Here is a 72,089-nt window from a genome sequence, read left to right as displayed (position 1 = left end):
GCAACATATTATTTGATTCATGTTTTGACTTATAATACAAATGCAGTTTATTACTATATGCAGGTTTTAAAATACTATTTAAATCGTCTTTTCAAGCTCTATCGTTTGGTGGTATTCCAGGGTCTTTAGTCCAAATACTTGCTGAGATATTTAATGTTTTGCTTTTCCCGACAATATTGTCGGGTTGAATATCCACTTGTCGACAATGAGTTAAGATTAAAAATCGAACTCACCTTTTCATCAGAAACGATATCCGCCATTCTGGCCAAAAGGTTCGAAAGCTCGTTTCCAAAGCACCATATTTACATGAAGTATCAGAGCCGCTGGACAGAAAACCAGGAGGCAGGAGCAAATATATTTTGCGAGGAGCCGAAAAAATGCAGTAAAATTGATAATACATTATTATAGTTTACTTTTTAATTCCAAAACGTTGCCATATTTGCGCGCCGCTAATGGATCATGACCGAACGCTACGCCAAGTGCCCATGCCACGAGCCCACGCCACGCCAGTAAAGTAATGCCAGAAATTTGGAAAGTGCTGCGCCAAAATTGGCGCAACACAGCCAAACACCACGCCGAATATATTCGGCGCAACCCACCAACTTTATACGATCATTTTGACAAATAACGAACACAGACTTTGAAGACTCAAAGAGAAACAGGAACTGGTGAAGTTTGGCTCTTGTGCTTTTGGGTGTGGCCACTGAGCTATATGGCTCTGCGAACTGAAGTTACAAAACTGAAACGATATCTCTATCATTTTCTATATCCCATTATTAAATAATTTGTATATTTTTTGAATTGCTGATAGTTACAGGAAACTGTTCAAAAAACACCGCCTTTAAAAATATTGGGGAGAGCATCGAGAAATTCAGTTAAGATCGAGATCCTGGGAAAGAATTTTAAAAATCACACTTTTTTAGACCTGCAGTTCTAACTTCTCTTGATAGTGGCGAAAATTAAGTCCGAATGTAAAAAATTTGTTATAATTTACCTTTTTTACTATTCTAAATACTGCTTTCCACGTTCGCGTTTTTTTTTCATACGTACGTTACACACGGAAGTCTAAATCATTATACACGTTATCTCTGAAAATATAAATAAATTGAAAGAGTTTTCTGCAAATTTTAACAAAATAATAAAAAAATTTTTAAGGTATTTTTACGTGGGTTTACATGCGTATGAAAAACGCTTTAAGCCCCGTTCACACGGTACCGGATTACCATCAGGTCAAATTTTGAAGCTAATGAAAGACAGTGATGTTTTTTCAATGTCTGAGCCTTGAATAAATATTATACCAAATTTATCAAATTAATAATCATTTACTAATAATCGTTGCTTCATAACGGCAAACGAAGATGTCGTGATGAGCGGATCCGGTACCGTGTGACGCAGCTTAATTAAGTGGAAGACAGCCTTAAGAAGCCAGACAATAAAAAAGTGATTGGAAGCGAACCACATTTTTTCCAATTGTTTCGACATTGCTGGAATTCCTGCATGGGGGAAATTACCACAATAGGAATATTCAAATCTCTCGGAGCAACTGTTGCAGTCTTAAAACATTCCTTGCAATTCGGTGCGGAACAGAAAAACTGAGGAACTGAATTTCAACTGAACATAAAACTATCCACTCCTCTCTCTCTCTCTCTCCTTCTGCGATCCCCGGACGATTTTGAATATCTCACGGGTGTGATTTGAGAACGCAAAATGCATCTTACTTGAAAAGAAGACTCCCTCTTATCATCAGCACTTTGATAATTATCCCAGCTTCAAACAAGCTCACAAAATACATTTATAAAGTTAACTGATCTACGGTCCGATGCTGGCAAAAAGCCAAAAATAATTTCGTCTTCAATGTGTAGAAATTTTCATAAACGTTCACAAAAAAAGAAACCAATATCAAGTTTACTCAGACAATGTTTTGATCAAGTCTCCAGACGAATATGGTTCTTCTCAGGGTTGGATAAATAACGTAGCCAAATACAGTCATCCAATTAGTTTTTTGTTTTCGTGGACACCAATGAAAGTGTTTGATTAATTTATTTAACGAATCTAACAATCCTGGACCCTGGTTTTGGTATAATTACCTCCAAGTTGATATCACAATTTCAACAACAGTCAACAAAGTGAAATCATGAATTGGTTTAAAATTATTACAAATCTATACAAATTACAATAAATGCTGGCAATAGCCTATGATTAAATATCAAGCAGATATGTACTTGTGTGCACCAGACACTTTCTAAGTCATAATATCCTATTTCAACACTTGATATTAGTTTGCTTACAGATCAATATAGTTGTGTGTTCGTTTATTAAAGACACCACGTTTTATTAGTTAACAAACAAACCTCTGCCATTCGTATGCCTTATACAGATATTTCATTCTCATAGAAAATATTCACATCAGCTGGGTCTCCACTCGGAGAATTTATTCGCGCGACGCGAACCGGAATCTAAAAACCTGTGATGTGATTGGTCGGCGAAGAAATTCCCCGCGAAAATGTAAGATCGCTTCCTAATTCTTTATCAGTTCGCGCGAATAAATTCTGTCAGTGGCGAACGGGATTTAATCGAACTTAGCGCTTGGGGATTATAAAGTTTCGCACTATTTTTTTATAAAATATACTACAAAAACTTTTCTACGAATAATCAGGTCCTATAAATTACTTAAAATTTTTCTTCAGTCAGTTAAGGCCTGTTTCAAACGTCGTTCTTCTTTCAAGTGTCGAACGCATTAAAAACCAAAACACGACGTTTGAACACGCCTAAGACATAATTGTTGTGTTTTTTTGTGACCTTCTTTTTCATGAACATCAGATGTCTTGAACATAATATTATTCACATTTCAGTCAAGTTTCTACAATTTTCCATCTCCGCGTCAGACTATAAATATCTTCCTTCCCAGCTAATAAATGAACATTCCCTGTAATGTACACAGTTCTTGCAGTTTTAAGGGGGGTAACTAGAACGATAATTGAGTGATTGATTCATATATTCAGTTCTGCCAGACAGATTTCTATTCTAAGCTATTGCACTACAAAAGATATCCGTCGGGCAGAACTGACTATATGATTATTCACCCCCCCCGGAAATATTCATTCTAGTGCATGACATCACTGACACTGATTTCCATTATCTTTCTTTCTCGTCAGCATCAAACGTCTTGAACAAAATACAGCTAATATAGTTACTACAATTTCTACCATTATTTTTATAACCAGCACAATTACTATCAGCACCATCATAGAGACCAGCACCACAGCATCATAGACGAGAACTATCACCACCAACATGACTGTAACTACCATCATGAACATCTTAAACAACACCATCATACGACTGGCATTATTTACAGTATTTTAGAACTTGTTTCTTGCAGATGTATTCCAGATATCATCTTTCTTTTGTTTAACAAACTGTAACCCCAGTTAGGGAGGCAAGGGAGTGCTATCACTTGCCCAAGGTGAACTCCCAGACAAACGGAGGGAAGGAGGTGTCTTACTTCTCCATTCTAGACCAGCTCCAAGCAAAGTCTAGCCGCTGCCCGAAAGCAATGTTCTTGATGATAGTTGTTCATGTTATTATTGTTCTTTAAATCCATTATGAAATATCCTAACCGAAGAATCAATTCCAAAACATCTGTCGTTCATAACGTCCAAAGTCTTTATCAACTAAGTCTTCTACTATTGGTTTTCGTCCTCGTGTGAACGGGTTCATTTAATTCATCTTTAAGAATAAAGATATTCTCATTTAATGGGTTCAAACAAACTGGGGGAACCAAACATTTAAGACAATATACAGTTTTGTGTAAATTTTCCTAAAAACATTCTCCGCGAGACGACTTTATTCTGGTTAAAAAAAGGATCGACGTCTTTGTCACACTCAGTATCGTCCAATATCGTCCAGTTAAAGACAGGATTGACTACTGCACCTCGCTTAATATTGTCCGACGAAGCAACTGCACCTCGCTTAACATCGTCCGACAAAGGAAGTTTCCGTTGTTTAATATCGTCCCACAAAACAACTGCACTTCGCTTAATATCGTCCAACAAAGGATTTGGTGGAATAGACAATCGAAGAAACACCATATCACCTTTATAGTCAGGAAAAGCCAGCACGTCCTCTTTTGGGGAAAGTTGAATTCTTTCGCTTGGCCTAAAAGTCTTCAAGTATGGTTGATAGGAAGTGTTGAGAATCGCGCCAGAGTCCATGTCAAAAAATGTTATCAGGTGACGAGATAAAGTTAATATAATTCTACTCTTGTGAATACAAAATGACCTGGTTGACGAATGAACAAAATGGAATCTAGACGGTAAATTTTGAGAATCACCAGTGTCCAGATCAATTATCTTCCCGTTATTGTTACTCCTATCGTCCATGATTACTGCGACTTCGGAGTCATTACTGAATATTACGGCTGATTCCCGGTTGATTCTTAAACGATCAAGATCATAAAAGACTTCATACGCAGTTGGTTTTTCGGTATTTCTTCTCCAAATATAACATTTATTCTCATTACAACCAGAGATAAAGGCACCACCGGGCGAGACTTCCACTTTCATCCCATGCTCAATCCCAGGCAAACTGATCATTACAGGACCATCAACATCTCTGACATCGAGAACTATCGCGGCATTGCGGCAACTAACAAAGCCTTCAGAAAAACCAACCCTTGAATCTAGGAAATCAAACCAGCCCTCTAGCCTGAATTCAGATAAGTATTCAGACAAGTCCTTTAGCACCACGTCCTGACTGTCAGTAAACACGATCTCTAAATTGTTATCTACCGGGTATCGCGTTAATTTGGAAATCCCGTCACACTCACTGATCACAAACAAGAAATCTTCCGACCACCAGCATAAAAACCTTGACCCGCATTGACTGCTTTTGAAACGTCGTTCAACTTGGCTGGTATCGACATTCCATACGTTGATGTATCCATCTGAGTTGCAGGATGCAAGTCGAGAGCCGTCAGGCGAAAACGAACTCGAATAAACTTTCGTTGGCCGTGACAGACAGGATTGCTCTTGCTTAGGAGCTAATGCCTTAAAGATAAAGAGTTTTTCATCATCTGAACAGAGCCACAGATTCTCTTCTAAAGTTGGTATTTTGATTGCATCGAAAGTAAAGTGAGGAGCAGCAACAAGATAGTTCCAAGCAACAATCGCAGTCAAAGGAATACTTTCTGTGACACTCGAATAACAAAATTCTTCCGAAGAAAAAATGCACTCCACACCTTTGCAGATCCACGGACTCGAAATTATACAACTTTTTTCTTTATATTTTATATTTGACCTTATTTCTAAGTGTTTACACTTTTGTTCCTCAAATCCTCGCTGAAAACATCGTTCACATTTCCTAATCTTTAACACATCTGGTTTCTCCCTTTCACCGTCAGATAATTTTCGTTTATCACTTCTTTGCAATGTGATGGCATTCCAAACACACAACGAATAACCCGAATAAGATGAAGTTTCTGAATTTCCTATAATAAATAACCCCATGACGCTAAAAGAACACCGACGAACACAAAATCCAGCACAAAGCGACGACAGCAGCTTTTGTTTAGAAACGTCCCATAGTTTAATGGTGTTTGAACCGTCGCTAGTCACTAGTCTTTTGCCGTTAGGGGAAAATGCACAGGACAGGAACGTCTCCTCGTTTCCAGGTAAAAATGGAACTTCCTTTCTTCCAGCAATGTTGAACGCCGTTTCCAGTTTACCAAATAGTATGAGCGAATCGTCTGGAGAAAATGTACAGCATGAAATTACTTCCAATTCTGTTGAATAACTCATAATTTCAACTAAACTTGGTACGGATATCACATGGATAAAATTATTTAATCCAACTGCTACACTTTTCTCATCGTTAGATAAAGCAACAGCTCTACTATGATCAAAGTCACTGTGTTTCCAGACTGCTCGCGGCAAAACCGAAACTTCGTAAGAATTCGACTCGACAAAAGGTGAAACGTTTGATTGTAGCGACTCCGCCGCCATTTTCTTCTCATGATCGCTGAAATAACCTTCTGGAGAATGTGTAAGAACCGCTTGTAAATACCATTGTGAAAATACTGGCGAATTAACTTTATGGCGATACATTAAATACTGGCATCCCATTATGGGTTCAAGGGCATGGTCCAAAGACTCAAATTCAATGACATGGTACGAAATGCGGGCCCGTAAATCTTCGCTTTTAATCCAAGAACTTTGGAGTGATTTGAGCCAGAAACGCTGCAATTCACTTGAACCGATTAGAGTTAACATGTAACATACGATAATAACATCAACTGACCAAAACACACCTTCCTCCATTTCACACTTTTCTAGATGTTTTAAACCATGTTTCAGAGCGAATTCCACGTCATTAGCAAACTTCACCTCAAGTCCTGAGAGAACACCTTTATCTTTAATTTCTTTAAAAACCTTTTCGCATAAAAGCCAAAGCGATCTATGTCCATCATCAACCTTGACAGTATACTGGTGATCTTTGTAGCCCTTTGCTAGAAGCCAATCAATAACGGATTTGTGAAAAACGGTTAACATGTCATCTGAAACGTACAACAAGCACGATACGGTTTCATTAATTTTGCTGATGATTTCTTTCGTTTCGCGACAATCTGGAGCTAAACCAAAAGCCTGAGCGATGAAAGTGAGGGGAAGAGGTCCTTCGGAAGCTGCCAGCATTTCCAAAATTTTCAACACATCGAACTTTTGATGTTTTATGTCGCTAAGCTCGTCTTCGAGCCGTTTAAAATATCGTTCGTAAACAGAATTAAGTCCTTCTGGGAGAAACTCCATGACGTCATTATTTGTTATCTTTTTAAGATCATAGCGAGCCTTAGCTCAGATTGAAAGTGATATGCATAGAGAAATGAGCCTTGGCATTTGGCAACGAAAATGGAAAGTAAACTAATAGATTTATTCCATCTTAACCGGCGAAGATATGGATACTCATACAAATCTTGGCTCACTTCACTTTGATTTACTTCCCTGCGAACTAAACTTGGAAGACATTCTTTAAAATAAAGTTCAAGATCTGTGTTATTATTAGCGTTAACATTCGCAATGTTCGTCTTTTGATCGTCTCTTAGTCTTAGATCAGCAACGGAAATCTCTGGTCTGGTCGTCACCAAGATTTTGATGTACTCGGGAAGATCAAGAAAATATTCAGCAATCAAATGAGTAATTTCATTCTTATTATCAGCAGCACTTTCATCCAAGCCATCGATCACGACTAAACGTGGCTCTTTTATTTCCAATTCATCTAGAGGATTTTGAAAATATATTTGAAAGGCATCTTTGAGGTTTTTGATTTGATGACGTCGTCCTAACTGATCAAGGAGCTCCTCTTTAAAACCAGGGACATTCTTACACATCTGACTTGCGAGAGACTCCAACATCACCATAGGATCTCTTAGGTTTGAATCACTGAAATCACAAAAATGACAAGCAGCCAGCTTTCCATTCTTCTCAAAATCTTCACAGATTTTAGCGGCAAGCACGCTTTTACCAAATCCTGGTCCAGCTGTTATTAACTTTATTCTCGAATCGCTGTCACACTTTTGAAACCACTCGTTAACTTTCTCTAACAACCACTCTCTTGTTCCAGGAAGGAAAAAATTTACTTTTCGTTTAATTTTACCCTTAAAATTATGCTTAGCAAGTTTTCGCAATAAATCTTCATCATTTTCTCTGCGGGTTTCTTTTTCACGATTGGTGTCCCCGGGTATTGATAGCGTACGCATGACCAATGACTGGCGCATTTCATATACTGCATCGCGCGTTTCATTTACTACATCGCGCGTTTCATTTACTACATCGTGCGTTTTATTCACTGCATCGCGCGTTTCATTTACTGCATCGCGCGTCTCATTTACTGCATCGTGCGTTTCATTTACTGCATCGTGCGCTTCATTTACTGCATCGCGCGTTTCATTTACTACATCGCGCGTTTCATTTACTACATCGTGCGTTTCATTCACTGCATCGCGCGTTTCATTTACCGCATCGTGCGCTTCATTTACTGCATCGCGCGTTTCATTTACTGCATCGCGCGTTTCATTTACTGCATCGTGCGTTTCATTTACTGCATCGTGCGTTTCATTTACTACACCTCGAGATTCATTTAGTCCATCGCGCGTTTCTTCAGCGACTTGTGTTAAATGATTTACAGAACATTCAATTGTTGCAAGCATTTTAATACACTCATCTTCTCGCTGTTTCCAATCTTCAAGGATTTGCACATACATATTTTCGTCGGGTCCTAGAGGACATTTTTCTAAATCGTCGATATCGCGTTGTGCAATTCCCAATTTTAACAATGCCTGGACAATTTTCTTCCATAAAGATTGAAATGTTGAATTGTCAACTCGAGTTGTTGTTACATGTGCAATAACTTCATTTCTGTAACACTTGATTCTTGTGATATTCGCTTGCGTTGATCTATCAGTATCCGGAGGCATTACACCCCATCCTGTTGATGGAAAACCACAAATGTTCCGGAATAGAACTGTGAGTAATGTGACATCAAAGCTTTTGGAATCTGGTTGATTGCCAGACGGAGGAAACAGTAAATCCCACTGGGAATTATTAATAACTCGAGGTTTTAACTTTTGAAGAGATGTTTTGTTTGTAGCCAGTACTCCAGGTAGACTAACAGGTGGATGGATGGTATCAAATTTATTTCTCAAAGTCTCAGTTCCTTTGTCAACTAAAAGTCTACTGAGTCTTGTAAAATTTGCTTTTTCTTGCAGTTCGTCACAAGCCATGGCATTAGACACGGTTAATTACTGTAAAAAAATGTTGTACTAATTTTATAGGCTACACCGAGAAAAAGAATGGGATAGAGTAGACTTTTATAAAAGAAAGTCGCAAGGGTCTTGTTAAACGAAAGGATTTCTTGTGAAAATAATTTTGTGAAGAGATATATGTTTTAAGAGTAACGTTTCTGACTTGCTACCACCCATATGACAAACTCACATTAACTTAATTTTAGAATTTCCATAAACATTTTGTTGTCTTATTTGTGTGTGGAAATGGGATTTCTCTTGATATTATAAATTTTGAAAGCCTGTTCTCATTTTTAGACATAGTATGATCTGAATGTATTTTGATGCCAATAATTTATGAAAATATCTCGTGTATTTAAGATCTATTACTACTTGATTTTTTTTATTTCCGATTGTAAACTGTCGTTGAAGGTTTTTTTACAAATTTCATTTAGTTCGAGCGATAATTTTGAAAAGCTGTTTCAGCAAATAATTTATTTTCACAAACAACACTACATAAAACATTTCTCTTCTCAGACTACAGAAACATTTAAGCAGTTAAGCTGGGTTATTATATTTTCGTAAGTCTATGCAGCACTATTAGGCGCTCAGGGATCGAGTAAAACTGTATTAAAATAAAACTGTATTGATCGATCCTTAGTCTCAGAAAAACTAATCTGTCTTATTTGCTGTTTAGTGTTTGATTATTGTCAGATTTTAGCCCCTGAGCCTCGCAATTGTGTTATAAATTATTTCTATATTGGTTACCGGTTCGTTTAACATGACGTCACAGCTCTGTACTGTGTCACAGAATAGAATACAATAGACACTCATACTGTTAATATTCGAAGAACGTAATGACGTCACAGCTCTGTACTGTGCCAATCAATAGAATACAATAGACACTCATACTGTTAATATTCGAAGAACGTAACCAACACTGACACAAACGTACCTTCTCAAATCTTCAAAGCGATGATTCCACTACATGGTCAAAATTCTCAGGAAGAATAACGGACAGATGCACTGAAATGTAGATTTAAAACCTAGAAAGAACAAATTCTGATTGTAACTTTAACCCACCCAATCAGTGGCTAGAATGTCATGTGAGTGTCACGTGGGATGCGTATTTATAATGGTAATTGCACTGAGTGGAGTGCTGATGCGTCATTACAAAAATCTCACGACCACGAAGCGGGAGACCATATTTATATTTCAGATCGTATACAAACCTTCAATTTTGTTTGATAGAATTAATATTATCACTACTGTTTACTAAAACAAATCACTTAGTAGCGTAGAAACACATTTATTGCGGCCTACTGTAGAACCTTACACAATGATTTGCAACAGCAAATACAAAAATTTTGGGAAGTTGAGGAAGTAGGTTCTTCTTAGGACAATATAAGTAAATTTGAAGAGTATGTCATACATAATGGTAAAAGATATGTTGTTAAACAACCCTTTAAACCCGACCATGATATTTTACCTGACAACTATTTTTTCTGTAAAACGAGATTAAAATCCTTGAAGAATCGTTTAGTCCAAAAGGATATTGAAAAGGAATACGACTTGATTTTCAGGGAATATGAGCAGAATGGTATCATTGAACAAGTTCCCGAGGCTGAAATAGCTAAGGAAGCAGGTGTTACTCACTATCTTCCTCATAGGCCCGTAATTCGCGAGGATAGACAAACCACAAAAATAAGAGCCGTGTTTGATGCCTCTTGTAAGACAAATGGACCCTATTTAAACGAATGTCTTTATGCTGAACCTAATTTGATTGCAAAAATATTTGATATTCTTGTAAAAACTAAAAACCACGAAGGCGGGAAAACACCTCCCGCCTATCAAGGTTAAAAGCTATCCCGAGGACATCCGCCTCTGCCCTGTAGCCCATATTAAACACTATATTATTAAAACTAAACCTATGAGAGCTGATTCCAAATTGCTACTAAGTTACGTCAAACTATTTAAACCGGTTACAAATTCCACAATTGGTCGTTGGGTCAAACGTGTCCTGCAAGGTTCAGCTCAAACGTTTTTAACGAACGAAGATCTTTCTAATCTTTATTATGATGGAAAGAGAGTAAAATGGAATGGAGATTTGAATTTACTGAAACAAATTACATCTGAAACCTTTCGCCTCGATGGAAAATGGTCCTCGCTTGAACCAACCAAACGAACACGATAAAATCAACTACGATCGCTTAGCTGAGGCGAACGAACCGATTAGTGGCAATACGCATCACGATTACATTAAGCCGAACCAATGCGAAACCTCTCCAGTCTCGAATGAATATGACCCAACTAACGAACACGATCAAACTGACAACCTAAGCTTAGTTGAGGGGAACGTATCGAAAAGCGACAACACGCATTATGAAAGCAATAAGCTCAACACATTGCCCACATCGTTGCCTTCGCCCCTGTGTAACATCCCGATACTAAGATCCAAACAAAATCCGGTCAAGGTCAACAAAGATGAGAATAACAACTTAACTAATTCAACTGAAGAGCACCAACATTGTAATCTCACAACACAATCACCAGGCTGGATTAATACGTTACCATTGATCGCAACACCATCATCGAGTAAACCGAGCACCGAGGCACTCGGGAAGTGCGATTATGTTACTCGCAAACTAAAAGTCTGCCAGAGTCCTCCCGAAAAGCCAAGTCCGACAGAAACATCTAAGCTAAACCCTCGAACTACAACTCATCCCTCACATTCTCCTTTTTTTTGGGGACTTCCTCTACCATACCGGGACAAACGTGGGAAGCTACACTAAATGCCTCGGTACCGGATAAAGTTACGAATGAAATAGAAAGAAAAGAGCCAAATCCAAGTCAGAATTACAAGCCGTGTTCATGGAAACCGGCAAACTAAAACCGAAAGAACGTGCAGAGGACCACAAAATTCTAAAAATGATTTTAATAACTTAATTTACCTCACACAAAGTTTTGTGGCACAATCTTCAACCTCAACACAAACCTCTATTCAAGTATCGTGTAACTTTGTTCCCCGAATAATGCTCTCAAACACGATGTCCCTAGTACCTAAATTGGTAGAAATACAAGAGTTTCTATTACGAAAAAGCATTGATATTGGTCTCATTACGGAGACTTGGCTCAACGACAGAATTAGTGACTCTATCGTACATATTGATAGTTATATTATTTTCGGGAAAGATAGACTAACTAAACAACATGGAGGAGTTTGCATCTATCTTAGGGATGATTTCATGTACGAATTACTTGAGAATCTGAACTACTCATCAAAGGTTGAAGATCTAAAAGGAAAAAACCCCAAACAGTGGTGGAAGGAGATCAATAGGCTGAGTGGAGCGAAAAAAACAGACCCAGGTAACCTTCTAAATAAACTGCATGGAATTTCTAAATTACAAGATATGCCAAGTAGGGACATTGCGAACAAATTAAATGCTGCTTTCTTGGAACCCCTCCAAGCTTTCCGTTTACTTGACCCTACCACTGAACGCGTATCTTTGGAAAACGATCCCGACATCCTAGAACTCCCTGTTTATCGAGTTTATAAGTCTCTGACTCGTTTAAACAAACATAAATCTTGTGGTCCTGATGGCATCCCAAATTGGTTTATAAAAGAATATGCTGAGATTTTAGCCGAACCTGTCACTTACATTCTGAATGCTTCATTTAAAGAGCAAAATATCCCAAGCAACTGGAAAATCGCAGATGTAATTCCTATTCCTAAAGTTAAGAAGGTCAGCGACCCTCAAAAAGAGCTCCGACCTATCTCTCTCACCGCGTCAATATCTAAGATAGCTGAAGATTTTGTTGTGACTGATTACATTAAACCATCTGTAATCAGATCTCTCGACCCAAACCAATATGGAACTATACCTGGCTCGTCCACAACTATAGCTCTAATTAGCATGCTCTATAAATGGCTGAATGACACCGATGGTACTGGTGCCACTGTTCGAGCGATGTTTTTTGACTTTCGTAAAGCCTTCGATCTTATCGATCATTCCTTGCTTATAACCAAACTAAAACAATTAAATATCCCGAACAGTATTTTAAATTGGATAATAAGCTTCATCACCGGCAGATCACAGAGAGTGAAGATAGGATGTGACTGTTTCTCAGATTGGGGCCTAGTGAGGTCAGGGGTCCCCCAAGGAACAAAGTTGGGCCCTTGGCTATTCCTAATTATGATAAACGATATATATACATATATATATAATATATATATATATATATTATATATATATATATATATATATATATATATATATATATACTGAACAAGACGCCTACTAGGCGTTATATGATCGCGTCGTTCACAGCGGCGTAGCCAGCCCAGCTATGCAAATTTTGTGTCGTAAATGTTCTTAATAATAAAAATGAACAATATACCGAACTATAGTCGCATGTTGAAAGCAGGAGAAACACAAAACAGCCCATTTCGAAACTGCTTGAAATCCTTTAGTGCAGGCTTACTCTGCTCGGCGTGTGTAGTTAGTTGTATGTGTAATGAGTGTAAAGATAAAGATAACACTTGCTAGCATTTTGATCGCTTTATTGATTCTACTTTACTGCTTCGAAGTTCGAAAGTGAAACGAAATATGCCCAAAGTGAATACAACACGTGATATAACTAGCAACTTACCTGTGCACAGGTTCGCAGCATGGCCCGCAGCTAGCGACGCTGGGGGTCGACCCGAGAGGAAAATAAAAAAAAAACCAAGCCGAAACTATAGATCGCTGTCGCTACGCGACGCGATCAATTATTACCTGCAAACTTCATACGTCATTGTAAAGCCAATAAAATTTACGATTTTACGCAACGAGAGTTACGTTTTCTAAATTTTTAAATATTTCAGTAACATGAGGTCTCAATGCAGTGTAGTATTACTAGCCCAATGCGACCCATATGCAAAGTTTCTCAAATTTATGTCCATGTGTGTCCGACCAGATGAGGCATAAATATACCTTAGAATTGTTACACTCGACTAACCCATACTTCGCAATAAAAACATACAATAATTCAAGACCAGGCCCAACAAAAAACTCAGTGAATTGATTGTTAACTAAATGTGATATTGCCTTTGCGATTGCTAGAATTCTATTTTGAACTTATCCACCGTTTAAGCTAAACGGGCTTGATACAACCGGCCCCAGATTTCATCTTGTGTCGAGATCTCTGATATATATTTTGAAACCTGGTAAAACCACAACTAACGTTGACTTCAAACATTGAGTTCAACACCAAGTACTTTAAATATAAACTAACGATATTTTACTGAAAAAACCAATTCAAAAAAAATTAACCATTGTCAATAATATCCATGCACCCACACAAACATATTAACACATGCCTTTTTAAGAGGAACGTTGACACTCGAAAATCTCACATGAGTAAACGATACTTGCTGATGATCCCAACACTTTCTAGTGCTCGATGATCAAATAATTTCATGTGAAATACTTTTCATTCAATATTTATCAGTAGTTTTTTAGATATTTCACTTTGAACTTAAATTATATGTTAATATTAGGTTATTGCTGCTCCAATATAAATATCAGCTGAAATGAACTTCTGAAGACAACATTGAGCTGGTGATAAATTTATGCAAGGAATTAAAACATAAAAACGATTCGAAGGCGCTTACCTATTATTATATACACAAGCGCAAGATATGAGGTATGCTGCAATTTCATTGGTTGGCTACTAGACAGATATTAGCTCATATCTGTCTAGTAGAGAAAGTAAACAAAATGGCTGAAAGATTTGGGGAGTTTAGTGAAATAAAAATCCAAGCTTTAGTTGATAATAGCACACCAAAATGCACCGAAAGGGCGACAAAGTTTGTGTATATAATAAAACAGTTATTCTGCTCTCTTTCGTTGGCTATCAGCTCATATACGACTCGAGTTCGCAGAATAACTGTTAAATATCTGAGCCCTAACACAATTCACTTTTACTTCGTCTACAAATATAAAAGACAAATTTGCTGAAGCCAATCGGCTCATTATTGACAACCAACATGATATGCTATAATAAGACGAATAAAGGATATTTCGGATAATAAACTCAAGTCATGCATACAGAGTGTATCAAAAACACTATAATTTGCATAAGTTGATATCGCAGAGAGCATTTCAATATCCATGCGACTAAATATGCTTGTGATATTTGATGTATTTGACATTAGAATAACCACACAAAGTTCAATTACGGAATATCCAAGCATGGATTGTGTTCACGCACCCTTTACCGTTTGGATCAATTAGTGATAAATTACGCCAGTTGCAGTTTTCTAAAACACTCTACAGAACCAGTCTAATTGTGTTATTGTCTAATTTTCTTTGTTAATATTCCTTATTACTGATTTTGTCTTGTGTCGGCGAGATCTTCCTCATTGAAGCTAGGATCTTCCTCGTATGGAAGTGACCAGAGATTTTCTATTGTGCAGATCTACACTAAATGTGCTGTTCCAAAAATATTTGTGTAGTCCCAGAAACATAAATGTGCAGTTACCAATTGAATACAGGATTAGTGAAAAAAGCCTTTATGTGAATTTTAATCAATATCAGAATATCAGTAGCGGACCAAGGCAAGAACCCATGCAGAGAAACTCCATTCACTTAGCCCCGTTTATAGAACAAATATTTTGGTAAGGCACGCTCAATTTTTTCAAGGCAGGTCAAAAGAAATTGGGTCCGTAACTAAGCCTGTTTACGCGTTATTTTTCTTTTTAGACCTGAATACCACAAAATTTTAGAAAGCACCCAATAGAATATTTTTGGCGCCCATAACCACACCGCAGTTGCTATATAAGTCAGCAGATTAACAAAGCACAGATGCGCTTTAGTCATGTTACAGTTTCAAAACTCATTTCAAACTAATCCACTTACCTAGTTTCTCCTTCTTTTTCAGTTTTAAATCTTTCAGACAGCTTTGTTCTTGTGATGTAGAGAACAGACTATAAATTCTTAGTTGAAAGCCTCTGAGGAAGGAAAGGAGTCAATTTGACAGTGGAATAAACAGATTTAAAACTGGTGACACATAAACACGAAACTTGATGGTTGATACGGTCCTCTGATAAAACAATTTATAACTTGGTGCCAATTACTACCATAAATGACACCCTATGACCTAATCTCAGAGCCTTAACAACAATTCACTTTTACTACAGTTATAAAAGACAAATTTGCTGAAGCCAATCGGTTAATCATTGAAAACCAACATGATATGCTATAGTAAGACGAATAGAGGATATTTCGGAGCAAGATTTTGGATTTTATTCAAGGTTTTTGTAAACGTTTTAACATGACGCCAGAGCGCTGTGTCGTGTCTAGCATACCTCGCTGATAGCGAAGAAAAATGATTTATAATCTTCAAGAAAGAAACAAGAACGTACCTTTATAAATTATTGGAACCGATAATCCAACTACGTCGCCATAATCCAACGTGATTTAAGTCAGAAAAAAAAAACAAATAGACGCTACGAAATGTACACAAACCTAGCGAACAAGAATACACCAAACACTGAGACGATATCCTGCTGGTTATTTAATGAACTCAAGTCATGCATACAGGGTGTGTCTAAAACACTATAATTTGCATAAGTTGATATTGCAGAGAGCAATTCAATATCCGTGCGATTAATTATGCTTCTAATATTTGACGTATTTGACATTAAAATAAACCACACAAAGTTTAATTAAAGAATATCCAAGCATGGATTGTGTTCACCCACCCTTTGCCGTTTGGATCAATTAGTGATAAATTACGCCAGTTGCAGTTTTCTAAACCACTCTGCAGAACCAGTCTAATTGTGTTATAGTCTAATTTTCTTTGTTAATATTCCTTATTACTAATTTTGTTTTGTGTCGGCGAGATCTTCCTCATTGAAAGCTAGGGTCCTCTTCGTATGGAAGTGACCAGAGATTTTCTACCGTGCAGATCTTCACTAAGAGGCTGTTTACATGAGCCCGGTTACCCGAGATTCAACGAAGCGTGAGAGGACTTTGAGGTATTGAAATAAGTCTTTATGAAACCAAACAAGCACATGCTATTGTTGTGGTGATTATACGACTGCCAGGATCATGTTATCTGCTCATTTCAATACCTCAAAAGACGCTTCGTTGAACCTCGGGTAACCGGGCTCATGTAAACAGCCCCTAAATGTGCTGTTCCAAAGCTATTTGTTTAGTTCCAGAAACATAAATGTGCAGTTACCAATTGAATACAGGATTAGTAAAAAAAGCCTTTATGTGAAATTTAATCAATATCAGAATATCAGTAGAGAAACTCCAGTTACTTAGCCCCGTTTATAGAACAAAAATTTTTGGTACGACACGCTTAATTTTTTCAAGGCAGGCCAAAACAAATTAGCTCCGTAACTAAGCCTGTTTACGCATTATCTTTCTTTTTAGGCCTGAATACCACAAAAGTTTAGAAAGCACCCAATTGAATATTTTTAGCGCCCATAGCCACACCACAGTTACTATTTAAGTCAGCAGATTAACAAAGCTGACATGCATCAATTGAAGCAAATGGACATGATTTACTTGACAAAATAAAGGAAAAAAAACAACTTGTTAGATCATCTGGTAATCATGCCATAAAGCCTTCTAAAAAATTTATCGAATCTTTTTACTTCGTGTACTTCGAAAAAAAACGAATCTTTTTACTTCGTGTTATAGTGTCGGTATTTTTGCATTTTATAACTTGTTAAATGACTTCAGTACCTTAGGCTTCTATTAAAGCATTTGTTTTCGTATCCAACCAGAGCTTTTCCTGCTGTTCTTTCCCACCATTTTGCAGTAATTATTTTAACTGCGCATGATCAACTATAAAAATTGCTGATGAATTCAAAGAACATTCGAGGCCGACCCTCGCTCAAATCCGATTCAAAATTGCTGATGCAACTCAATATTTTCGGCACGGTGTCCATGCTTTGACAGGTCGAGAACATCTTTTAAAGCGGTCTCCGCACGGATAAAATTACTAGTCTGTGGACTTACTGTATATTATGTCGGTTTACAGGATAAAATTTAAAAGTGCCGTGCCATTTTCCGCCAGCGTGCAAAGAATTAAGTGTGCCTGGCCAAAAATGCTTGTCGTGTAAACGAGGCTTCACTTACTGCATGGTCATGGCCACCAATAAAGATATATGGCGGACTATCGGTGACATACGAGAACCAGTGAACTAGGCTTGAAGCCTGGTTTTCATAAGTCATCGACAAATGGCGAAGGATATTGCCAGAGATCACTGGAGAATAAAGTGCTGTGTTATTTTCCATAAATTTTCTTGATCATTGGTTATCAACAATACATCGCCAACTGTCGGTGGTTAAGAAGAAGGCCAGGTTTATAAGCCAGGTCGATGTTTATTGTTGGTGAATGCAGGAGAATAAAGGGCTTTCTTATTCTAAACAAAATTCGTCACCAGCCACCACCTATCATCGCTGACTGTCGGTGGTTAAGAAGAAGGCCAGGTTTATAAGCCAGGTCGATGTTTATTGTTGGTGAATGCAGGAGAATAAAGGGCTTTCTTATTTTAAACAAAATTCGTCACCAGCCACCACCTATCATCGCCGACTGTCGGTGACATATGAAAACGACGCTTATCGAAGCGACAGATGAAATTACACGTTCTGTCTTTCAGAAAACAAATTTACCTTGCATGTGTTATAGTAATGGTAATCCATATCCATGGAGATAAATTCAGCGGTTAATAATAATGAAGTGACGACATTCAATAAAAAATAAACGCATTGTTCAGAAGAAAGAAATTATATTCTGACAAACTCATTCCAGCGGAAAGAACTCCTCAGCAAGCCCAAAATGCAGGTAATCAAGTCATAGAGACTGAAATAATGATTCAGCTAATTTGTTCAACCAATCTGGCAACCCTGGTTCTTGTTGTAATTACCTCCAGGTAATATCACACCAGAAAACTTTTGCACTCATTGACTGCGCGTAATATAAGAACGTTAACAACCACAGATACAGAAAATTAGAAAATTCAACAACTGAGTGAGATATGTAATAAAATGGTTAACGGTTTACAAATGATTACAAATCTATACAAATTACAATAAATGCTGGCAACAGCATCTATGATTAAATATCAAGCAGATATGTACTTGTGTGCACCAGACACTTTCTAAGTCATAATATCCTATTTTAACACTTGATATTAGTTTGCTTACAGATCAATATAGTTGCGTGTTCGTTTATTAAAGACACCACGTTTTATTAGTTAACAAAACAAAGCTCTCCCATTCGTATGTCTTATACAGATATTTTATTCTCATAGAAAATATTCACAGCAGCTGGGTCTCCACTCGGGGAATTTATTCACGCTTTAGGCTACAAATATCTTCCTTCTCAGCTAAAAAACGAACGTTCCCTGTAATGTACATAGTTCTTGTAGTTCTATCAGGGGCATAACTAGAACGATAATTGGGTGGTGTTTATTCATATAATCAGTTCTGCCCAGTGAACTCTATACAACTGAAACGATAACTCCTGACAAATATCCCTATTCAGCTTGCAGCCAAAATAGTTTTTCTGAGTTTTGAGACGAAATACTTGATGCCAGACGTTGGGCTGTGTGTCAAATTAAAGCTATCGAGAAGTTATATTTGATGTAAAAAATTTCAAGACTACAACTGCAAAGGAAATATTAAAAAAAAAACAATTACCAACTGGGAAAAAACGGGAAAAAAATTGTATAATATTCCATCTTTATTTTAAAGAAGAAGGGATGTAACAAGAAGTATTAATCATAATGGGTAATGCGGGCTCAGATAGTAGAAATGTATAAAAGAGTTGTAATTTTATAAAATATTATTATTTAATCTACTGAACTGAGTGACTAAAATGATATGTGTAACAGGTGTGTCCGGGATTTACGCACCGAGGGAGGTTGAAAGTTTTAGTACAAGATTAAATTATTGTTATCTGAACAATCATACACTAAAGATTGAATCAAATAAGTTATTTGTTCTACTTATCTCCATTCGTTAAAATTCCTTCACTTTTGCTGTAGTTATTGCTGCCAGCGTGTTATTTTGTTTCTGGATCTATATATAAATCAATATTGCTATATTCAACATGGAAATAAATATTCATAAAGATTGCGCAAGGTTCAAGCCTGATTTTGAAGCAGAAGAGGAACTCTCTAAATTTATTTGTATTCGATTGTTTGCATTTCATACCTATTCCTTTTATACTGCAGGCTCGTGAAGACAAGCACTAGTTGGCGACTTTTTATCGACAAAACATGCAGCTGTTTAAACACCTTTGGTAAAATATTTTTGCAAATATGGTATATGTACAGGCAGATATCTGGATGATTTGTCGTTAATTTAGGTTAAAATTTCTTGCATCAAAATATGTGGGCCCTATATATGAGATTTTATATCCGAGAGTTAGAAAAAATTTCTTTGTATAAGAAAAAAATTATTATTATTATTATTATTATTATTATTATTATTATAATCTTCTGCATAAAAAGTTAATTTACGCGTTGTAGCCAATGTTGAGGATATACCGGAAAGATTTGTCGTTTGTCAATAATACTAATAGAAAGATAAATAATAGATCTTTTACTTACTCTATCTTAATTCTCATCTCTTTTCCTTGGTAATATAAAAACATAAAAATCGTTTTGTTTTGTGCTAAATTAAAAATGGACAGTAAAGGGGCTTAAATACTGTTTGGAAATGTTCGTTGTGCACTGTTTTCGTAGCATTAATTCTTCGTGTTCTTATGAATCATTACTACATGGCAGCGACGTAAGCTTTTCTGTCCGCTGTGGAATCGACGATTTCCCTGCGACGCTTAGAAGGTATCATTCGTTTTGCAATCATGTTAAAAAGTGCATTCTGAAGCTAGAAATTCGCATTATTTTTGTCCAAGTGAACAGGTCAGGATAAAACCTCATCCCAAGAACTCGCTATACTTGTTTCCAGCTTGTGGAAAAGAACAGGGAGTCTTTGGCAAGGTTGTTTTATGTGCTTCGGATTTTTATTTCACAAATGTCGTCATTGCTACATTTCTGACAAGTATGACACAAATTATTTTCTTACCAAACTTGTCATGTAAAACGAACAATACATGTACGTACGTCTACAGACGAACAATGTATGTATGTATGTACAAACACTATACTCACTATAATATAAGATGACACTCTAAGTATTTGGAAACAAGCATAATATGAGATTCATTTGTCTATAAAGGTCAATATTTTCAATGTGTATATTTGATTATTTATTCCATAACAACGCAATTTCTCCCTTGTGTATACGGGACATACAAGGCACAAGATACAAAAATCAACTGAAATCTGGCTTTTGCATTGCAAGTCTTACTTTTAGTATATCAAATAGCATTATACATGGATATTAAAGGTGGTGATTTTAATGCAATTATCAGGCCAACCTATGTTGAATGGCAAAAAGCGATACAATTTTCTTGTGATGAAATCCGTTTCCAAAGAGCTTCTATATTGTAGAAATGGTTTGTACATAGGACTTAGCCAAATGTAATTTGTTAAGGTGGCGGTCATTATTTTTTCATAGTAAAGAATAAAAAATCTGTTGTATGGTGATTCCTTACTATACCCAATTTATCCCTTTTTTATCTTTATTCCAAGAAATTATTTTCTTAAAACAAATATAGAGGAGTTTTTCTATTTTAAAAACTATTTGGGATTTTGAATATTAATTTTCTCATAATGAGAATATCCGAAATTAAGATAATCTTTCTTTTATCAAGAAATAATTTACTCCGTTGAAGAAAAATATTTCCAATTATAAGAACAAAATTTCTTGTGTCAAAATCTGTAAATCTGTTGGCTGAATAATTTCTTATTTTAAGAAATTACTTTCTAAACGAGATTTTATATCCTAGAGTTTGAAAAAACTTCTTTGTATAAGAAAATTTTCCTTGGCAGAAGAAAAAAGATAAGATACATTTTCTCCATGAGAGAATGACTTTTTGCTGTGGTATATTCAATGTAGAGGTATATATACCTGGATGATTTGTCGTTTGTGAAACAGGACTCCAGTCAGTCGAGTAATAATCACCCTGGAATAAAGAAGAGAAGAGGTTTGTAAACAGCCTGAGAGAATTGTAACAGAATTGTAACAAACTTAACGAGTCATCGCTTGTTTTTTTTAGCCAATCACATTTTAGCACGTGTCTTTAACTATCCAAGAGCATTTCTTTAATCCTATAGATCATGAGATCTATAGGATGAGAACATAAAGTGATCACTGAGCTATATTAAAATCCTGGAGGACTTATATTTATTCATCTTTGATTTTTGTTTACAGTATATTACTGTATCATTCTTATTTAACGAGTAAAAAACAAAGTTTTCGAAACCACTTCAGTGTTTGCTTGGCGACTGGCTAGCGAAAGAGCCGGCAAGAATTAATGCTGCAGCGCATTCTATAAATAAATAAACTAATAAATACTGTATGCCATATAATAAATCCCTTATTAACCGAATACGTTCTGTTCGTACTGGAAAAACATCAGACCTCGTTTTTTATGTACGGACCTCGCTATCGTTCGTTCCGTACTGTCAAGACCTCGGTCTCATATTTTTCTAGTACAGGTTGAGCAAGAAGCCACTTCCTCGTTCAATTTTTTGAACAGAAGAAAAAAAAACAAAAATGAGATGCAAAAATATTTCCGAAAAAATTTTTTCATCGAATCCAGGAGGGGGAGGGACCAACTTTTCACTTTTTATCGCGGTATGTCGGTGGAAACTGCCATGAGCAAAGGAACCAAGTGGCGTCGGCAAAGCTCAAAATCCGACATCTTTCTTACATCACTTTCTGGCCAAGAGCACGTCCTTCAGGAATTATAGTATAGCTCAGTGGTCGTGGCCACTTTTTTGTTCTTATTCCAAATGACGTCATACCGTGCATCCATAACTGAACACACAACGGTTCGATGATATCTGTTTGTCAAATACATCACCCTCCAATTAAACTTCTAGCTACGACCCTGGGTACCGTCAGAGCCGCAGCTAGACCTCTTAATTTTGGGAGGAGGGGTGTATATTGATATATTCATGTTTATAAACCGTAAGAACAATAGTGTACATAAGAAGCCGGGCATAAGACGAATATAATTTATAAATATATTCTTCGCCCCACAATCCGAAAAACTGTCTAGAGCAATGTACATTTCAGTTCTTCCTGTGAAATTCAACACCGGCCCAGAATTTCAGAGTCAGAAATAGAATTGCTAACTCCTTATCAAAAATATGTCTCGGCGAGACAGACTCGCGTGGGTTAAACAATATGTAAATACCTTGTCATTGATTATAATCCTTTGAAAAATACTGTAACGAGTGCCAGGCTCCAGCGGAGCATTAAAATATTCTTTGAAACCCGAAGAATAACTAGTTGAATCGCTTGTACTTCTGCCATCACCAAGTACAAACATGTTTTCCATAATATTGCTGGACGAGAATACTGCGGCGATATACGGTTGTGGATTGGTTGAGTTTTCAGCTTCGGCAAACATCACTAATTCATTGTTCTCGTAGCGGTCAGATGATAAAGGCTTCTCGTCGTCTTTCACTTTCCAAGTCACCACATAGAAACGCCTAATATTAATTCATACTTTGTATTTATTTACTGCATACATTGATGTGTGCTGGTTTAGGTCAGGGAGACAGCGACCTCACTACTCAGTAGGATTCAGAACTCACTTGCCGGCGAGAGCCACTAACATTGTTGACTCTTGCTTTCCTCCTGGACAAACAACAATATTTTGCACTTGCTTTGTTAAACCTTGTGCATGCAAGGCGATCGAACCACGATGGGAACCTTTTACGCGGAGTATCAGTCCCCAGGTGTTTTCCCCTCCCCCCCCCATTTTTCGCCGGTCATTCTCAATTGATCGAATACTTACTTGAACGTTATTGTAGGAATTTCCAAAGAAAAGGTAAGTGTATTTGGTGTTGCTCCAATCGCCTTCTTCACTGCTCCTATGACAACACGTTAAAATTTCTGTTAAGTAAAACCTGCCGAAGTCGCATTATGTTTTTAGAACAAGATATACAGTCTAGATAGCAACGATACGTCGATAGTTTGAACACTCATATTTAAGTTTTCGCGCTCTGCTTTCCCTGATATTTATGAAGGACTCTTGGTGCAAACAGGGAACGAAAGACATGGTCGTAGCCCTGATATATGAATATAATTTATACTCTCCCCCAATTAAGCTTCCAGCTACTGCCCTGGCGGCAGATTAGGTTTAAAATAAGACGACATGAGAAATAACTTTCCTAATTATCTTCAATATAACTTTTTCAACCGAAATTAAGTAATAAAGCTATTCATCCACTCCAACCACGATTCTGGGTTTCACACCTCGGGATATACAAATATTGTAACACGGCTTTCTTACTGACTGGGATTCTTCGTGCGTTTAATGTTCAGCTCAATTGTGATGTATATTTAGACGTGTGTAATATAGTTATTTATAGACATGATTGACATTATCTTAATTAGGGGACTTCGAGAGAGGAACAATAGAAAAGTGCGAGTATAACATTGTATGATATTCGGTTGAACAAAGAAATAAAATATAAGCAAACATTACAACGTGGCATTAAGATTTCAATATTTCTTTTTGTAATATTTACGTATGATCTAAAAATCTTTGGGGGATAGAACAGACGATGCCCGGCGAATGTGCGCCCAGGATTTCCGCACCGAGAGAGGATGAAAGTTTTACTATATAATGGTTGTTATGTGATTTGTTCTACTTACGTCCATTCGTAAAAATTCCTTTCCTATTGCTGTAGTTACCGCTTCCAACTTTGTTACTGGCCAGAACACTAAAATAATATTTTGTTGCTGGACTAAGATTCCCTAAAAGCCACTCTCTTTCACTTGTGATGAATGTATGAAAGCAAGATCCATTTTTTGAATGTGAAAGGCACGCAGTATAACTTGTAATGTTGCCATTTTGTTTATTTTTCTCCGGAGGATCCCAGACAAGAAGCAACGAAGATGCATTTCTTGATGTTGCTTTGATGTTCAATGGAGGACCACTTGGTGCTAAATGTTCAAAACAGCGATTTCTAGTTTGATTTTATGCAACTGGACTAAATCCTAGCAAGTGGCACTCTTCAATCAGTGGCGTAATTAGAACGATAATTGGGGAGGGTGGATTTATTCATGTATTCGGTGCAAGCAGCCTAGTGCCAGGCATTGTAAGCGCGCGTTGTTAATTATGCAGGGAAAGCCCACGCTGAGAGGCTAAGGACAAAATGTTGAGATTTCAAAAATTTTCCCTGATTTTGTCCCTGATGCAAATATTTTGAGAATAGTGTTGCTTAAGAAAAATTTTCTAGCCGCTATTTGAATTAAGAATTAAAAAAACATTTTGTGCCAGTCCTCTTTCCCGCGTTCAAACTGGTGACGTCACAACAATGCAAAACGCGTTAAAGAGGACTAGAGACTAGCCTGAAGTGCGAGGGTGGCGGTTACGGAATGGGTTCAAAGAGAAAATATTTCGTGCGCGTAACATGAAAAGGGTTTGTATCTTATTTACTCTAATGAAAACAATTTAATTATCATTTTGCAAAACATTATGAAACGTTCACATAATCGTTGACTTATTTCTAATCTAAAGTCATATACTCTATTTAACATCCATGCAGTACATAAAGGTTATTTATCATCCAATACATACCTTCTTCGGATGTTGAGAACAGAATAATTGCCTTTCTACCGTAACCATTGCGATTACCAGCAGAAACCGATATTTCATACGTAGTGAACGGAATAAGACTGTCTATTTCATATTTATGAACAGATTTATTCGTGGTGATATTTAGAATAGGCGAGTTATCTTTCGTGAGAATAATGAAAAATCGAGAAACACGTCGCTCCCATGAACCTCCATCATTAGGATTTTCAGGATCTAGCCAAGATACGTCAACACTTCGAGACGTGATGTTATTGGCTGTTAAATTTTCTGGTTTGAATGGAAGCACAGCTTGGGATAAAAGAACGAGATAAATTTTTAAAGGTGCAATACAAATAGTACACTCTGTGTAAAAACTTACCGTATCCACTAGTATCAACTCTCATGCATGGCTGACCAACATATGCTAAGGGAATAAATCGTAAAGCTCTTGTATCCAGGTAGAAAAAATACCGTTCAGCGTTAGCTGCATGATGGTAAGCATTTTTATTTCCTTGAAATATCTGCAGGAAAGAAAAAGGAAACAGGATTTTCTCGACAGGCTTGTATATATATAACATTACCTTATTGTTAGTAACAGTATTATTTCTCACCCTGGAGCTATACGCTTTCCAGCTGACCAAATCAGAAGTATGATTTAAGTTGTACGTGGCGACCCATTTTGGACTATTGCTATCACCATACGTTATCAAATGAAATAACCAATACAGCGTTCCCAGGTCCACCTGAAGATAATGCTTTGCATCCGAAACAGGAGCACACCAAGAACTTCCGCTAGATATTCTTGCATCGAAAGGATTGTGACCTTTCACAGAAGCAGAAGCAGAAAATGATGAATCGGGAAATCTTTTTTTATCTGTAGCTAACAATGGACTAAAGTTGTCCCAGAAGATATAATCTGAAAGGGGAACAAAGAATCTTAGTATTCCATATTTTAATTAACAATTGTATTAGTTGGGGCATTTTGTGGAGCCTTTGGCCCGTTTCAGAAGCCGAACATACATTTCATGTGCCGAAAAAATTTAAACAAAGACTTCAGGTTATTAATTAACATTAGGTTCGGCACATGAAAACTTCGTCGTCTGAAACAGAACTTTGTGTAATTGTATGTTCGTGACATGCATCTGTCAATGTTGGTTCATATTTTTTATTCTTTTTCCAACTCTATGTTAATTCAAAAGCATTCCTCTTACAATCATGAAAACTACATTCGATGTATGTTAGCTCGGAACAGGTCTGATTGGAAGCAACAATCAAACACTGGGATAAAGATTTTTCTTGATCACTACAGGTAAATGTTCCCGAAAAAACAGCATGTTTGGAATTCGCTGGGACAGACACATTAACAAATGAATTTAGATCGTCGTAACCAAGACTACGGCATAGCATATGCGCATCTGGGTACTTCTTTAAACTCTTCCAGCAAACATCCATTGTTCCACTGTCAGTGCTAATTTGGACAACACCTTTGAAAGGTAGATATGAATGTGATAAGGACACATCATGAACTACAAGAAAAAACCAAATAGAAAATTGGTGAGTATTAAGCCACGTACAGACGGGCAAGTTTTCCTTTACATGTTTTCCTTGCCAAGTTTTTTTTGACAAGGAGCCTTGTTCAAAAGCTAGTCATACCAGCAACTGAACTGGTCAAGAAAACTTGTCAAGGAAATCGTGCCCGTGCACGGGGCTTTATATGGACAATAACACCAAAAAATTCAGATCTTTACTTTAAAAGTACAGAACAGCTAATGTTAGGAAACGTAAAATACAAAAGTATTAAACGACATATAGCCCTAAGCAAACCGAAGAGAAATAAATCTTTAAAAATACTCCGATGCTAAAAAAGTGTCTACGAAATAAAGGACTAACATGCAGTGCTCAAGCAATGCCAAAGCAGCAACGAAAAAAAAATAGCCTCGCATAGACTCCAAAGCCGAAACAGATTAAAGTTTGAAAGGCGTAGTTGAATTAACATATACAACAGTTGGAAAATAGAGTACCCAGATCTAGTAGATTCAAAGAAAAGGATTTTTACTCTTTTTTGTCTTGTTCTTTTTAAAATATGAAGGAAAATACTTGTCTCATACAATAATTATACAGTGTGTATAAAAAAAATTCGAATCTAGCTAACTTTGAGAGGCTGCTGTGTATAAAATACTAAAGTAAACGATATAATTTTTATAAGCATGGCAACAAAGATTATACCGTTCTTATATCTTATGTCTTATGTCTTTTAAAAATTGTTGCTCGAAATCAAATTCTTCCGCCGAGGGGAATTCGAAATGAGACCGCCAGACAAAAGAAAATGCAAATTTAATTAAATCGACAAACTGTTATTAGCAAAATTTAGCTATGTAACATAAAATGTTTTTACAATAAATGTTGTTATCCGTGCTTAATGGATCGAGGCATTGTATTATTCAAACTTCTATCGTTGAACAATGAATAAGCAGAATTTTTGCGATAAATTTGCGGGGTTTTTTTCAGTAATATTTAGATTTTAAAGCCCTTTGGAACTAATTTTCAATAAAACAAACGTCCAGTTTCCATCGGCGGAGTTTTATGAACTTTTTTGTCGGACCAGTACTTCATTTTTCAACTAAATTACACGTACAACGTGAACGTGTCATTCGCAAGAGAAATAAATGAACTTAACAATGGTGAAAAAATTAACCAAATTTGTCAACTATGTTTTGCATTATTACACGCAAAATTTCGATTCGAGTTTTTTTATACACTAATGCAATCTCGATTGTGATTGGCTAAAAACCTACAGATAATTCTCAATGTCTTGCCACGTACACCACATTGAAAATTATCCGTAGCTGACGTAATTTTTGCCGCTATAGTTATTTGTCAATAATGGTGAAGGCTTCTTCTCTAAAAAGGGAATACATAATAAAACAATTATTGAATCAGTTTTCGCCACATATAATAATATAAATATAATATATAATATATATATATATATAAATATATATAAATATAATATATATATATAAATATATATATATATATATATATATATATAAATATATATATATAGTATCGCCTTTCATTTTTGGTTCCCCCATTTTTTGGGAGAACGAGGAGAGGAATTTTTACATAATTTGCTAAAAGCGTGTCATTGACAAAGGAAAAACTTACTACAAGGCCCTTTGAAGGTTTTCACAGTATCTGTACAATGATATTCAAAATAAAGATACGTTTTCAAACCAGGACATCCGCTACTTGAGAACAATGTTTCATCCACACGTATACTGCACTCATGTAGACCATCACATTGTTTCTTTACAAGACATGTCACATCCAGTTCACAACTGTAATCAGTTAAACTCAAACCACAAGTCTTTGTTGCAAGTAATCCACGGAAAGAGGCAATCTTGACCACCATGTACTGATTCCTAGGACAGTTTGCATTCTTCACCATATCACCATAGCACGTCACGGAACCTTTATTAAGGTATAGAAATGTTTCAAGGGCCGTAGAAAGACCGCTTCACCCGGCATAAGACGGATATATGAATATGCAGTCACTACCCCCCCCCCCAAATAATCTTCTAGCTACGGGTATGATTTTTTTTTTCATAAAATTCGACCGGAAAATTTATCTTTATTAAAACAATATATGCAAAGTAACTACTTGTTTTCACAAATCCTCTTTGTGCATGCTCAATAGACTGAAAAAAAGCGATACTACGCAGGTTTTTCCCCCGAGCCGTGCGTACTAATTCCGCTCGGATATTTACACCCACGATGTGCAAATGCGAAATCAAAGTCATCCGCCAATATGCAATGGACTTCACACCATGGACGGTCTTCTACGTTATGCGCATGCGCCAGTGTGAACTTACTAAGCTCTTGATTGGTCGAGTCAAAAAAAATTGTATTTTCAAACGTCAATGAATAACTGTCATTTCGCAAAATTTTGATGAAATTTATAAATTTATATTTTCATAAATATGGAATATATGTATTTTTAATTAAATTAGAGGGAAATTCGAATGTTGTCAGGACTTTTCACGATTTAACAAATGATAAGATCAAATTTTCGACGGAATTCACCGTGTATGATGAAGTTGGAAGATATTTATACACTTGATAATATTTCATCCGGCAAACCTTTAAAAAGTATTAAATTCTTTTGTGGTGAACACAACTTTAATATTCTCAAAAATATTTTCCTATAAATTTGAATGTGTTACGTGATATACGACATTATAATTTCATTTATAAACTCCGTTTTCATAATGACAAAAAGAAAAGAAAATCAAAAATATTCGCGTGCAAAAACCAGTCGAGGCGAAACATAAATTTCGGAAGTTGTATGAGACGTCTGATGTTATATCATAGGTAGCCCAATACTCGTGTTCCGCGCGCGTACACGCTGCTCAGTGATCAGCATATATTAATTTATCGTAAGGTTGGCAACTTTATCACCAATTATCAATAATATTTCAAATACATACATGTCAAACTTCGATAAAAACTGGAAAACTACCACAAAATACTGCAAAATTAATAAATATAAATGAACTTGAATATATTTTCTAAATTCTGACATAGTTTTTAGCTTCAAAATGGATTGGGAAATACGGAAATTTGTTAATTTAAAATAAAGTTTTTGAAAATACACTGTCGAAGTTTTCTTGTCGATGGGCGGGATCCAATTTACCCTACATTACGTCACCTTCGGAGATATCCGGAGTCAATCCTATTGGCTGCTCTCTCATAGGGCAATCTTCGGAAATTTTTCGACTTTTCAGCAGCCAATAGGATAAACAGGATTGACTCGGGATTTCTCCGAAGGTGACGTAATGTAGGGTAAATTGGATCCCGCCTATCGACAATAAAATTTCGACAATGTATTTTCAAAAACTTTATTTTAAATGAACAAATTTCTGAATTTCTCAATACAGTTTGAAGCTAAAAACTATGTCGGAATTTAGAAAATATATCCAAGTTCATTTATATTTATTAATTTTGCAGTATTTTGTGGTAGTTTTTCAGTTTTTATCGAAGTTTGACATGTATGTATGTGATATATTATTGATAATTGGTGATAAAGTTGCCAACGTTAGGATAAATTAATATATGCTGATCACTGCATGAGTAGCGTGTACGCGCGCGGAACACGAGTGTTGGGCTACCTATGGTTATATTTTATGGTAATTAATAATCAAAATAATTTACCATAACACTGATTATTAATGAGTAACTTAACTTCCAGAAAAGGTAAGAATCTTGTCGTATTTTTGCCATTTTTTTCACAAAAATTTGAGGGCAAACTTTGATTCCTTAAAAAGATACGGCCGTTGTGTTGGCCCCCCTTTCATGCACTTAACGATGTTTGTCCGTCTATATAGATATCATATACATGTCACAGGAAAATTGACATTTCCCTTTCAAAACATTGATCAGTTGAAGAAATATTACACTAGGTTCTGTAAAAGTCGATAAGTCTTTTTTGAAACCAATGATTTCTGAACTCAAAACGGCAGGACGGAAAATATTAATACCACGTCCACATGCCTAAATCTCGGGACACTAAGAAGCTTGCAGTGCCATCTGAGGTATCACCTGATGAGGAATTTCGCCAAAAATTCAAATAATGATCATATGTATCCACGCCGAACTCTGCAACATTGGTAGACGATTTTTTTTTGAACTGCTTTGAAAGTTTCTTTTAAGTTTCTTCATATCAAGCAAGCATTTTTAAGCAAGCAAATTTCAAGCAAAAGACCTACCAAGAATAAATCTTTGGTTCCAGGTGTCACAACTTGTACTCAACCCAACGTGTTGACTGATTCCGTATTTTCTGTGAAGTTGATTGTTATATTCATAGGATGCACACCAAGTTTCAAATAAACTCTTGCCATACCCTTTATAATAAACAGATAATGCTCCCCATGTTGTCTGGTTTATAGCACGATAGATTCCATTGTTGGGATTTTGAGCACAAGCAGCTGTGTCCAGGCTTACTGAGTCGACGTAAAGATAAAGCAAATCAAGATTAAAACCAGAACCAGACAAAGAACCACCGGCAAGACAGCCTTGTCTATTCAAATTCAACATGGCGCCATTTTCTCGAAACCGAAACTGAGCTGTCAGGTGAAGACAACTGTCGTCAGAAAGTGCCAGAAAGGATAAATTTCCCCAACTGCCGTTTGACTGTATAATACCTGTGTCATTGATACACATCGGAACTCCACTGTAACCATCCCAAAATCTTACGAAGAAACAAACAACACCTGCGAAAAGAGGAAAACGATGCAAAACTACAATGTGCTTTCTCAAAGTAATTAAACCTAAATGAAATCCCGTTCACACTACACCCAATACAGTGTGCCCCAAAAAGTACCCTTAACAAAAAAAGAGTTGCTAAAGCTGCACCATGATTTCTACTATGTTACCGGTGCTTTACCATGCACGCGGCAAAGGTTAATACAGAACTCACCCTTTTTTGGGTGGCCATGTGACAAAGTCCCAAAATTTTCGGAATGGTAAATACTATTCAACGGTGACTATTCTTTATTGAACGGTCGCCTTTATTATAAGCGGACGCGGTCAACCGGTCACCTTTTCCACGGTCCCAAATTCATCTTTTCCATGTTTTGAAACTTTATTGATCGGTTGAAAATATATACATGGCCACAAATGCAGGCTGGTAAGCGGTTAGGTGTGTGGGCTCATGCGGCTCGGTTTTCAGTTCATTATCTAGATCAGTGTCGCTCGATTCCAGAAAGATAATATGCCATATGGCGATTGTTTTTATTTTATCAACTAGCTACACCATTTAATTCAGATACAACCATAGGCAGCCCAGACTTTGACTTGCGCGTGTGATACTCGCGCGCGTGTCGCGCTTACGTTGTTTACTTCGTCTATATATTATGACAAGGTAGGAAAGAGTTTATCAAAATATGACAGATATACCTTCATAAATGTATGATTTTCTAAAAAATTACTTGAAGAAACGCCACAAAAACTACAACCTAATGATTACCGATGATTAAACTACATTATCCTGCAGTTTCCATGTTTTTAAACAACATCTAAAGCCTTCAAATTAGCGAAATAAAACAAGAATTCATACGGAATTTTGAGAAAACTATCCGAGGGTCACTCCGCCTAAGGAAACGTCATCTTTTTTGAGATATTAACTAAACGCTCATTGGCTTACCTGCAGAACCACGACCCGATTATAAACCCGATTATAAACAAACACAATATAAGAAATTAATATAGTAGATAGTGATATAAAAAATGACCCACTTATCGTTGCTGGCGACGCCACTTCGTTCGAATACTTAATATTGAAATATTGTTGAATATTTAATATATTTATTTTTGCATTGTATCATAGCAACAGCTAAAAGAAAATAATGGCGATCAAAAATCACTCTACGAAAATGATTTGGCGAACTTCATCGCGTTGAGGAACACATTTACGCGTCTTTTTAAGTTTCTAAAATGTGATGTAAATAAAGTTAGAGTCTTTGCGAACCAACCGGACGTGGTCATTTCACATTTGCCGTTGCCTGACTTTTCCTCAAATTTTCAGTTGTTAAAGATCGATAAAATTGATAATGTTTTGGACGTGGACGAACGTGCCTTCTCCGGCAATGAACCTTTCGCATAATAGACCAACTTACGATCAACGCAACTAAAGACCATACTTTTTCAAATTGGCGCGAAGTCACCCATGCTTGTCATGCAAATTGGCCTGCGTTTCTGGCCATGACCAAAAGAAGAAAATTGCGCAGAAAATCGCGACTAAAATTGCAAGTGTAAACGCGGGCATCAACCATCTTCCGAAGCGGTTTATTCCATCGTATTTGAGAGAGCTCTGAAACGAAAGTAAAATGTCGCCTCGCGCGTTTTACTTCGATGAAACAGGCTGCTATTTTGATGACACTCAAAAAAAAGATGTCATTGCACTACTTTAATGCTAGAATTGTCCGTGATCTCTAAGTAAAGGAGGTCGATATATTAGAATATTGCAATGTGTTTGCAGACAACAATGACGCAAGTCAATTAACAGACAAAGAATAAGGAGAAATTTCTAATTGGACTTTTTAACATCGGTAAGGATGGATTGTGTGCTAAATGTTGCATTTACATTATGAACAACATAACTTGCAAGTCGAAACGGACATAATAAGGGCGAGCAATTCACTTGCGCGCAAATGATATCATATGAGTTATTACACAATGCAAACTATCTTTCCGGACTAATTTAGCCAGATAATCGCATCTCTTTTAAAACACTTAAACCAGTCCGTTACCAGCACTACATTCAAAGATTACATTGAACAACCAAAGAATACAAATGTAATCTTTGACTACTTTCATAATTTAAAACCAGAGTAGCGATTAATGCGATGGATTGTATTCCTGGCTGTCTGGACGTGTTAACTTCATTTCAAACCAAGTTATGCAACTTACCTCGCAGAGAAAGAAAAGTAGCAAGCAACGTAACAAAGTGAAGACATCTTCGCAACATCTTCAATCGGAATTTGAAAGAAAATACCTTTTAATCCTGAGATAAATTTTAAGAATTCGTGAATGCGAGTGAATGCGGAAGCCGAGACGAAGATACTGGGAAATGCTTCGGTGGTTTTATTTCCGTGACATTTAACCCCTTAATCCGGTATACCTATATTGTTATTCGATATATAATATAATAAGCTCATCATTAGCATGATAAAGGGGATGTTAGGGGCAGAGTTACTGTCTTTAATTGTATTCTCTCTAGCGTAGGTTCGATTCCTGTCGGAGGACCTATAATTGACTCATTTTTCCATGAACTGATCTGCCTTCAATTTGAAGTTTCTATAGTTCCACTCGAAATAAAAGACCCTTTGAACCTCTGGAATTTACCTGATGAGGCAAGTGCCGTAAATCATAATTAATTGTACTGCAGTATTAAGATAGTAAAGTAAACAAAATGGCAGGAAGTTATTCGCATACAAATTAATAGCCCTGGAGGGAAAAAAGGCCAGAAAGGTGAACAAAATACTTTCAAAAGTACAAATAATGTATGCATACATCAAATTTATTTAGTAATTATTATTTTCAAATTATTTCCAAATACGATATACAAAGGCCAAAGCTTTTCAATTATCCAGTTTCAAAGTCTCTACCTTAACCAAGCATACCAAGATGGGTTTAAAATATGTTAGACAACCACTCACAATTAATGTAATTGAATAGCTTGAATACTAATGGGGATATGCAGGTCCAAACATGCTGTTAAAAATTATCTCCAAGACAAACGGGATTTGCCATATCATATGATTTTGGACAGAGGCAGAACAAATTTTAAAACACAGAAAAGTGGAGCGGTTTCTTAAACATCAAGTTTTAAACACAGACTGTTGCCATCAGGTTAAAGGGAAAACCCGCATAAGTGCTACTCCATGTGCAGAATCCAGACTCTTGCGCAACTACTAACCCCAGGGGATTGCATTGCTGCGGATTCAGGTAGACCATTAAATATGAATAGTTGTCACGGTAATTTTAACCGTTTTGCGATGACACAATTCAAGGGCGTAGCTTTAACGTATGAGGCGCCGATATGACGCGATATTCCCGTCAAAATTCTCATTAGCAAATATTCGTCACATTTCAATTAAATAAAAAGCAAAAAAATAGTGAATTGTTACTTGTGGTATGTTGAAAATGTTATACTATTTTAATATTCATTTTTTGTAAACTTACGTTCTGATTGGTCGATTTGTACTTAGTTAAGAGGAAATTAATGTAATTATATAGATGAATCCACACAGAAAAATACTAAACGAGCAAACCGGCTTGAGTTGTTTTAGTATTCAAAGGTAAGCATTTAAGTTTAAAAATGATATAAAGTCTTTACGAGTTTACTCAAAATGAATATTAAAAGCATTAAAGCACTCTTTTGTAATATAAGGGAAATTGTTGTTATATGCACCCAAGGGTTTCGTACGTGATGGACACATGGAAATGACAACACTTTGCACTTTGCACTATGCACAATGAACAATGAACAATGCACAATAACGCACTATAGTTTAGAGTATAAAATATCACGGGTCGCACTGGTTAAAAGAGAAGGTTAAGAGAGAAGGTTAAGAGAGAAGGTTGATGACTTGGTCTGGGGCACGACAACAAAATAAATATATAAGAAAAGAGAAGGAAATTGTATTGATATTATCTGAGCTGTCCCTCATACGGCCCCGACGATCCCGCGGATAGAATCATACAAAAAAGGGGTTGTTTTAACACTTTGTTTGTGCATTATCGGGTTTTACATGGACGAGTTCACAAACAAGGAACGAGAAGTTCAATACTGCACTCGGCTTTGCCTCGTGTAGTATTCAAAATCTCGTTCCTTATTGTGAACTCGTGCATGTAAAACCCGATAGTGCACTCACAGAGTGCATTAACCTTAAATATCCAATTGTTAACATGGAAATTAAATCAGTGAATATTTGGGATGATCAGTCAATTCTAAACAGTAAACCCAACTTTAAAAACAGTTTGTATGGTATTATCTGGCAATAAATGAAAGTTATTAATTGTTAACTGATTTCTCTGATTTTGTGAACATAGATAATCACAATTTTATTTTGCAATACAGCGATTCATTTTCCGGAGCATTTCGTATGAAAATGGTCTCCCATATGTAACCATTAAACGTCGAGACGATTAATGCTCAGTTTTTTGTCTTAAGGCGGATTTCCACTTACAGCGAAATCGTTCGCTAGCGAAATATTTGCATATTTTCTTTTGAATTTTAACAGCATAAATAAATTAGTGCGACTTGACTGTTCTTAATTCAAAAGAAAATATGCAAATATTTCGCTAGCGAACAATTTCGCTGTAAGTGGAAATCCGTCTTTAGAGACGCATAACTAACACTAGTTCGTCTAGACGGATAATGCGTCTTTATACTGAAGACGAATAATTAGTCCAAAAAAAGACGCATTATGCGTCTCTAGTGTGAAAACAGCCAATGTGTTTTAATATCAGTGGAGGAATAGAGAAGTTAAAGTGAAGCAAATAATGACAATAAACACAACTTTCACATTTTTGTTTGCTAAGGCTTTTCTTTATTGCCGCCAGTTCTTTAGAGGCTACACATATCGTATACGTTCTAATTAAAAATTCTGTGCGTGTGGTCGACGTGACGACGTTGAACGTTCTCGCAAGTCCCAAACCAATATGGCGAACGACTTTATAATGCATTTGTTTAGCTGCTGCCTTGCAGGCGTTAAGTCATTTGCAGCCCGGTTTTGCAAGTAATGTGTTTCTTATTTTAACTGAGAATATAAGGCAAAAAATAACGAACAGTACAGAAAGCCAGACATCGACCATTCCACAGTCGTAGCAGAGTTCAATTCAATCACGTCTTCAAGCGTGCTTTCAATGTGTCGAAGCATAAGGATTAAACACCCTGCATCAAAAAATGCTTTTTTACATCTCTGCCAGAAAGCTCTCGCATCTATGTCCACGCTGGCGTTGTCGGCAACAAAGAGGAATTTTGTTTTGAACTAATCGGAATATTTGTTTACATTTTTCAGGCAAAGCCAATCAGAATTACCTGAATTATAGCACTGAATGGAAGTGCTTCGCCAGTTAAAGGAGCAAGAGCAGGTTCAGTAGAAACGTGATAGATAGTGATAGACAAAATATGATAAACTAGAAGTAATCAAAGATTAGCAAGTGCGTTCGGTGGTCTTCTATAGATATCCTTGATGTGGATCTAAATCTTAAGGCAATGCGAATTAAAGTCAGCTGTGAATCTTCAAAGAAGTAATCAAGTAAACGCGGTTTGTTTACTTTATGAGCAAATAAAATTCCGGATCTCGCATGGTTAAACCGACGGAAGATAGCTTGCTGATGCTTTGACGAGAATTCTCAGTCATATTGCAGACACTTCAAATCAAAATAATCGAGTGTACAATTCCCATGACTTCTTAATAAACAGGCGAATATGAAAGCCAAATGCCCGGTCCTATAAACAACAGCGTATTATCGCAAAATACGGAAAGCACGTGACATTAGGACACGGCACAAAACCCGGAAATCAGAGCATACGCAAAAACACGAAACCGAGGCAAATGTTACATCCAAAAATCTCGAAATGACATAGCATCCAGCCGTGACGTCACGATTAGGAAGCGTTCTCCTTCGTCGAACGCAACAAGATGCCCGCTAGGCATTAACCTCGCGTGGCTCCACCAGCATACCCTCACCCCCTTATTTTGACGATAATTGTCAACTCATTGCCGTCCGGTCGTAAACGACGCACGCAGATAATTTCGATTTTATCTGCAAGAATTTTATCAAATCAACTGGAAATTGTATTGTCTTAAAGTTAAAACATTTATCTATTTGTATAAGTTTAGTTCATTTCAAGAGCTTTCCTATAAGCCAAGATATTTATTGCCGATCTTGTAATTTTGAAATTGAATTTTAGAGAAGCGAAAATACGCAAAGCCTTCCAGAAATCTCGCCTAAAAACCTCCAAATGTTTGTAGCTTACATTGTGATCAATATTTCCATCTATTTTGCTTGAAATACAGTCGTTTTGGCGATTTGTAGTGATATTTCCAACAAACGTGTTTACAAACGGAAAACCCGAAAATTTGCATATAATTATCACCATATTGGCGAAAATTTGAAAAAAAATCGGAAAATTTTCGTTCTAAAAAGGCCGAATATATGACTTCTAGGGACATTTTTACCCCAGGAATCGATTTCCAGGCTTATTTTACCCCTAGAGGGTAGGCAACGTTAAGTTTTTGACACCTCTAACCTCACGCGACAACTGCATGTGCGTGCGCTGAGCAACACGTCTTGCTCACTGAGCTATATCAGTGGTCTCGCTACAAACAATAACAAATCAGAAAAATCGATATTTTTCGAGTTTTTCTGCCCATCCTGACTTAAAAACTATCAGAAAAGATAACTAAAGCATTTCTAGTTTATATATAACGGTCAAAATACGAAAGGATAAAAAATAAGGAAGAAAATAACCAAATTCCAAAGGCGAGTTATATTTCCGGTTGTCATCACCTTGTAATTTGATATGATTTTGACAGCTGCACTGCCGTGTCAGGTTAACAGAAATATTTATTAATTTCCGGATTAAAACAGAAGCAATTGGGTTATAGTATTTTTCTCGAGCTATATTTTGGTGGTATTTATGTGTTTTTTGCTCGCGCATTCGCAGAGTTATTGGAATTTTAAAAAAGTCGGACTCTAACGTCCGAAATTAATCTACACCGGACCGGAATCAGTTCTCTATTATTTTAATGAGAATCATCGTAACAAATCGAAGCTAAGCTATTTAAGCTATATCGTCTTCATCGATTTATCGAACGTTGCTCCGTCGACTGTCGAGCATATGCGATCGTATGGCGCATGCGCTGCCCGATCGTTTCCCGCAATGCCCGATCGTTGGGTACGCCCGCGAGGTGTTGTAAATTTCTCGACCCCATAGGAAAATAACGCTACTGGATTTAAGACCTCGCTGTGCTTACGCACGCGAGGTAATAATATTAAACAATTATTGAATGAGGTTGAGCAGGATATGAGGAATTATTAAGGCCGAGGTTTGTGTTATCTGCCGAAGCCGAAGGCTGAGGCGGATAACACAAACCGAGGCCTTGATAATTCCTCATATCCTGCGAGAACCGAATTCAATAATTGTTTTATTATTTATTTGCAAAAATTTTGGGCTTAGACTAAACGCTTGCGTTGTAGACATTTTTAGACATTCGTATTTTCCCGCTTTTAGGTTTTGGCACAAGCCGCATAAATTAGCGTGACGTCATACCGTGCAATAATTTTTTTCATATCTGACGAAGTGACGTCAAACGTGCAATAATTTTTTTCATATCCGACGAAGTGACGTCACTGTCCAAATTTGGGCAGCTGGCGAGCGGATATGACGATTTCGCCAACAGCTGCTGGCCAATCAAAACTCTTGACTCATTTTCAATAAATAATAAAACAAGTTGGCACTCACAGAATCCACAGCAGAAGTAATAATGGAAAGTATTCACGCTAAACGTAATGAGCGCGTAACCACTCTAATGACAATGATCAACGACCAAGTCTTGAAAATGTAACCAAATGCACGAAAACACCAAGTTAACAAAAAATAACTCCAACGTTGTTTTCACTATATCCTTACTTAAGAAATTACGTAATTATGTTTCTACAAATTTATAATAATTGTGTAAAATTTCAAATGTCATGAGCACTATTTACTAGCGTCTTTACGCCGTAGTCCTCGCGCTCACAATCTTCAAAGCTCACACGGTTTTTCATTGGACGTACGATATTCTTCACCTGTCATTTTCGCGGCAATTTGTTTACATTTTTTTTCAAGATGGCGAAAAGGTATAAGAGTGAGATTCAAAGCATAATTCTCAAATTCAATTCATTTCCACATTCGGCACATTATAAAATCTTACAAATAAAAATACAGTGTATCATAATTTATAAAGGAAACGATGCACAGGAATTTAGGAATAGTGTATGCATGCATGCATGATTAGTTAAAATAGACAAATATATATTAGAGCTACAATAAATTATAACGTACGTTGATATGTGCTAATTTAATTGATTTTTTGCGTTCGCTGGGCTCAAAATATTAACGGCTGAGATACATCTGCATGGTCAAAGTGACAGCTGAATTTCCATCTAGCTCGGTCAAAATCGGGTAAAATTGAATAAATGAGTAAACACGCCTTAATTATCGTTCTAGCCACGCCATTGGGTTACTGATATATTCAAATATATCCTTCAACACGGTGACGTAAATACTCTAAGAAGTTTAAATTACCGTGAAACTCATTCCTATCTATCCTTTCTACACAATCCTGTAATGATGAAAACAGATTTTCCAAATCTTCATCGTACGCAATATATAACACTTGAGACGTTTAATATTTCTATGAAAGCAACAATAAAGAGATAAAGATACTTCGCCATATTTTTTCGAAATCATTCTAGAATAAATTACTAAATTGTCAGTCTTGTCTTGACTTGTCAATTCTCGAATGCAAAAATAATCTCGACAGTAAAAATATTCTCGAATACAAAAATATTCTCGACTGCAAAAATATTCTCGACTGCAAAAGTAATCTCGACTGTAAAAATAATCTCGACTGCAAAAAATAGTCTCGACTGCAAAAAATAATCTTGACTTCAAAAAATAATCTCGGCTGCTGTAATATTCTTTCTGTATGTATCTTCTATTCTAACTCTTGTATATTTCTTAACCCTTCTACAATGCTCTCTTGTTCTATCTCTATCCTTAATTAGTCCTGTCAACATAATGTCAATCATCTCTATTTTAGTATTATAATTAGTTATTAATATATATTGTATTATCTGTATATTACATCACTCCCCTTTTTTGAGAAAGTGTTTATTTCCACATTAATGGGTTACCGTATCTTTGCGGTGCTCTTCTGTCTCTCGTTGATCTCCTAGCTATGTTCACTGGAACTTCGGGTGTCGATTGAGAATTGTTCTGTCCTGCCTTCGCATTCTCTGCATCTTTTCCTTTATACTCTTCGTCATCGACGTCAGTATCTACCTCTACTTTTTTTTCGGGGATACGTTTAAAGTGTGACACGTTTCTTGTTATTTTGTGTCCATCTTTACTTTGTGCTGTAACTTGCGATCTGTTTGTTCCTATAACACGATATGGTGTGGTGTCAAAATTTGTTGTCAGCTTGTTTTGTTTTCTCTGTCTAACCAAAACACAATCACCGACAGCGATGTTACGATGTTTAGTTTTCCGACGATTGTCTGCGTACTGCTTGTTATACTCTTGTCCTGCCTTGTCATTCTCTCTTGCTTGTTTGTGTCTGTTCACAATGTTACGTTTACTGATCATTGGAAGTTTGCCTTTTACCACACGATTGAATATTAACTCCGACGGTGGTACTTTGGTAGTCGAATGTGGCGTTGTTCTGTATTGAAGTAGAAACCTGTTTAGCTCTTGTCTCCACGGTCTTCCTTCGGCTTTAGCAGTTCTTAAAGCTTTGCCTAAGGGCTGCATGAATCGTTCGGCTTCGCTATTACCTTGCGGCCAATATGGTGTGGAATATAATACTTTAATTCCCAACGCTCGAACATATCGTCGATATTCTTCTCCGTTAAAAGGAGGGCCATTGTCCGTTTTTAACGTATCTGGTATGCCATGCGTTGCGAACATTTTGTCCAACTTAGGTATAACCGTTGAAGCTTTAGTTGACGACACGATTTCCACTTCTGGATACCTGGAGTACCTATCGATCACTACTAGAAGATATTCTCCAGATGGTAACGGACCGTAGAAATCGGCATGAATAACTTCCCAAGGTCCCTTTGGCATGCTCGTCATAGACAGAGGTTCTGGTGGTTTTGGCTTTCCTACCGCTTGACATGGAATGCATTTCGCCACGGTGTCTTTCACTAATTGATCTATATTAGGAAACCATATTTTTTCTCTTAAAAGTGCCTTGGTCTTTGTTAGTCCCATATGACAATCATGAGCAATATCAATGGCTCTTTGTTGAAGGCTTTCTGGAATTACTATTCTGGCACCACGGAGTATAACTCCTTTCGTTGTAACGGACAGCTCGTCTTTGATTTGCTTGAACTGTTTAACAATGTTGTAGTCCCACTTATTTAGTTTGATTGCTGCTCGAACACCTTTTAACACTTCGTCTTCATCCGTCGCTTTTATAATTTCTTCAATTGTCATGGTCTTCGGAACGCTGTTGAGTGCGATAAAGTTCACATATTCTTCGGTCATGCGTTGCTGTTCGAAGCTTGTTTCTACTGGGTGCCTAGAGAGATAATCAGCAGGATTCGTTCGTCCTGGTCTATAAATAACTTTGAATGAATAAGGTTGAAGTCTCAGAACCCAGCGCTCAACACGGGCAGATGCTTTTGCGTTTCTGTTGCCGTATATGACCTCAAGAGGCTTGTGGTCAGTGACTAATGTGAAATGCGAACCATATATGAAGAGATGGAAGTGTTCTATTCCCCAGACGATTGCTAGGGCTTCACGCTCTGTTTGTGCATATCGCTTTTCAACTTCCGTCAGTGCCCGACTGGCGTAGGCTACGACTCTCTCATCATCTTTGCCTGGCGTTGATTGTGATAAAATAGCGGATATACCTACTGGACTTGCATCTACTGTGATATATGTGTCCTTTTGAGTGTCAAAATATGCCATGCACTCGTTCGCTGATAGTGCAGATGTCAATTGTTGGAATGCCTTCTGATGAACGTCTCGCCATTCAAATTTCGTATTTTTTTTTTGTCAACTCACGTAACGGTGCTGTTATTGTGGCAAAGTTTGCGATATAGCGACTACTGTAATTGGCCATGCCTAATAAACTTCGGACATCGTGTACATTTGTGAGCGTTGGTGCATTTTGTAAGTCCTTTACGCGTTTGGGATCTGGTTTCGTTCCACCTTCTGAAAAGACTTGTCCAAAAAAGTCTAAGCTCTTATTTAGAAATGTGCATTTTAATCTGTTAAGTCGCAATCCCTTGTGGTAAAGCCTCTGTAAGCATTTATCTAAGTTCTCATCATGTTCTTGTCTCGTTTTCCCATAAATTATTATGTCGTCCGCAATGTTCCTAACGCCTTGTAATCCTCGTAATTGTTCTTGTAGAGTGAACTGAAAAATCTCTGCGGCTGCGTTAGTCCCGTAATTCAAACGTTTGTATCTAAATAGTCCTTCATGAGTGCTAAAAGTTGTGATATAACGACTTTTTTCTTCTAACTCTAATTGATGGTACGCCTGTGAAAGATCTAGTTTTGAAAACCATTTTGCACCGTTTAGTTCAAGTCGAATATCTTCTACTGTCGGTATTGGGTGTCTAACTCGGTTAATCGCTGAATTTGCTTGTCTCATGTCAACGCACAGACGCACTCCGCCATCCTTTTTGGGGACTATCACTATGGGAGAAACCCATGAGGTTGGTTGTCACTCTGGTACTCGTTCAATAATGTCACTACGCTCTAACTGTTCTAATTCGGCTTTCACTTTTTCTCGTACGTGAAAAGGGATACGCCTTTGTGGCTGCGCTTTTGGTGGGTGTGTCGAATCAATATTTAATTTTATCTGCTCACCTTTTAACTTGCCTAAACCATGAAAAACTCTCTCATTTTTCTTTAAAATCTGATCAATTTTTCCGTCTCGATTGTTTTTCGTGACACCATGTATATGTAAACTTATTAGTCCAAGCTCTTGGGCAGTCGAAGCAGATATAAGGTTCCCACTGTCCGGGCTATTAGCTACATAGAATGTTGCGACTGTGACTCTTTTACGTGTCTCTACTAATGCCTCGAATTTTCCAATGAATTTAACTGGTTTATCAGCGATGTATGCAAATGCCTTAATGTTTGTACTTCTCAACTTTACACCGTCCATTTTCTCATACGTATACTTATCTATAACATTAATTGTTGCACCAGTATCTATTGTCGCGTCAAAAGAGGATTTGCAGACAGTAACACGGACTTTGGGAGTGTTTTTACTACGTACAGAATATAAATAATCTTCATTTTCATCAGTACTGTCTGAACGATCGCTCTCATTGGGTTTCAGAGGGTTTAGGTGTCGTTTGCTGGTTTTTCCCTCTTGTTTCTTATAGTAATTTCGTGTAGTATTGTCTCGTTTAGGCTTGCCGCGACATACTTTAGAAAAATGATTCTGCTTACCGCATTTATGACAACTTTTCCCTTTCGCTGGGCAAACGCCTTGATGGGGATATGAACCGCCACAAAAATGACATCTTCGCGTCGATTGTATTGGGGCTATGCTGTTGCTGTTCTGGTCCTTCGATTCTATGTCTCGGGCTTGATATTTACTTTGCTCATCCCTGCGGCCATCGAGAAGGATATCTTTGAGTGTGTACTCAGGATCCCTTAGGGCTTTCTTGCGTATTCTTGAAGAAGTCCCTGCCATTATTATCTGTTGTTCTACTTCGAAGTCAACATCAGCGAACCCACAGGTTTGAGAAAGCTTTCGTAATCGGGTATGGAATTGATCTAAAGTTCCGATTGTTCCTGCTTAGCTTCTCGAAATTTGTATACTTCGTAGCGGCGATTTTTTTGTGGTTCAAAGTATTCCGTAAGTTTTGTTTTGGCACGCTCATAGTCATCGTCATCGCCTGTATCATTTAACTGTCGAAATATCTCACGGATGCGCGAGCCAGCTTGATAAAGAAGAAGCGCTCTTTGTCGCCTTTTATCTTGAATTCCACTAGCGAGTAGAAACATTTCAAAGTCTGCGAGCCATGTGTTCCATCGCGTCGCTAAGCTAGCACCGATTTCTATGTCTGGGTTGAATTCTGCTATGGGTTGTATCGAAAGAGACGATGTCACTGTTTGTACATTTGTATTATCTTCTTGGACGTTTTCTTCTGCCATTCTCGTCGCCAATGTAATATTCTTTCAGTATTTATCCTCTATTCTAACTCTTGTATATTTCTTAACCCTACTACAATACTCTTATGTTCTATCTACATCCTTAATTAGTCCTGTCAACATAATGTCAATCATCTCTATTTTAGTATTATAATTAGTTATTAATGTATATTGTATTATCTGTATATTACAACTTTCACCGTAGCACGAGAACGAACGAATAGCTTCATTAATATCATTAATATCATTAACGCGACGAAAGAATTGTGAAATCCTCATTCCCCAGAGGTTGGCTTTTGTTATGTGATCAAATCAAAAAAAGCACAGCTGTTAAAGCATGGACATCAGTATATACTGTATAGCCAATTTATAAATACGTGTTTTTTTCGAAAACAAGTAAAGAATCCGGAGTCATTAAACTAGCCTATTGTTAGAAGTTCTAAAACCCTGTAGCACTGGGCTAAGCGCTAGAATGCGTGAATAATGACAGCAAAGATTAAAAGTATTGAATTTTGGTGAACATATAACATGTGTAATTTAGCTTTTTCTTACAAGCAAAAATTTTGCTCTTTTACAATGTTTGTATCTAAGAAAGGCAACCCTTTTTTATGAAAGCTACTTTGTCTTTGCTTAATAACACAAATATAGGGAATATGGATACAGCGATAAATACCTTTATAGGGCCAGTTGTAAATAAGCTTCTGTAGAGTTAACCATAGATACCTGGTAACGTCAAAAATAGCGTGTACGTGGTTTGACAACTAGAAGAACTATGAAGATAGTAATTTAATATGCCAAAGGCATTTAAAGTTAATGCATATTACTCAGATTTATTCGGTACACATGCAATGGCCCATTTTATTGTCTCATGTTGTCGGTATTCTCGTTCGTATTTGTCTTATCTCGTTCATATGTGCATAACGAGCATAAAATTCTATGCACAAGTAATTAAAATTCCTGCATATTCGTTCGTTCTCGTCGTACGGTGAAAGTTATCTATTACGGAATATCCAAGCATGGATTGTGTTCACGCACCCTTTGGATCAATTAGTGATAAATTACGCCAGTTGCAGTTTTCTAAAACACTCTGTGTTATAGTCTAATTTTTATATCAAGCTTGCATGGGTATGTGTATATAGCTTTAATTTGAGCCAGGGAAGAAGGATGCGAGTTGCGTTGTGTACTTCTTTTTGTAAATATTTCATTTTACTGATTTCATCTCGTGTTGGACTAGCGATATGAAGTATTGCATAAATTCTTTCATCTTGCATATTACATCACCTCTTTAAAGTTTAAATATCAACAGTCTTTAATGTTTCCTACCTTCGACTTGGTTAAACGAACCACCATAAAGGATCATTAAAGATGAAAAATTGAATTCACATGATAAAAGTTCTTATTTCTAAAAGAAACCACATCATGATGTAATTCCACACAACTTACGATAAAGTTACTCCACATCTTATTTGTTAAACACGATGGTCTGGTTAGTAATTGTCCAGCAAGTTAATACGTGGCTTTAGAAACCAACAATGCGTGAGATGAGAAAACTTAAGATATCAAACAAAGCCGGTTTGAAGCTTTTAATACGACGCCAGAGCGCTGTGCCGTGGTTATTTAATTTGTCGACCTAAAGCTTACTTCGTGTGATAGTTGTCAATCGAGTCGTCCTATTGCTTCAAATTTGCAGGATTTCTTTGCGAGTAGATATATACTTTTAGCTTTTTTAAGGCTTGTTATTGTGATATAAACAGACTATAATTTCTTGGTTGAACGCCTCTGCAGAAGGAAAGGAACAATTTGATAGCAGAATAAGCTGAGACTTGTATACCAGTATAAGAATCTGGTTGGTCAAAATGAAAAAACAGGATTATTGTTAAAACATGAAGTTCTATTCAAAGCGCTAGTCTCGTCAGATCATAGCCAGCCCAGACATGTTTTCGTTCTCGTGGCGCTCGCGCGTGTACACGAGTCTACTATAATTATGACAAGGTTGGCAAGGTTTTTTTACTAAAATATACTACAACGTTTGCTACGGCCTGAATATCTTGCAAATTACAAATAAAAATAATATAAAAATTACATCGGTTTAAACGCCGGTAATTTGACTATACATTCTCCCGAAGTTTTAACTTCAAACGTTAATTTTAAGGATGCTAAAAAAGCAAATGTTTATCGATATTTTGACAAAATTTTCTCAAGACTATGCTAGTGGCACCTACCCTGTGGTGTCGTCATCATTTTGAATTGCAAACAGAAAACTGATTGGCTCTTGCGTGCGAAATTTCCAACTGAAAAAACGACAGCCAATCAGTTTCTTGTTTGCAAATCTAAATGATGACGACACCACAGGGTAGGTGCCACTAGCATAGTCTTGACAAAATTTTGTCAAAATATCGATAAACATTTGCTTTTTTAGCATCCTTAAAATTAACGTTTGAAGTTAAAACTTCAGGAGAATGTAGTCAAATTACCGGCGTTTAAACCGATGTAATTTTTATATTATTTTTATTTGTAATTTGCAAGATATTCAGGCCGTAGCAAACGTTGTAGTATATTTTAGTAAAAAAACTTGCCAACCTTGTCATAATAATAGACCAAGTAGACTCGTGTACACGCGCGAGCGCCACGAGAACGAAAACATGTCTGGGCTGGCTATGGTCAGATGAAACATATGAAAGATAAATCATAAATGTGGCATATTCATTACGCACCATGACGTAATTCCACCGCCTTTATGTCAATATTATTACGGTCACGAAAAACAATTTGCAAAAGCAAAATTGTCGATTATTGAAAACCAACATGATATGTTATAGTAAGACGAATGAAGGATATAAGAAACGAAATTTACGACTGATTTTATTCAAGGTTTTGCTGAACGTTATAATATCACGCCACAGCGCTGTGCCGGGCCTAGCATACTTCCGCTGTTGAAGATATAAAATTATTTACAATCTTCAAGAAAGAGACAAAAACGTACCTATGCATGGTTACTAAAACTGATCATTCACGACGTAGACATAATTCCACAGATTTAGGTCACAAATAGGTTGATCAACGCAAAGAAATGTTCACAAATCCAGCAGACAAAAATAAACCAAACACTCTGATGGTATCCTGCTGGTTAAATTGTTCAACTCAATGTTGTAAAATATCCGTGGTGGTAAATACATCGGCCTAATGCGCGTAATTACTTCGTATTACTGATTTCATCTTGTGTCGAGATCTCTGATATATATTTTTAAAATATAAAACCACAACTGATGTTGACTTCAAACGTTGAGTTCAACACCAAGTACTTTAAATATAAACTAACGATATTTTACTGAAAAAAACAATTCAAAACTAATTAACCATTGTCAATAATATCAATGCACCCACACAAACATAATTAACACATGCATTTTTAAGAGGAACGTTGACACTCGAAAATCCCACATGAGTAAATGATACTTGCTGATGATCCCAACACTTTCTAGTGCTCGATGATCAAATAATTTCATGTGAAATACTTTTCATTCAATTTTTATCAGTAGTTTTTTAGATATTTCAGTTTCAACTTAAATCATATGTTAATATTAGGTTAGTTATTGCTGTTCCAGTATAAATATCAGTTGAAATGAACTTCTGAAGACAACAATGAGCTGGTGATAAATTTATTCAAGGAATTAAAACATAAAAACGATTAGAAGGCGCTGTCTTCTGCTTATAATTGATTGTCGCAGTCATCGAAGAATTAGCGAAAGCTAATGGAGTCAATTTGACAGTGGAATAAACCGTTTAAAACTAGTGACATATAAACACGACGATGGTTGAAATGGTTGATATGGTCCTCAGATAAAACAAATATGAATTTGCCAATTACTACCATAAATGACGCGCCATGACCTAATATCTGAGCCCTAACAACAATTCACTTTTACTACAGTTATAAAAGACAAATTTGCTGAAGCCAATCGGTTCATTATTGCCAACCAACATGATATGCTATAGTAAGACGAATAAAGGATATTTCGGAGCAAGATTTTGGATTTTATTGAAGGTTTTGCTAAAGGTTTTAACATGACGCGAGAGCGCTGTGTCGTGTCTAGCATACCTCGCTGTTGACGAAGTAAAATTATTTATAATCTTCAAGAAAGAGACAAGAACGTACCTTTATCAATTCTTGAAACCCATAATCCAACTACGTCGCCATAATTCAGCGAGATTTCAGTGGCGTAGCCATTGTATAGCCTGACAATTTAATCATGCTATGCTAATATTTTGGTGTTCATTGACTGTGAAAACAATGAATTTCTAAAGAAATGAATAATGGTAATAATATAAAATTTGCATAGCATGACTAAATCGTCAGGCTGGCTACGCCACTGCGAGATTTAAGTCAGAACCAAACCAAATAGACGCTAAGAAATGTACACAAACCTAGCGAACAAGAATACACCAAACACTCTGATGGTATCCTGCTGGTTATTTAATGAACTCAAGTCATGCATTCGAAATTGTCGTTGTGTGGGTGTCATACTGGGTGTGTCAAAAACAATATAATTTGCATAAGTTGATATTGCAGAGAACATTTCAATATCCGTGCGACTAATTATGCTTCTAATATTTGATGTATTTGACATTAGAATAACCACACAAAGTTCAATTACGGAATATCCAAGCATGGATTGTGTTCACGCACCCTTTGGATCAATTAGTGATAAATCACGCCAGTTGCAGTTTTCTAAACCACTCTGCAGAACCAGTCCAATTGTGTTATAGTCTTTGTTGATATTCCTTATCACTGATTTTGTCTTGTGTCGGCGAGAAAGACCTCATTGAAAGCTAGGATCCTCCTCGTATGGAAGTGACCAGAGATTTTCTACCGTGCAGATCTACACAAAATGTGCTGTTCCAAAGCTATTTGTGTAGTCCCAGAAACAGAAATGCGCAGTTAACAATTAAAAACAGGATAAGTCAAAAAAGCCTTTATGTGAATTTTAATCAATTGAATATCAGTAGCGGACCACAGCAAGAACCCATACAGAGAAACTCCATTTACTTAGCCTCGTTTATAGACCAAAATTTTTCGTACGGCACGCCTAATTTTTTCAGGCAGGCCAAAAGAAATTGGCGCCGTACCTAAGCCTGTTTACGCGTTATTTTTCTGTTTAGGCTTGAATACCACAAAATTTTAGAAAGCACCCAATGAATATTTTTGGCGCCCATAACCACACCGCAGTTGCTATATAAGTCAGCAGATTAACAAAGCTGGGATGCATCAATTGAAACAAATGAACATGGTTTAGTTGACAAAATAAAGGAAATTAAGACAACTTGTTAGATCATCTGGTAATCATGCCATAAAGGCCTTCTAAAAAAGTTATCCTTTGAACAAAAAACGAATCTTTTTATTCGTGTTATAGTGTCAATATTTTTTTGCATTTTATAACTTGTTGAATGACTTCAGCACCCTCGGCTTCTATTAAAACATTTGTTTTCGTATCCAACCAGAGCTTTTCCTGCTGTTCTTTCCCGCCATTTTGCAGTAATTATTTAATCTGCGCATGATCAAAAATAAAAAATTGCTGATGAAATCAAAGAACATTCGAGGCCGACCTTCACTCAAATCCGATTCAAAATTGCTGATGCAACTATATTTTCGGCACGATGTCCATGCTTTGACAGGTCGAGAACTTTTAAAGCGGTCTTGGCAGGGATAAAATTAATAGTCTGCGGACTTATATTATGTCTGTTTATAGGACAAAATTTAAGCGCCGTGCCATTTTCTGCCAGCGTGCAAAAAATTAAGCGTGCCTGGCCAAAAATGCTTGTCGTGTAAACGAGGCTTTAGTCACTGCATGGTCATGGCCACCAATAATATATGGCGGACTATCGGTGACATACGAGAACCAGTAAACTAGGCTTGAAGCCTGGTTTTCATATGTAAGCGACAATTGGCGAACGCTATTGCCAGAGATCATTGCAGAATAAAGTTCTGTGTTATTTTCCATAAATTTTCTTGGTCATTGGTTATCAACAATACATCGCAGACCGTCGGTGGTTAATAAGAACGCCAGGGTTATGAGCCAGGTCGATGGTTATTTGGTGGTGAATGCGGGAGAATAAAGGGCTTTCTTATTTTAAACAAATTTCATCACCGGCCAGGGGAAGGTTCTCCAAACCCCCCACAGCTCCCGCATCTATAAATGATCAATTTCTATAGTTGGAACTATATTTGGTTCCGCACCCACCCAAAATCTCACCTAACAATTTCCTAAAAAGACCTCACGGTCATGAATATCGCTTCATTGGTTTCTATTGTTTCCTGTGTTTTCTTGAGGGTAATAATGATTCAGGTAATTTTTTTAGCCAATCTGGCAACCCTGGTTTTTGGTGTGACTACCTCCAAGGTGATATTTCGCCAAGGTGATATCACACCAGTAAACTTTTACACTCATTGACTGCGCGTTACATAAGAACGTTAACAACCACAGATATAGAAAATTAGAAAATTCAACAACTGAGAAATATGTAATAAAATTGTTAACGGTTTACAAATTATTACAAATCTATACAAATTACAATAAATGCTGGAAACAGCATCTATGATAAAATATCAAGCAGATTTGTACTTGTGTGTACCAGACACTTTCTAAGTCATAATATCCTATTTCAACACTTGATATTAGTTTGCTTACAGATCAATATAGTTGCGTGTTCGTTTATTAAAGACACCACGTTTTATTACTTAACAAAACAAAGCTCTCCATTTGTATGCCTTATACAGATCTTTCATTCTCATAGAAAATATTCACATCAGCTCGTTCTCTACTCGGGGAATTTATTCCCGGTTTAAGGCTACAAAAATCTTCCTTCCCAACTAATAAACGAACATTCCCTGTAATGTACATAGTTCTTGCAGTTCCATTAGGGGCATAACTAGAAGGATAATTGGGTGGTGTTTATTCATATATTCAGTTCTGCCCAGTGAACTCTATACAACTGGAACGATAACTCCTGACAAATATCCCTATTCAGCTTCAAGCTAAAATAGTTTTTCGGAGTTTTGAGACGAAATACTTGATGCCAGACGTTGGGCTGTGTGTCAAATTAAAGCTATTGAAAAGTTATATTTGGTGTAGAAGTTTCAAGACTACAACTACAAAAGAAATATAAAAAAATTACCAACCGGCAAAAAACCGGGAAATTTTGAAATATTTTTTACACACTTCACTGCAAGCTTAAGTCTCGAAATTTCTACACGAAATATAACCATTTAATAGCTTTAATTTCATATACGGCTCAATATTTGGCGTCAAGTATTTCATCTCAAAACTCAGAAAAAGGAAACAGCACTGGCTTCAACTCACCCCCCTCAGTTATCGTTCCAGTTTGTTTACAGTTCAATGGTTCTGCCGGACGAATTTTTATTTTAAGCTATTACACTTACAAAAGAAATCCGTCGGGCAAAACTGAATATATGAATATTCAACTCCCCCCCCCCAATTATCTTTCTAGTGCATGACGCCACTGAGTTCCGTTATCTTTCTTTTTCATCAGCATCAAACTTCAAGAACAAAATACAGCTAATATAGTTACTACAATTTCTACCATTATTTTCATAACCAGCACAATTACCATCAGCACCATCCTAGAGACCAACACCATCACCACTATCATAGACGAAAATTATCACCACCAACATGAATGTACCAGTGAATTACAGCACAGCAGCGGGGAAACCCAACATGCATCTAGGAAAATATGCAGTTTGTGTAGATTTTCCTAAAAGAAGTCTAAACCTTTTTCCACTTAATATCGTCCCACGAAGCAACTGCACTTCGCTTAATTAATATAATTCTCATAGAAAATATTCGCATCAGCCGTTCTCCACTCGGAGAATTCATTCGCGCGACGGGAAGCTAAATCTTAAAGGATAGGCTCGCTGAATGTTGTCCCACGAAGCAACTGCCCGTCGCTTAATATCCTTCAACAAAGGATTTGGTGGAATAGACAGTCGAAGAAACACCATATCGCCTTTGACCCCAGGAAAAGCCAGCACGTCCTCTTTTGGGGAAAGTTTAATTGTTTGGCTTGGCTTAAAAGTCTCCAAGTATCGTTGATAGGAAGTGTTGAGAATCGCGCCAGAGTCCATGTCATGAAATGTTATCAGGCGATGAGATAAAGTTAATACAATTCTACTCTTGCGAATACAAAAAGACCTGGTGAAATAATAAGAGGTCTTAAATGCAGAAGTTATATTTTGAGAATCACCACTGACCAGATCAATTATCTGACTCTGTTTAGTTCTCCTGCTCATGACTACTGCGACTTTGGAATCATTACTGAAACTTACGACATCGGGATACATGCCAGCATCATTGTGATAAAAGACTTCATACCAAGTTGGTTTTTCGGTATTTCTTTTCCAAATATAACATTTATTCTTATTACAACAAGAGATAAAGCCACCACCAGGCGAGATTTCTACTTCCATCTCAGGCTCAATTCCAGGCAAATTGATCATTACAGGACCATCAACATCTCTGACATCAAGAACTTTCACGGGTTCATTTCTTCCGAGAGCGAAGCTGACAAAGCCTTGAGAAAAACCAACCGCAATATCTGGGCCGTCAGACCAGGTAGCTAAATGACAAAGCGACACGTCCTGACTGTCAGCAAACAGAATCTCTAATTTCTCATCTACCGGGTAACGCGTTAATTTGGGAATCCCGTTAAATTCACTAATCACAAACAAGAAATCTTCCGACCACCAGCATAAAGACATTGAACCGCATTTACTGCTTTTGAAACGTTGTTCAACTTGGCTGGTATAGACATTCCATACGTTGATATATCCATCTGAGTTGCAGGATGCAAGTCGAAAGCCGTCAGGAGAAAACGAACTCGAGTATTTTTTCGTTCGCCGTGACAGACAGGAATGCTCTTGTTTAGGAGCTAATGTCTTAAAGACTATTAGTTTTTTATTATCTGAAAAGAAGCACAGATTATCTTCCAAAGCAGTCATTTTGTATCGATCAATTAAAATCTTTCGCGGAGAGGAAACAAGATAGTCCCAAGCAACAATCGCAGTCAAAGGAATACCTTCTGTGACATTCGAATAACAGGATTCTTTCGAAGAAAAAATACACTCCACACCTTTGCAGATCCACGGACGCGACATTATACATTTTCTTTCACATTCGTCAAATAGCCTTATTTCTAACTGTTTAGAATTTGGTTCGTCAAATCCCCGCTGAAAACATTGTTCACATTTCCTACTCTTTAACACAACTGGTTTCTCCCTTTCCCCGTGAGATAATTTTCGCTTATCACTTCTTTGCAATGTGATCGCATTCCAAACACAGAAAGAATAACCCGGATAAGATGTAGATTCTGAATTTCCAATAATAAATAACCCTGTGACGCTAAAAGAACACCAACCAACACGAAATCCAGCACAAAGCGACGACAGCAGCGTTTGTTTAGCAACGTCCCAAAGTTTAATGGTGTTTGAATAGTTGCTAGTCACCAGTCTTTTGCCGTTAGGGGAAAATGCACAGGACAGGAACGTCTCTTCATTTCCAGGGAAAAATGGAACTTCCTTTCTTCCAGCAATGTTAAACGCCGTTTCCAGTTTACCAAATAATATGAGCGAATCGTCTGGAGAAAATGTGCAGCATTGAATTTTTTCCAACTTTGTTGAATAGTTCATAATTTCAACTAAAGTTGGTAGGGAAAACACATAGATAAAATTCTTTATTACAACTGCTACACTTTTCTCATCGTTAGATAAAGCCACAGCTGTAATATCATCAAACTCAATGAGTTTCCAGACTCTCGGGAAAACCGAAACTTCGTAATAATTCAACTCGACAAAAGGTGAAACGTTTGATAGTAGCGTCTCCGCGATATTCTTCTGATCATCGCTGAAATAACCTTCTGGAGAATGTGTAAGAACCGCTTGTAAATACCATTGTGAAAATGATGTCAAATTAACTTGTTGTGAATATTTGAAAGAGGCCAATATATATATACGATTCAGGGCACCTTCCAAACGGTCAAATTCAATGACATGGTACGAAATCCGGGCACGTAAATCTTCGTTTTTAATCCAGGAGCTTTGGAGTAATGTGAGCCAGAAACGCCGCAATACGTAAGAATTGATCACAGTTAAAATATAACATACGATAATAACATCAACAGACCAAAACACACCTTCCTCCATTTCACACTTTTCTAGATGTTTAAAACAATGTTTTAGAGCGTATTCCACGTCATTAGTAAACTTCACCTCAAGTCCTGAGCGAACATTTTTCACAATTTCTTTAAAAACCTTTTCGCATAAAAGCCAAAGCGATCTATGTCCATCATCGACCTTGACAGTATACTGGTGATCTTTGTAGCCATTTGCTAGAAGCCAATCGATAACGGTTTTGTGAAATACGGTTAACATGTCATGTGAAACGTACAACAAGCAGGATACGGTTTCATTAATTTTGTTGATGATGTCTTTCGTTTCGCGACAATCTGGAGCTAAACCAAAAGCCTGAGCGACGAAAGTGACGGGAAGATGTCCTTCGGAAGCAGCCAGAATTTCTAAAATTTTCAACACATCGAACTTTTCGTGTTTTATGGCGTTAAGCTCGTCTTCAAGGCGTTTGAAATATCCTTGGTAAACAGAATTCCGTCCTTCTGGGAGAAAGTGCATGACGTCATCATTTGTTATCTTCTCAAGATCATAGCGAGCCCTTAGCCCAGATTGAAAGTGATTTGCATAGAGAAATGAGCCTTGGCATTTGGCAACAAAACTGGAAAGTAAACTAATATTATTTCTTTTTCGCTGACCACTTGGTTTTACTTTCCTGCGAACTAGACTTGGAAGGCATTTCTTGAAATAAAATTTAAGATCTAAGTTATTGTTGTAATGAACATTGGAAATGTCTGTCTTTTGCTCGTCTCTTAGTCTTAGATCAACAACGGAAATTTCTGGCCTGCTCGTCAACAAGATTTTGATGTACTCGGGAAGATCAGGAAAATATTCAGCAATCAAATGCGTAATTTCATTCTTATTATCTGCAGCACTTTCATCCAAGCCATCGATCACGACTAAACGTGGCTCTTTTATTTCCAATTCAGCTAAGGGATTTTGTAAATATATTTGGAAGGCATCTCTAAGATTTTTGACTTGATGCGGTCGCTGTAATTGATCAAGAAGCTTCTCTTTAAAACCAGGGACCCTCTCACACATCTGACTTGCGAGAGACTGTAGCATCATCATAGGATCTCTTAGGTTTGAATCACTGAAATCACAAAAGTGACAAGCAGCCAGCTTTCCTTTCTTATCAAATTCTTCACAGATTTTAGCGGCAAACACGCTTTTACCAAATCCTGGTCCAGCTGTTATTAACTTTATTCTATAATCACTCTCACTGCTACAAAACCACTCGTCAACTTCTTTTAACAACCACTCTCTTGTTCCAGGTAGGAAAATTTTAACTTTTCTTCCAATTTTATTCTTGAAATTATGTTTGGCAAGTTTTCGTAATACATCTTCATCACTCTCCTTGCAGAATTCTTTTTCAGGTTTGGTGTCCCCGGGTATTGATAGCGTGCGCTTCGCTAATGAATGGTGGATTTGAATTACTGCATCGTGCGTTTTATTTACTGCATCGCGCGTTTCATTTAGTACATCGTGTGTTTCATTTACTACATGGCGCGTTTCTTCAGCGTCTTGTGTTAAATGATTTACAGAACATTCAATTGTTGCAAGCTTTTTAATACACTCATCTTCTCGCTGTTTCCAATCTTCAAGCATTTGCACATATATATTTTCTTCGGGTCCTAGAGGACATTTTTCCAAATCGTCGACATCGCTTTGCGGAATTCCCAATTCTACCAATGCCCTGGAGATTTTCTTCCATAAAGATTGAAATAATAAATTGTCAACTCGAGTTGTTGTTACATGTGCAATAACTTCATTTCTGTAACATTTGATTCTTGTGATATTCGCCCGCGTTGACCTATCAGTATCTGGAGGCATTACACTCCATCCTGTTGATGGAAAACCACAAATGTTCCGGAATAGAACTGTAAGTAATGTGACATCAAAGGTTTTGGAATCTGGCGGGTTGCCAGACGGGGGAAACAGTAAATCCCACTGAGAATTATTAATAACTCGAGGTTTTAACTTTTGAAGAGATGTTTTGTTTGTAGCCAGTACTCCATGTAGACTAACAGGTGGATGGATGGTATCAAATGTATTTCTCAAAGCCTCAGTTCCTTTGTCAACCAAAAGTCTACTGAGTCTTGTAAAATTTGCTTTTCCTTGCAGTTCGCCAGAAGCCATTGCATAGGACAGAGTTAATTACTGTAACAAAATGGTTGTACTAATCATATAGGTTACACCGAGAAAAATAATGGGATGAGGTAGCCTTTATAATATTTTATGACATTCTGCATGATATAATGTTGTTATATATGGACTATACGCATATTAAAAGATGAATTAAAATTGGATTAATCCAAGAATTCTGTTCAAAATATAATGAGAAAATATGTAAAAGTAATTATTCTTATTATCAATATACTAATTATATTGGACTATTTCCAGGTTTCGTGCTTTATAGTGTGATAACCATTCCTTAAATTACAGTTAAACACTTATAATGACATTTACATTTGCTAAAGCTTGGTCATATATGACCTTGCCACTGCTAAGATGCCAGGGTCACACGATCAGTTCTATTTGTAAAACGTACGAACACGAAACTTTCTCCTTTTCTCTGGCAAATCGTCTAGTGAAATGCATTTCTTACTTACAGCATTTTTACAACTCCTCGTTCTATTACCACTGGTTTGAATAGCCAGCAACATTCTATAATTATAATCAAATTGATTTTAATCTAATATATCTAGTTAATGCTAGTTATTAAGTTCATAATAAAATACTGTATGAGTGAATGCTAATCAGTTAAGCGTCCGGAGAAGTGCGAGACAGAACGAACAGTAGATTTGAATATAACAGTGTAGTTGATAAAGTCCTACGGAGATTCCGCTCTTCAGAAGTTGTTTGACACTGCTACTTTAAACGCAAGTCGGACGGGAATTTCTTTTTAAATATTTATCAATACAAATTCATTTTACTGAAGTGATCACGATTTTTCTAATCTTTAGTCTGACGTATTTTTCTAATCTTTACTCTGACGTATTTTTCTAATCTTTAGTCTGACGTATTTTTCTAATCTTTACTCTGGCGTATTTTTTTAATCTTTAGTCTGACGTATTTTTCTAATCTTTAGTCTGACGTATTTTTCTAATCTTTACTCTGACGTATTTTTCTAATCTTTAGTCTGACGTATTTTTCTAATCTTTACTCTGACGTATTTTTCTAATCTTTAGTCTGACGTATTTTTCTAATCTTTAGTCTGACGTATTTTTCTAATCTTTAGTCTGACGTATTTTTCTAATCTTTACTCTGACGTATTTTTCTAATCTTTAGTCTGACGTATTTTTCTAATCTTTAGTCTGACGTGTTTTTCTAATCTGATATTACTTTTCAAGTAGAACCACAATTATTTGATCATCTGCATAGAAAATCAGAAGGAATTTCTCCTAAATGATCTTGTGAAAAGGCGTTACATTACTGACTTGCTACCACCCATGTGATGAACTCGCATGAACTTCATTTTACACATCCCTGAGATGGATGTGTAACCTGCGGTATGGGTGAAAGAAGTTTCATGAACTATGAAGAAATGAAATTGATTTGTTTTGGTATAGTATTATTCCACACCTTGTTCATTGTGTATTGTATATAGTTCAGTGCAATGCATGAACTATAAAGTTACACCAGCTGGTCTGAGATCATGACGTCATAAAGTGTCTCGACAAAACTGCGTTATCATGTGCCTGGTGTTATTTGTCCTTATTCTTCCAACTAATGGTATAAAGGGTGAAACATTTAACTCTAATACGCAGTTTGGAAAAAAATAAACGTGTTTTCACATAAATATAAAAAAATTACTTGATATCTTCGAGTGTCGAAGTCATATGCAATGAAGGAAATGATAGAGTGGCGTAGCCAGCCCGACAATTTAGTCATGCTATGCAAATATTTTGGTGATCATTCATTGTGAAAACAATGAATTTCTAAAGAAATGAATAATGATAATAACATAAAATTTGCATAGCATGACTAAATCGTCGGGCTGGCTACGCCACTGAAATGATAATTCACTTTTGTCGAAGATCTGGCTTCTGATTGGTTGATTTTTATACCCAGATCAGCAAGCAGTAAGCGGCAATTATTAATAGTCGCTAGAACATGTCATATATATTAATTATTAACCACAAACTTCATACGTGGTTTTGTATAAGGAGAGTAGATTTTACGAATTTACAAAACGAAAGTTACGCTTTCTAAAGTTTTAAAATCATTTTAACATGACGTCACAATGCAGTGCCGTGCTCAAATCTAGTTTTACTGCATACCCCCCCTGGTCAAAATGTAGTACTTCTCAGGAGGGGCTGCTCAGGAGGGGCTGTCCATGTATATCCGACCCAATTTGGTAAAAATATACATAAAATCTTGTAACATTAGACAAACTTATATTTGGCAATAAAAAGAGTTATTAAATTCAAACTCGACACACTAAGCGGCTGTTTACATGAGCCCGGTTACCCGAGATTCAACGAAGCGTGAGAGGACTTTGAGGTATTGAAATATTGTTGTGGTGATTATACGACTGCCAGGATCATGTTATCTGCTCATTTCAATACCTCAAAATGATCTCACGCTTCGTTGAATCTCGGGTAACCGAACTCATGTAAGCAGCTCCTAATACTAATCTCAGTGAGTTCATCGTTCACTGTATGTCCTGGCTTTGACCTTGCTATACAGAAATACGTGAGACTTCGTATCATTTGCTATTTCATCCTCAAAGAACATTCGAAACCGACCCTCACTCAAATCCGATTCAAATGCCTGATGAAACACGTAATTTATTAACTACCAAAATGATCTGTCATAGACAAAGGAATAAATAAGAGAAACAAATTTGGGGCATTATTTAAGATTTTGCAAAACGTCCTAAGAGAATGATGCAGCACTGTACAATTTATAATCTTTAAAAGTCACCGAAACGTACTTTTTAAATCTTGAAGCAACAATTCAACTACAGCGTCTATATTCTACACGAATAGTACAAACCTTGCGGATAAAAAACATCAATCAATTTATTCTATCCTGCTGGTTATTTATCGAGCTTGCAATGGGTATGTGTATGTAGCTTTATTAATTTCATAGATTATTTCATCTTGCATATTATATAATCTCTTTAAATATCAACAGTCTTTAACGTTTCCTACCTTCGACTTGGTTAAACGAACATAAACGATCATCAAAAATGACAACGTAAATAAGATTTTTTTTCACAGGATAAAAGTTCTTATTTCTAAAAAAAAACATATTATTGTTATATTATTGTCAGTATTAAGAAGAGTAAAGGATATTAAGAACGAAATTTACGATTTTATTGAAGGTTTCGCTAAACGTTTTAACATGACGTCACAGCGTTGTGCCTGGCGGCCCAGAATACTTCGCTCTTGACGAAGTAAAATTATTTACAATCTTCAAGAAACAAAAACGTACCTATATATGAAATTCACGACGTAGACATAATTCCGGCACGATTTAGGCCACAAATAAAATAATAAACGCTAAAAAATGTTCAGAAATCCAGCAGACAAGAATAAAACAAACACTCTGATGGTATCCTGCTGGTTCTTTCTTCAACTGAATGTCGTAAAATATCTGCGTTGCGTTAAATACATTTTTGTCGGTCTAATGCGCTTAATTACTTCGTATTACTCATTTCATCTTGTGTAGAGAACTTTGAGATATATATTGAGAGCTGGAAAAACTAAACTAACGCTTAGGTTAAACATTAATGCCATTACGTCAAAGGCAAAGCACTTTAACATTTTCAGTCAGTTTTTAACCGTTCGCTAGTGAAGTATTTACATATTTTCTTTTCAATTTCAACACAATAAATAAATTAGTGCAGCTTGACTGTTCTTATTTCAAAACAAAATATGCAAATATTTCGCTAGCGTAAGCAACCACTTTTCTGCTTGTGGAAATCAAGCCTTATTAACGCCGTGAAGTTTCCTTACGCTTTTAATTTATAAAACTTAAACTAATTTAAACTTAAACTAATTTTTATGTGATCTCTATTTAATGGTTAGTAACTGACTAACAAATTATGACATTGCTTTGAAGACCATGCAACAATGCATAAGATGAGATGATGGTAATTTTAATAGAGATTTGCTCTACAAACTATAAATTTGTAAAGCTATACTATACAAAACTATAAATTTGGAAAGGAGTGAATTTGACAGTGGAATAAACAATTTGAAACTAGTGACATATAAACAGGACGATGGTTGAAATGGTTGATATGGCCTCAGATAAAACAAATATATGATGTGCCAATTACTACGATAAATGACACGCTATGACCTAATCTCTGAGCCTTAACATCAATTCACTTTTACTACAGTTATAAAAGACAGATTTGCTGAAGTCAATCGCTTAATCATTGACAACCAACATGATATGCTATAGTAAGACGAATATAGGATATTTAGGAGCAAGATTTTGGATTTTATTGAAGGATTTGCTAAAAGTTTTAACATGACGCCAGAGCGCGGTGTCGTGTCTAGCATACTTCGTTGTTGACGAAGTAAAATGATTTATAATCTTCAGGAAAGAGACAAAAACATACCTTTATCAATTCTTGAAACCCATAATCCAACTACGTCGCCATAATTCAGCGAGATTTAAGTCAGAATCAAACAAAATAGACGCCAAGAAATGTACACACACCTAGCGAACAAGAATACACCAAACACTCTGATGGTCTGCGCCACTGGTTATATTTATTGAACGGAAGTCATTCGAAATTGTCGGTGTGTGGGTGTCATACAGGGTGTGTCAAAAACACTATAATTTGCATAAGTTGATATTGCAGAGAGCATTTCAATATTCATGCGACTAATTATGCTTTTAATATTTGACGTATTTAACATTAGAATAACCACAAAATGTTCAATTACGGAATATCCAAGCATGGATTGTGTTCACGCACCCTTTGTATAAAATTAGCGATTAATTACGCCAGTTGCAGTTTTCTAAACCACTCTGCAGAACCAGTCTAACTTTGTTAAGGCGATGTTACACGCTAAAATTTTTCTTGCAACTTGCAATGCAATCCCACTTTTAAGAGATGTAAATTAGTACAGAATACTCAAAATGTAAGTGTAAGAAACGTACATGGAGCGTAATAAACATAAAAGTTTTGTAGTTGCCAAATTTACATCTCTCAAAAGTAGAATTGCATTGCAAGTCGCAAGAAAAATTGCACCTTGTAGCAGGGCCTTTATAGTCTAATTTTCTTTGTTAATATTCCTTATTACTGATTTTGTCTTGTGTGGGCGAGATCTTCCTCATTGAAAGTTACCAGAGATTTTCTACCGTGCAGATCTACACAAAATGTGCTGTTCCAAAGCTATTTGTGTAGTCCCAGAAATATAAATGCGCAGTTACCAATTAAAAACAGGATTAGTAAAAAAATCCTTTATGTGAATTTTAATCAATATCAGAATATCAGTAGCGGACCAAGGCAAGAACCCATGCAGAGAAACTCCATTTACTTAGTCCCGTGTATGGAAAGAACATTTTTGGTACGACACGCTTAACTTTTTCAAGGCAGGCCAGAAGAAATTTGCGCCGTAACTAAGCCTGTTTACGCGTTATTTTTCTTTTTAGGCTGAATACCACAAAATTTTAGAAAGCACCCAATAGAATATTTTTGGCGCCCATAACCACATCGCAGTTGCTATATAAGTCAGCAGATTAACAAAGCTGAGATGCATCAATTGAAGCAAATGAATATGGTTCAGTTGACAAAATAAAGGAAATAAAGACAACTTGTTAGATCATCTGGTAATCATGCCATAAAGGCCTTCTAAAAAATTTATCCTTCGAACAAAAAAGGAATCTTTTTATTCGTGTTATAGTGTCTGTATTTTTGCATTTTATAACTTGTTGAATGACTTCAGCACCCTCGGCTTCTATTAAAACATTTCCTTTCGTATCCAACCAGGGCTTTCCCTGCTGTTCTTTCCCGCCATTTTGCAGTAATTATTTAATCTGCGCATGATCAACAATAAAAAATTGCTGATGAAATTAAAGAACATTCGAGAACGACCCTCGCTCAAATCCGATATGAGATAAATTCAGCGGTTAATAATAATAAAGTGACGATATTCAATAAGATTTAACAAAGAAATTTTCAGGGGAAGGTGTTCCAAACCCCCCACAATTCCTGCATCTATAAATTATCAATTTTTATAGTTGGAACTATTTGGTTCCGCTCCCACCCAAAACCTCACCTAACAATTTCCTAGAAAGACCTCGCGGTCATGAATATCCCTTCATTGGTTTCTGTTTTTCCGGAATCAGTAATAATGAATCAGCTAATTTATTCAGCCAATCTGGCAACCCTGGTTCTTGATGTAATTACCTCCAAGGTGATATTTCGCCAAGGTGATATCACACCAGAAAACTTCTACACTCATTGACTGCGCGTTACATAAGAACGTTAACAACCACAGATATAGAAAATTAGAAAATTCAAAAACTGAGTGAAATATGTAATAAAATGGTTAACGGTTTACAAATGATTACAAATCTATACAAATTACAATAAATGCTGGCAATAGCCTATGATTAAATATCAAGCAGATATGTACTTGTGTGCACGAGACACTTTCGAAGTCATAATATGATTAATATCCTATTTCAACACTTGATATTAGTTTGCTTACAGATCAATATAGTTGTGTGTTCGTTTATTAAAGACACCACCTTTTATTAGTTAACAAAACAAAGCTCTCCCATTCGTATGCCTTATACCGATATTTCATTCTCATAGAAAATATTCACATCAGCTGGGTCTCCACTAGGCAAATTTATTATTATCCCGCTTCAGGCTACAAACATCTTCCTTCCCAACTAAAAAACGAACGTACGTAATGTACGTAGTGTACGTTCCCTGTAATGTACGTAGTTCTTGTAGTTTCATTAGGGGCATAACGAGAACGATAATTGGGTGGTGTTCATTCATATATTCAGTTCTGCCCAGTGAACTCTATACAACTGGAACGATAACTCCTGAAAAATATCCCTATTCAGCTTGAAAACAAAGTAGTTTTTCTGAGTTTTGAGATGAAATACTTGACGCCAGACGTTGGGCTGTGTGTCAAATTAAAGCTATTGAAAAGTTATATTTGGTGTAGAAATGTCAAGACTACAACTACAAAGGAAATATTAAAAAAAAACAATTACCAATCGGCAAAAAACAGGGAAATTTTGAAATATTTTTTAGATATTTCACTTTAAGCTAAAGTCTCGAAATTTCTACACGAGATATAACTACTTAATAGCTTTAATTTCATATCCGGCTCAACATTTGGCGTCAAGTATTTCAGCTCAAAACTCAGAAAAAGTAAACAGCACTGGCTTTAACCCACCCCCCTGAGTTATCGTTCCAGTTTGTTCACAATTCAATGGTTCTGCCGAGAAAAACTGGTCGGGAAAAACTGAATATATGAATAATCAACTCCCCCCCCCAATTATCGTTCTAGTGCATGACGCCACTGAGTTCCGTCACCTTCAGAAACAAAATACAGCTAATATAGTTACGACAATTTCTACCGTTATTTTCATAACCAGCACAATTACTATCAGCACCTTCGTAGACACCAGCACCATCACCACCATCATAGATGAGAATTATCACCACCAACATGACTGTAACTACCATAACGAACATCTTAAACAACACCATCATACGAATGGCATTGGTCACAGTTTTTAGGACTTGTTTCTTGCGATTGTATTCAAGATATCATCTTTGTTTTGTTTAACAAACTGTAACCCCAGTTAGGGAGGCAAGGGAGTGCTATCACTTGCCCAAGGTGAACTCCCAGACAAACGGAGGGAAGGAGGTGTCTTACTTCTCCATTCTAGACCAGCTCCAAGCAAAGTCTAGCCGCTTCCCCAAAACAATGTTCATGATGATAGTTTTTCATGCTATTGCTCACTAAATCCATTATATAATATCCTAACCAAAATTTCAGTTTCAAAACATCTGTCGTTCATAACAAAGCCTTTATCAAATAAGTCTCCTCCTTTTGTTTTTTGTCCTCGTGTGAACGAGTTCACTTCAGTTATTTTTAAGAACAAAGATATTCGCATTTAATTGGTATAAAAAACTTGCGGGGAAACCCAACATGTAAGAAAATATTTTGTGTAGATTTCCCTAAAAGCAGTCTAAACCTTTTTCCGCAAGATGACTTTATTCCGGTTAAAGAAAGGATTGACTACTGCATCTCGCTTAATATCGTCCAACGAAGGAAGTTTCAGTCGTTTAATATCGTCCAAGGAAGGAAGTTTCAGTCGTTTAATATCGTCCAACGAAGGAAGTTTCAGTCGTTCAATATCGTCCAACGAAGGAAGTTTCAATTGTTTAAATATAGAATGGTCCAATTCAGCAACTGCTAGTTGCTTGATATCGTGCAACAAAGGATTTGGTGGAATAGACAGTCGAAGAAACACCATATCACCTTTGTTGTCAGGAAAAGCCAGCACGTCCTCTTTTGGGGAAAGTTGAATTGTTTGGCTGGGCGTAAAAATCTTCAAGTATGGTTGATAGGAAGTGTTGAGAATCGCGCTAAAGTCCATGTCATGAAATGTTATCAGGTGATCAGATACAGTTAATACAATTCTACTCTTGTGAATACAAAATGACCTCAAATAAATAATGGGGTGCAATGCAGGAGTCATATTTTGAAAATCACCAGTGTCCAGATCAATTATCTGACGCTCAAGAAAATTTTTCTGCATGACTATTGCGACTTTGGAATCATTACTGAAAATTACGACATCCGGCAATATTTGAGTACTTCCAGCGTCACGGTGATAAAGGACTTCATACGAAGTTGGGTTTTCGGTATTTCTTTTCCAAATATAACATTTATTCTTATTACAACTAGAGATAAAGGCACCACCAGGCGAGATTTTCACTTCCATCTCAGGCTCAATTCCAGGCAAATTGATCATTACAGGACCATGAACATCTCTGACATCGAGAACTTTCACGGGTTCATTGAATTTGAGATCAAACCTGACAAAACCTTCAGAAAAACCAATCAGCTTTGAATGACTGAAATCAGACAAGTCCTCTAGCGCCACGTCCTGACTGTGAGTAAACAAGATCTCTAATTTGTCATCTACCTGGTATCGCGTTAATTTGAGAATCCCGTTAAATTGACAAATCACAAAAAAGAAATATTCCGACCACCAGCATAAAGACATTGACACGCATTGACTGCTTTTGAAACGTTGTTCAACTTGGCTGGTATAGACATTCCATACGTTGATATATCCATCTGAGTTGCAGGATGCAAGTCGAGAGCCGTCAGGAGAAAACGAACTCGAATAAACGATCGTTGGCTGTGACAGACAGGATTGCTCTTGTTTAGAAGCTAATGTCTTAAAGACAATTAGTTTTTTATCTTCTGAATAGAGCCACAGATTATCTCCTAAACGTGACATTTTGAGTTCATTAGAAAAAATCAGTCGATGAGCTTCAGCAAGATAGTTCCAAGCAACAATCACAGTCAAAGGAATACTTTCTGTGTCACTTGAATAACAATATTCATTCGGAGAAATAATACACTCCTCACATTTGCAGATCCACGGACACGAAATCATATAATTGCTAATAAATCCAAACCTTATTTCTAAGTGTTTAATATTTGGTTGCTCAAATCTTCGCTGAAAACATCGTTCACATTTCCTTCTCTTTAAAACAACTAATTTCTCCCTTTCCACGTGAGATAATTTTCTCTTATCATTTCTTTGCAATGTGATGGCGTTCCAAACACACAACGAATAACCCGGATAAGGTGAAGTTTTTGATTTTGCAATAATAAATAACCCTGTGACGCTAAAAAAACACCAACCAACAGGAAATCCAGCACAAAGCGACGACAGCATTTTTTGTTTAGCAACGTCCCATAGTTTAATGGTATTTGAACCGTCGCTAGTCACCAGTCTTTTGCCCTTAGGGGAAAATGCACAGGTTTCGAACGTCTCTTCATTTCCAGGGAAAAATGGGACTTCCTTCCTTTCAGCAATGTTAAACGCCGTTTCCAGTTTACCAAATAATATGAGCGAATCGTCTGGAGAAAATATACAGCATGGAATTCTTTCCAATTTTGTCGACTGATAACTCATAATTTCAACTAAATTTGGTAGAGACATCACATGTATAAAATGCCTTTTTCCAACAGCTACACTTTTTTCATCGTTAGATAAAGCAACAGCTGTAAAACAATCAAAGCCACTGTGTACCCAGACTGCTCGCGGCAAAACCGAAACTTCGTAAGAATTTGACTCGACAAAAGGTGGAACGTTTGATAGTAGCGTCTCCGCGATTTTCTTCTCATCATCGCTGAAATAACCTTTTGGAGAATCTGTAAGAACCGCTTGTAAATACAATTGTGAATATACTATCGAAAGAACGTGTTTTGAATGTATGTAATACAGCTTCGTGTCATTCAGGGCATGATCAAAACAGTCAAATTCAATGACATGGTACGAAATACGGGCACGTAAATCTTCGTTTTTGATCCAAGAACTTTGGAGTGATTTGAGCCAGAAACGCTGCAATACATCTGAATCGATTTCAGTTAACATATAAGATACGATAATAACATCAACTGACCAAAACACACCTTCCTCTATTTCACACTTTTCTAGATGTTTTAAACCATGTTTTAGAGCGTATTTCACGTCATGAGTAAACTTCACCTCAACTCCTGAGCGAACACTTTCCATGATTTCTTTAAAAACCTTTTCGCATAACGCCCAAAGCGATCTATGTCCATCATCGACCTTGACAGTATACTGGTGATCTTTGTAGCCCTTTGCTAGAAGCCAATCAATAAAAAATTTGTGAAAAACGGTTAACCGGTCATCTGAAACGTACAACAAGCACGATACGATTTCATTAATTTTGTTGATGATGTCTTTCGTTTCGCGACAATCAGGAGCTAAACCAAAAGCCTGAGCGACGAAAGTGAGGGGAAGATCTTCTTCGGAAGCAACCAGCATTGCCAAAATATTCAAGACATCGATTTTTTCGTGTTTTATGGCGTTAAGCTCGTCTTCAAGGCGTTTAAAATATCGTTCGTAAACAGAATGCAAACCTTCTGGGAGAAACTCCATGACGTCATTATTTGTTATCTTCTCAAGATCATAGCGAGCCCTTAGCCCAGATTGAAAGTGATATGCATAGAGAAACGAGCCTTGGCATTTGGCAACAAAAATGGAAAGTAAACTAATAGCTTTATTTTGCCTAAAGCGGTAATGAGATGATAGATATGGATTATCCTTATAGAAATCTTCGCTCATCTTCCTTTTATCCACTTCCCTGCCAACTAAACTTGAAAAACATTCTTTAAAATAAAGTTCAAGATCTGAGTTATTGTTGTCATGAACATTGGCAATGTCTGTCTTTTGATCGTCTCTTAGTCTTAGATCAGCAACGGAAATCTCTGGCCTGCTCGTCACCAAGATTTTGATGTACTCGGGAAGCTCAGGAAAATATTCAGCAATTAAATGCGCAATTTCATTCTTATTATCTGCAGCACTTTCATCCAAGCCATCGATCACGACTAAACGTGGCTCTTTTATTTCCAATTCATCTAAGGGATTTTGCAAATATATTAGAAAGGCATCTTTCAGATTTTGAACTTGATGAGGTCGCTTTAACTGATCAAGAAGCTTCTGTTTAAAACCAGGGACATTCTCACACATCTGACTTGCGAGAGACTGCAGCATAATCATCGGATCTCTTAGGTTTGAATTACTGAAATCACAAAAGTGACAAGCAGCCAGCTTTCCAGTCTTCTCAAAATCTTCACAGGTTTTAGCGGCAAACACGCTTTTACCAAATCCTGGTCCAGCTGTTATTAACTTTATTCTTGAATCACTATCACTGCTACAAAACCACTCGTCAACTTTTTTTAACAACCACTCTCTCGTTCCAGGAAGGAAAAATTTGACTTTTCTTTTAATTTTATTCTTGAAATTATGTTTGGCAAGTTTTTGTAATACATCTTCACCACTCGCCTTGCAGATTTTTTTTTCGGGATTGGCATCCTCGGGTATTGATAGCGTACGCTTGAGGGACGTTTGCGGGATCTCATTGTCACTTTTCTTCAACAAAGACTCAACGATTTGTTTTATTGTTGCAAGCATTTTAATACACTCATCTTCGTGCAGTTTCCAATCTTCAAGCTTTTGCACATACACTTCTTCTTCAGGCCCTAGAGGACATTTTCCTAAATCGTCGACATCACTCTGTGAAACGCCCAATTCTACTATCGCCTGGGAGATTTTCTTCCATAAAGACTCAAATGTTTAATTGTCAACTCGAGTTGTTGTTACATGTGCAATAACTTCATTTCTGTAACACTTGATTCTTGCGATATTCGCCTGCGTTGACCTATCAGTATCCGGAGGCATTACACTCCATCCTGTTGATGGAAAACCACAAATGTTCCGGAATAGAACTGTAAGTAATGTGACATCAAAGGTTTTGGAATCTGGTGGGTTGCCAGACGGAGGAAACAGTAAATCCCACTGGGAATTATTAATAATTCGAAGTTTTAACTTTTGAAGAGATGTTTTGTTTGCAGCCAGTACTCCGGGTAGACTAACAGGTGGATGGATGGTATCAAATGTATTTCTCAAAGCCTCAGTTCCTTTGTCAACTAGAAGTCTACTGAGTTTTGTGAAATTTGCTTTCTCTTGCAGATCGACAGAAGCCATGGCGTAGGACAGAGTAAATTACTGCAACAAAATGGTTGTACTATTTAGCTATAGGGGCTAGAATCCTTTACCAGCTGATAGTTTTAGTAAATATACAATTAAAATTATTCTGAAAACAGTCCACTTTAGTCCAGCATAACTTCACATTGTAAAATTTTCTTTTTCTTGCAGATCGACAGAAGCCATGACATTACACGAAGTTTTACTGCAACAAATGGGTGTTAATACTAGATGGATTTCAGTATTAACACCCAGGTAGGGCTACCTATATCTAATGCTATTGTGTGTAAATAGTATTCAGTGATACTACGTGGACCGAATGTGTAACGAGGGCAATATCTCGGCAAATACAATGAAAAACGATGAAGCATTATGATGAACTAAACAGCTGAGAATGCATTTCCTGGCATGGAGAAATAGATATAAACAAATTGAAATCTTTACAGAAGCTAAACAACGTATCCACTGGAAGGTGATATTGGTTTATCATTATTGAAGCATGACATGCAGTATTAAGCCTGGCGCACACTTGTCAACATTGCACACTTATCACTCGCGGTAATTTCCTAGTCTCGGAGTAGTATTGACATGTTTTGTCGTTCGTGCTTAATTTTACGACAAGAATACACAAATGGAAGAATATCTCAATTTTTTCCCCGTAAAATGTGCACGTGAAAATTATTATGTGTGCGTGTTAAGCGCACCAGTGTCCACGAGGCTTAAAGAGTATTGGCAATAAATTTTTTTATTCTTGCTATCAGTTATATTCGACCTCCTGATTATGAATATGTGATTATTTTTTACCCAAACTGTTTTGTTTTCGAGTTATTTCATGATTAATATCCAATTCGTCCACCATCTTGGACCGATTTTCAAAAAAATTATCTTTTGGTAACTTGACCCTTGTGACGTCAGGTGCAGGGGAGATCAAAACAACAAATATATTTTATACGCGCAAATTGCGATGTCGTAGTTCTTGTAAGGGATTTCGCGCTTTTTAATCACTTAAATGAAAAATAACTATGATAAACAAGTAGAAGAGGTATTGCCCTATCAATTTGAAACCGAACCAGGTTTGAAGCGAAGCAACATCATTGCGTAGAGTGACTCAGATGATAGTCAATCGTCTGATGAGGAAGTCGACCATGCGTTTAAGGTTAAAAATGCATGTGTCTGGAGAGTCTGAATGCTATTGAATCATTACGTTGGCACGAAAAAACGTTGGAATACGATTTTCGGTAAACCGTATTCGCGATGATTGGTTCTTGCTAAAGGCTTGCAACATCTGATGATAATTAAACTGCATGTTAATAGCAACAATCAACTTGAAAGAGTTTTATTTATTTATTTATTTATTTATTTACAATTATTTATACACGGTAGCATCTCAACCAATTAAATAAAGACCTAATTATCTAAACTATTGTAAAATTTAAGAATACATGTACATTCAAAAATAAAAAGGTTGATTTTCAGATGGCCGTGTGTTAACAAAGTTAAAAATATTAAAAGAAGAACTATTAAAATATTAAAATATTAAAATATGGAGGAACTATGTTAAAATATCATTATTGATATCGAATATTGTTCCAAGTTGCAGCGCCTTTATAACTAAAACTACGTTTTAATGCATTAGTGTTAGGCTTAGGCATATGGAGAGTGTGATTGTTACTTCTCAATTCATACGTTTGGTTATTACGGATCGTAAAAAGATCACGAAGGTAATTATCTGAGTTACCTTTCATTATTTGAGTCATTAAATTTTCCAACTGATTCTCTCTCCTAGCCTCTAGAGTGTCCCATGAAAGCTTAGTTCTAACAATATCAGAGGGAGTTCTGTAGCAATCACCTGTAATTATTCGACCAGCTTTATTTTGGAGCTTTTGCAATTTTGTTTGCAAGGTTTTGGAACAATTATTCCATACCAGCGCACAATAATCAAAATGAGGTAAAACAAAAGCATTATAAATGGTTTTAGCGTATCTTTATCAAATAAGTGTTTAGATCGACGCAACATTCCTATCCCTTTTGCAGCTTTTTTTGTCACTTTGTCAACATGGTCTTTCCAGGTGATGCATTCGTCTACTACAACACCTAGTTTTTTGGTTGCTGAAACACGGTTAATACCCTCAGATCCCATTGATATAATTGGATCGGCACTAACTTGGGACAAT

General features: G+C 36.6%; 5 protein-coding genes and 1 long non-coding RNA gene across 8 annotated transcripts; all 6 read right to left on the bottom strand.

Annotated features, from left to right (window-relative positions):
- Nucleotides 1-18,831: 18,831 nt before the first annotated feature.
- On the bottom strand, nt 18,832-49,173 carry LOC114535003. 3 transcript variants are annotated; one of them, XM_028556381.1, is made up of 15 exons: nt 49,114-49,173; nt 46,281-46,359; nt 45,631-45,680; nt 31,267-31,770; nt 28,667-28,972; nt 26,710-27,024; nt 26,110-26,414; nt 25,878-26,019; nt 25,502-25,807; nt 24,574-24,864; nt 23,711-23,786; nt 23,105-23,402; nt 21,811-21,865; nt 20,388-20,412; nt 18,832-19,854 (listed from the first exon to the last, which is right to left on the bottom strand). In XM_028556381.1, the coding sequence occupies exons 4-15, from the start codon at nt 31,718-31,720 to the stop codon at nt 19,821-19,823; spliced, it is 2,607 nt and encodes an 868-aa protein (XP_028412182.1). In that variant the 5' UTR covers nt 31,721-31,770; nt 45,631-45,680; nt 46,281-46,359; nt 49,114-49,173; the 3' UTR covers nt 18,832-19,820. The 3 variants fall into 3 exon arrangements, with proteins under 3 accessions (XP_028412182.1, XP_028412181.1, XP_028412183.1); XM_028556380.1 differs by lacking the exons at nt 45,631-45,680; nt 46,281-46,359; nt 49,114-49,173 and adding an exon at nt 33,968-34,504; XM_028556382.1 differs by lacking the exons at nt 45,631-45,680; nt 46,281-46,359; nt 49,114-49,173 and adding an exon at nt 31,977-32,176.
- Nucleotides 40,950-42,275, bottom strand: LOC114535026 (uncharacterized protein K02A2.6-like). Its single transcript, XM_028556402.1, has one exon. The coding sequence runs from the start codon at nt 42,273-42,275 to the stop codon at nt 40,950-40,952; it is 1,326 nt and encodes a 441-aa protein (XP_028412203.1).
- Nucleotides 49,174-53,132: 3,959 nt separating the features above from the next.
- LOC114535025 lies at nt 53,133-57,294 on the bottom strand. The gene is made up of 4 exons (XM_028556400.1): nt 55,164-57,294; nt 54,390-54,608; nt 53,400-53,648; nt 53,133-53,167 (listed from the first exon to the last, which is right to left on the bottom strand). Exons 1-4 carry the CDS (start codon nt 57,292-57,294, stop codon nt 53,133-53,135), a joined length of 2,634 nt encoding a protein of 877 aa, XP_028412201.1.
- Nucleotides 57,295-57,673: 379 nt separating this feature from the next.
- LOC114535006 lies at nt 57,674-61,866 on the bottom strand. The gene is made up of 3 exons (XR_003688181.1): nt 61,736-61,866; nt 60,315-60,400; nt 57,674-57,822 (listed from the first exon to the last, which is right to left on the bottom strand). It is a non-coding gene; the product is annotated as an uncharacterized LOC114535006 (long non-coding RNA).
- Nucleotides 61,867-64,463: 2,597 nt separating this feature from the next.
- LOC114535004 lies at nt 64,464-68,164 on the bottom strand. Its single transcript, XM_028556383.1, has 2 exons — nt 65,459-68,164; nt 64,464-65,425 (listed from the first exon to the last, which is right to left on the bottom strand). The coding sequence occupies exons 1-2, from the start codon at nt 67,915-67,917 to the stop codon at nt 65,347-65,349; spliced, it is 2,538 nt and encodes an 845-aa protein (XP_028412184.1). The 5' UTR covers nt 67,918-68,164; the 3' UTR covers nt 64,464-65,346.
- LOC114535024 lies at nt 67,967-69,910 on the bottom strand. The gene is made up of 2 exons (XM_028556399.1): nt 68,069-69,910; nt 67,967-68,009 (listed from the first exon to the last, which is right to left on the bottom strand). Exons 1-2 carry the CDS (start codon nt 69,340-69,342, stop codon nt 67,967-67,969), a joined length of 1,317 nt encoding a protein of 438 aa, XP_028412200.1. The 5' UTR covers nt 69,343-69,910.
- Nucleotides 69,911-72,089: the final 2,179 nt, after the last annotated feature.

Source organism: Dendronephthya gigantea, unplaced genomic scaffold (assembly GCF_004324835.1).
Source record: "Dendronephthya gigantea isolate DGI-Jeju-01 unplaced genomic scaffold, DenGig_1.0 000109F, whole genome shotgun sequence".
Lineage (NCBI taxonomy): Eukaryota > Metazoa > Cnidaria > Anthozoa > Malacalcyonacea > Nephtheidae > Dendronephthya > Dendronephthya gigantea.
Note: the sequence above shows the minus strand (reverse complement) of the source record. Positions and strands in the feature narration are given on the sequence as shown.

Excerpts from the sequence above, each read along its gene's own strand:
- LOC114535003 (XM_028556380.1), bottom strand. The coding sequence starts at position 34,025 with ATGTTGCGAAGATGTCTTCACTTTGTTACGTTGCTTGCTACTTTTCTT. Across the intron at positions 28,973-31,266 it reads GAACCAAAGATTTATTCTTG|GTTCCGTGACGTGCTATGGT; the intron begins GTAGGTCTTTTG and ends ACCTTAATAAAG. Across the intron at positions 26,415-26,709 it reads CGAATGTAGTTTTCATGATT|ATTATATCTTCTGGGACAAC; the intron begins GTAAGAGGAATG and ends TTCCCCTTTCAG.
- LOC114535026 (XM_028556402.1), bottom strand. The coding sequence starts at position 42,275 with ATGACAATTGAAGAAATTATAAAAGCGACGGATGAAGACGAAGTGTTA.
- LOC114535025 (XM_028556400.1), bottom strand. The coding sequence starts at position 57,294 with ATGGCTTCTGGCGAACTGCAAGGAAAAGCAAATTTTACAAGACTCAGT. Across the intron at positions 53,649-54,389 it reads TTGTGCTGGATTTCGTGTTG|ATGAGAAATTAGAGATTCTG; the intron begins GTTGGTGTTCTT and ends GTTACCCGGTAG. Across the intron at positions 53,168-53,399 it reads TGGTGGCTTTATCTCTTGTT|GTCTTTTTGTATTCGCAAGA; the intron begins GTAATAAGAATA and ends TTATTTCACCAG.
- LOC114535004 (XM_028556383.1), bottom strand. The coding sequence starts at position 67,917 with ATGGAAAGTGTTCGCTCAGGAGTTGAGGTGAAGTTTACTCATGACGTG. Across the intron at positions 65,426-65,458 it reads AAACGACTGAAACTTCCTTC|GTTGGACGATATTAAGCGAG; the intron begins CTTGGACGATAT and ends GAAACTTCCTTC.
- LOC114535024 (XM_028556399.1), bottom strand. The coding sequence starts at position 69,342 with ATGCTTGCAACAATAAAACAAATCGTTGAGTCTTTGTTGAAGAAAAGT. Across the intron at positions 68,010-68,068 it reads GAAATCGTATCGTGCTTGTT|CAAAGGGCTACAAAGATCAC; the intron begins GTACGTTTCAGA and ends ATTGGCTTCTAG.